The sequence below is a fragment of the Syngnathus acus genome, chromosome 10 (assembly GCF_901709675.1).
Source record: "Syngnathus acus chromosome 10, fSynAcu1.2, whole genome shotgun sequence".
In the NCBI taxonomy this organism is placed as follows: domain Eukaryota; kingdom Metazoa; phylum Chordata; class Actinopteri; order Syngnathiformes; family Syngnathidae; genus Syngnathus; species Syngnathus acus.
In genome coordinates this window covers 21,603,211-21,675,299 of record NC_051095.1, presented here as the reverse complement: position 1 = coordinate 21,675,299, position 72,089 = coordinate 21,603,211, and the positions used below count along the sequence as shown (strand labels likewise).

The following is a 72,089-nucleotide window of genomic DNA, read 5'->3' as shown; positions in this document are numbered from 1 at the left end:
CTTTCTCAAAGGCAGATGCGGGACGTTTTTGTGGAGGTTCTAAAATAAAATGATGGATGATCTTGTGCAGAATTTCAATGGACTCTTTTCTACAGGTCCCACATTTGTGCCATCAGTACTCACAAAGTCTAATTACATTTGAAAGAAATGGTAGCAGCTCAATTAGATTTTGTGTTATACTGCCAAATGTGATGGTGGAGTTAGGTTGGACTCTATATTAGAATAATCTGCATTATAACATGTTGGAACATGTTTTGTAATGCTAATTTGTGCATGCGTACAAATTTATGCAATAAAACTGCTATAAATAATGTGAGCTATTATACAGTATATTATGGCTTCAAAACAAAACCGCTAGGCCCTATTTTGCTTGGATTAAAAATGGGCACAAATTAATTTTCGTGCCGACGCAATCTGTCATGTTGCGGCCATGTTGCGCCTCTCTGAGCATTCCGGCGCATGGAGTTGTAGCACCCCCAAAGCGCCTGAGAATTTGGTGACAGAAAGTAGACACGCTTGGCGTAAAAGCAGGTGCATCGTCATTTTCGAGCAGGGGCAATGGCGTTTGTAAATTTGGTTGATGCGCTACACCTCACTTGGTAATTCCGCCACGCCCCAGGCATACCTGCAAATTTGGTTTAAAATGCCAGCAAAATACCAAAAGAAAGAAAACGGCACCCGTGCGCACAGTTGACTCTAAGTTCACCGTGTCAGTAGCTGAGTTAAAGCAATGTAACCAAACATGAGCCATAACCTTCTGACTGCAGAACAACCAGTCAATCCATTATCCAGGTGAGAGTTTATGCACACAGTAAAAAACACATTAATATACCACACATTAATTTGAGGTTTTATCGCTTCCCAACCTTCCCGCTGGGATGCTGCTGAGGGAAAAAGAGGGTTTGGAGCAGCAGGACCAAACAAATGTCTGCACTAAAAAAAGGAATATGGGAACCAAACACCAGATGCTGTCACAGCAACATTGATGCGTTTACTTCTTACACTTTCTCCAAAGCCTTACAACTTTTGAGATGATTGTTTTGTGCTTGATAGAGTTTTGGCATACACACGCATAGATTCGTTGCAATTTGCTTGACACGGCAACAACATAAAATAAATATATAAAAAAAGATGAAGATGCTATTCTTGATATGCTTTGAACATGTTTGCTCTGAGAAAATGCCAATAGCACTGTCGGGTTGTTGTTTTGATGTATCTTGTGCTTTTAACACGAGCCAGACCATCACGTCTCTTCTCTGAACTCAAAGTCATGCTAGTGTCACATTGCCTTGAACATCAGATGTCAGTCAGCTAGCTAAACCACTATGGTGCAAAATCCTCTGCGTATTCTGTTTCTGTTTAACATGCTGCAGCCTTTTCAGTTTGAAAGTTAACTAATGATTAGATATTTGTTAAAGTGTGGGCCAAACAGTTAGCACGCAACTTTGATCTGAGATTTAATTTATGTAGTCTACAATACTTCCTGCACTCCCCTACACGCTTAAAACTGCTGAGTTAAAACTTGGACCAACCCAGGACGTTTGGGTTGGTTTTCGAAAAAATAACCCAATTTGTTGAGTTGTTTCTGCAAACAAATGGGTAGTTTTGGAAAAAAAACAATTTGACCCAACATCCTGGGTCGGTCCAATTTTTAACCCAAATTGGGTTGTTTTCAACCTTTTAAGGATAACGGGATTTTAAGGAAATGATGTGTTTGTATGATTTTTAATCTAAATAAATGTGTATTTTATTCTTCTATATTTACGATTCTGAAAATAATGTACAAATTCCCAAGCTTAGAAGTTGTGATAATGTAATGAGAGAGTAAAAATAATTATATAAAAAATAAAATTGCCCACTATATTTTTTTATTTGTATTTCTTTTATGTCTGCTTAGGTAAGGTATGAGTCACACATGGATGCACACACAATCGGGGGTGCAAGGCTTCGAGGTTAAATGTAGCAATTTATTTGACCATTGTCTGGAAAACCAGGGGTTGTCAACACTCTCTTGTATTCTCTTCAATCCATCCATTTTCAAGGCCTCTTATACTGTTCAGTGTCGTGAGGGGTGCTGGAGCCTATGGAAGCCAGTGGCAGGGCACATATAGAGACGATCAACCAATCGCACCAACATGCACACCGCCATTGAGCGGAAATGGATCCCACGCTGCCCGCACGCAAGTCAGGCAAGTGTACCCCTACACGTTTAAAGCCACAATATCCACATTAACTTTCTTTATTTCGAATTTTTTTTTACCATCCATAGAATCGCACCGAGTATTTTCTAATACAGTATTTCCTCATTTTTCACAGGTGATACATCCCAAGCGGCCCCTCACAATAGGTGAATTTCCGCAAGGTTGACTTTTTGTGAAAATATATATACATATATATATATATATTTGGGGGATTATGTCTATTACGTTGTTCCAAAACCCTGCCTCCACCTTGTCATACACACACATACACACAATGTTCCCGTCATTCAAAATACTTGTCACACTTAATAAGTTTAACATAAAATACTAAATAAAGAATACATACAGAGCTGGAGGCTGTGAGAGGACCTTGCTCTGCGCCTCCGGCAGAGGACGAGTATGCCGTTGGCTAACAACTATGTTGTATTTTTTTGTTTTATCCTTAAATTCGCTTTGCTAGAATCCCATGGGGCATTTTAACCTAAATTACAATCCTGGTGGATTAATACAATTTTAAACCCTTGTTTTGTTGTGCAAAACAAAAGCTGGGGGCCATGGTTCCTGCTCCTGTTGCTGCTTTTTCTTCTTCTGTGTTGTCATGGTAGCTTCATTTCACTTCAAACAAGAACATCAACAAGGACTTCAAATGCCCATTAATCCACTCGCATTGGGTAAAGAGGCAGGATTGCAATTGAGGTACAGTAATCTGTTTTAAGACAAACTTGTATTTGCCGATGTTTCATTGTCCTTGCTCTGACCGTTTATGACACTCTGGTGACCTCTGCAATGTTTTATGACATCGTGTGCTGCAGAGGAAGCATCACAGACAGAGATAGAAAGAGACTTGACTGCCAACTGGAATCTGTCGAGGAGGAAGCAGAAAGAAAGAAAAGAATATTGGTCAAGGTGACATCCATCATGGACAACACTTGCCACCTCCAGCATTACACTGTAGGGTCCCCGAGCAGCTCGTTCAGCGCCACTCTTTTACACCATAGGTGCAGGAAGGAGTTCTAACATAGGTCGTTCCTACCGAGAGTAAGAATAACTTATACAGCACAGACGCAAACGCTTTCAACAAAATACATTTTGTCATAAATATCCATTTCCCCCCTGTCACTTTGTTGACCTTTTACTAAACTTATTTAAATGTGTTTTACCAACAAGGATCAGTTAAATTAGGTAAAAATTGCACTTTATTATCAAATCAATAAACAAGAATGCAACAATATTTTAGCAACAGTGGATATGATTTATGGCTTGCTTGTTAACAGTAAACATCAAAACGTGTAAACAATATTGCAAGAATAGTGCAAATGTACTGTACACTTTATATTTAGAGCTTCAAGCTTGTTTTTCACTGGCTTCATCATCTGGAGATCCTGCACCCACCCCTTGGTGACATGAGAGGCTAAGGATTTATCATTTTTAAACCAATCCAAAGTGGCACACTTGGGGTAAGCAGGTTGCTTTGCACACACATAGGAGGCAGCAGGTCCTGGTCGCTGTGCCACTTTGTATTTGAAATTCCGTAAGGATCTAAATCATTTAGAATGTGTATTTTTCAAGGTATTGATCTCTAGCTTTGCGGTCTAGCTTGTCTTTACACATAATCCCCTGAGTTTCATGCATTTTGACATTTGGAAGATGATGTTGTGATGACACGGTGCATGAGCTCAATATGACCACATCATCAGGTCATCTCATTTATGCATGCAATGTTTTTCCGGGGAAAACAGAGTGCTTTTTGATATACTGGAATGGCTTGTTACTGATAGTGAAGCCACACAGGTTCATACATACTTAACTCTGAATAAAACAGCTGTTCACTCTTCATGTATTATTTAGTGTACCATTTTTACCACTACTTTAACTGTCATAGGAACATTGTTGTCCATACTAAATTTTGGACTGCAATTTTCAACACTTCTCATAATTATTATTTCTCATTACTATTTCTATACTATTCAGTTTTCAACACTTCTCATCATTATTATTTATCATTCCTATCGACAGCTGTCGATCCTAATTTCCATATTTTCCATGTGGTCTTAGAACTGAGAACCTTTAATTCATACTCACTGCTTCTAATTCTAAGCTTGAAAAGCAGAAAATACAACTCTGCTGATTAGTCAGTCCAAGTGGAGGTCTCAAGTGGAGGTGGTGTGAGTTCCATAATGTATTCTATATGCCTTTGAAGGGCAAATATGGGAGAAGTACTCCAGCCTATGCAAAAAGCCACAAGACAAATTAGACACATCACCGCACAGAGGTCGATGAGACAAAAGTTGAGGAATAAAGATGGATAAGAGCTTGGAGGAGAGAAGAACGGGACTTAGTTGGTTACATGTCGCCATGGGAGAGAAAGTGTGAATGTATGGGATATTGGATGTCCTGACCAGGCCAGTGTAGGGCACGAGGATGGATTGGCCACTACGGACCGACGAAGAAAGCCAAAACAAGAGAGGGAAAGATGGGATGATGGAGGTGTTGAGGAAAACAGGGCAGTAAGGAGAATATCAATGGCCAGACAGCGACGTGTATGGATTTCTCTTCAGGCTCTTCAGCAGAGAACTTTACAGCTGCGCAGGAGTGGATCGAATTAGAAGGGAGAAAAAGAGGGCCTCCCGATCCTCCTCTGAGAAATCAACACATATGCATGGAAAGCTTCTTTGGTGCTTTAACTTGTTTTCCCTTCTCATTTTTTAAAACCAATACAATACAATATAACTTTTGTGTATTTCACAACAGCTGGAGCTGTACATATGACAATGGGACAACCACAAAGAGTCAAATGTAAATTAACCCACAAACTAGTTAAACAATAACAATACAATCAGTCGAGAGCCATATAATAAAAACTGGTCTTCAAAGAAATTTAAATAGAATTTCAATAAAAATCACTCTTTACTTTTCATGCCCCTATATTTACATGTTGATACAATAAAAGAAACATTAGGTGGTGAGAAAATTGCGCACATTTTCTATTACAAACAAGCGGAAAAGTAGGATCATGTGTAAGATGATTTGAAAAAAAAGAAACTTGAATAAATATAGTATTATTACAAAGTGCAACTTTGTTACCATTTGCATAATTCCAATTATTCCACGTTGACACATTTCCTTCCTGATGTGATTTGTGCTGACTCTTAATACCATCAGCACAAACAAAAGAATCTCACGTCAGCCCGAGTCTTACGATTTATGTGTGCAATATTTCTGACAAAATAAACAAATCAGAAAGATGTAAAAAAGATTGAACAGTAAAGAAAGGAATAGTAGAGTAGGGTTAGCTCAAGGGCTTGTCAATCAAATTAGCCTCAGCCATTCTAAAGGACATTGCAGACATTGAAATTATTGATGGACTAATTATATTGATCTATTGATGATTGATGCCCACAGATATCCGTACAGTAGTTTGACTCTTTGGTGCACTGCTGCGGTTTCTTCAAACAGGCAGCATCCAGTTTGATTGGGCTTGCTAAAAAAAAAAAAAAAACGGTCACTAAAACCTTTGTTCTGCACAAGGTGGCTTGTTTTATTCATTAAAGTTTTTGGGGCTTGTTGGGATAACTGGTTCAAATACTGGATGGATTATTATTCCACCAATCGGTCGCTCTTTTTTCCACAAAGAGATAATGCATGCATTTTTACATTTTTGTCTTTGATTCCCTGAACACACATTGTACTTGAAAAAAGAAACTGGTTTCCCTTAACGTTAATATTTCTTGTGGAGTGACGATCTTGAAAAACACGTTTATTTAAATGTCAGCAATTTAGTGCGAGAGCATAGCACACTTACTTCAGGCTCGGCAGATAGTGGTTCTGCAGATCTGGGAAATGGGGCACTGTTTGCAGTATCACCAGTGCCTTTCCCAGTTCCTCGAGGAAGAGGCATCTCCTCTGGAGCTTCTCCCTGTTCCACTTGTGTTCAATCCCATCCAGATGACAAAGGCGTTGTACGCTTGTATGTCCAACATCTCAAAGAATTCGTACTGGTCCTGGAGCTGGCTGCTTATGGACTCTTCATCTTCATTTTGGTACTAATGATACTCGACTTCATCCTCTAATTCAAAATTAACTAACAACTCTATAAATGTGTTCTTTAATAATTGAACAAATGAATGAAAGAAAAACTGAAATGTGGCTCGCGTGAACAGACGCATTATTACTTTTAATACGGAGCCTATTATATTCGACTATGTTTATAAAATGGTTGAGGATCTCAACAAGTCAAGTGGTAAAATGTAAATGATCTATCCAGCTCAACTGGAGCACTTTGAGTGATCTGATCTTTTGTAAGGTTTGCTGTGATCAAGAACTCTTTTGCAACAGAAAGGAAAGGAGTAAAGTGATGTCCTGCGATTCCCAACAGAATGATCGCCTGTGAAGAAGATAATGAGTAAATCAATGAGACTGGTTGTAAGACTCAGGCGAAGTCATGCCTGCTCGGTTGGGGGTAAGCTATGTCTTACTATCAGGCCTCCAGCATCATCTGAACTGAAATGTCTTCCATGCTTTAAAGTGTAGCGCATGGAGTTTTTCAGCTTGTGTCGCCATGTGCATCCAAATGTGTATATTTCGAGGCACTCATTTGAAAAGAATGGCTACGGGTGAATGCTTCAAGTGCCATATTCATATAGCATGGCCCCATTAGTGACAGGCATAAAAAGTGGGTTTATATATTACTATGCTGTGCTTTATGGGTGAGTCATATTTACACTCCTTTACCTAAGTCTTCAGTGCAGCGACATTGTACCGAGGGTCATTTTTATTTATATCTTAGTTTGCTTTCATTTATTTCAATAAATGATTGTTTCTATTGAATGGTCGATAGGCTGGGATAGGGGCAAAATTCTCCACGGCCACAAATACGCAGGAAACCCCAACAAATCAAATCTTTTATACAGTGCATTAATTGACCCTTTCATTTTATTTTATAGTTTATCCAGTGAATAAGAAACCTTTTGAAAAAACACTCAACGCACACTAACATTTTCAGCTAGAGCAAACATGCTATTACTGTGTTTTCAAAGGCAGTGAATGTCACATTCACATCAGAGTTTGTGTGCGTGCGTTCAAGGTTGCAAATCTTTGCAAAAAGTTTGCCAACCGCTTACATAGTTTTTCATTGTCCAAGGAAATCTGGAAAAGATAAGTACAGGCGAACGTCTACTGAAGGTCTAGTAACCGTTTGGCGAATGTTTGCGACCTTGAACGGAACCGTACAAGAACACAATGTTTGCTGGTCTCGAAAACACTCGCAATTTTTTTCCGCTCAGTGGTTTAGGGGGTTTAACCATCCAAGGTTGCTTCAAGTTAAACCAAAATAATCAATAGGTTTTCGTCAGGGTACAGCATCTTTATAGTTTTATTGCAGACATAGCACGGACACCGTCTTGCTTTCTTCCTCTGCTCGCTCTTGCCTTTAGACTGTGTTGCCTTCAGGCTTTGCCTTTATCACAGCGCTTCACTTGTCTGATGTGCTCAGGAGAATTTTTCATTTTGCATGTCAAATACACCACTGAGACCAGTTGTACTGTTTTCATCTACTGTCGTTGTTTGTGTGTGTGTGTGTGTGTGTGTGTGTGTGTGTGTGTGTGTGTGTGTGTGTGTGTGTGTGTGTGTGTGTGTGTGTGTGTGTGTGTGTATGCGTGTGTGTATGCGTGTGTGTATGCGTGTGTGTATGTGTGTGTGTGCGTGTGTGTGTGTGTGTGTGTGTGTGTGTGTGAGTAATTAATCAAAATTGCTGTTTGTGTAATACCTCCCATCAGTTGATGAGGTGATGAATGTTTCACTCAATTGTTCTGACAAGCATTTTTTGAGAGAGCTAAATATTTTTGGTGGACATACGTTTGTTTATTACAGTTGAAATCTAAGAGGTCCTTGACTTACCCCAGATAAATCCCATGATGTTCCAGTTAACAATAACTCGAACATTTGGTTGTCTCAAATGACTTGGACTTGACATTAAATTAATTTGAACATGTCAGTCCTCAAGTACAAAATCCATGTAATACCTCATTTGAATCTAGTAGGCTAATTTCTCAAGAAGTGAATAGGTATGTTTGACACTTTAATTATGCAACTGACAGAAAGTCAGAAGAAAAGAAAAATGACTTCATATACACAAATCAAAATGTAAATTAGAAGGATGTAATGTCTGTCTGAAAAGTGCTAATTCTAAAACCAACAACAATTTTAGGTGTCAGAGCCTTCATTTGCAAAATCAAGAACATTCTATATGATAATTTTATACTCTTTTTTTTTTTTTTTAATCCACCACAAAAAGACAAACATTCACACGTTATCACACATTTTTTTGTGCAGGCTACACAAAACGTCTCAACAGCAGATCACTGAAATGGAAACCTACCGTATTTTCTGCACTATAAGGTGCACCGGATTATAAGGCGCACCTTCAATGAATGGCCCATTTTAAAACTTTGTCCATATATAAGATATATACATTTGGCTCGCGGGCCGGACTTTGGACACGCCTGCTGTAGTGGCTCAATATTGGTCCATATATAAGGCGCACCTGATTATAAGGCGCACTGTCGGCTTTTGAGAAAATTGGAGGTTTTTAGGTGCGCCTTATAGTGCAGAAAATACGGTACTTGCTGTTTGTGATTTGTTTGGATTCCAAATCAATTTGATCAAAGGAACAACTAAATTGTAAAGAAATTGTCCAATCCAAGTCCAAAACCTTTAGAACTATATTTTCTGCTGTCTTTTGCATGATGTCATTCTTGATGGCTGTCCATCACACATGAGCGCACGATCAGTGGTTGAAGGCGGATTCTAACGATTGCTAACGTTACATCATCCGCTAGTGGAGATCTTGCAGTTCCGTACAAACATACTTTGCGCTTTGATTTCTAACTGGGCCCATCTATGAAATTGCCGCAATAAAGCTCCACCCATGCGCAGTTAGACTGTAGTCAAAAGGCTAAATTGACCTTGAAATTCAGAAGTGTCCTACTTTTTGGTCATTTTCACCCAATATGTTCATTCCACTTTTGAACAATGGACTCAATAGTTAATACTAGATCACAGTTTTTGTCCTGATCCCTCATGTCATCTGGGTTCGCACAGGCAAAGCAATGACTCTCTTTGTTAAGCTCCTAATCACCAGCAAACAAGGGGCCTATCGCATTAAAATTCATAGCACATAAAAAGCTGCAAATGATGAGACACTCTTTTACTACTATATGCCAGAAACTTAAATTGACAGTGTGGGGTAAAATTCATTCCAACAATATAATAATAACTTTATGCTGTTTGATCAATTTTTCTGTTTGATATCACAGTCATAACAAATGAATTTAGTATGTGAAATGTATTTTATGATATTCTTTTTATTAAAGTAGCATACTTGGGACTGAACTTTGTATTGAGTCTTCAGAACATAGATGTGTCAATATTCGGCACGCTTTGACAGACAAGATTTTTCATCACACTCAATACTAGAAATATGCAGCAGAGACTGCCGTGCAAAAATTCTAATTCCAAGGTCAGTGTAAGTTTGACGTGAGGCGTGGTGTAAATCTACGCAGGGGGGGCTAGACTCAGTTTTGGAATTTTCACAGACCTCGGCCGTGTGGGTGCGAACAGAGACGACTTGTTTCGCCGGCAATCGAGGTAGCTGCTCTCGTTCCCTTTAAGTGCCATGACGCTCTGATAGTCCTTTTGTCTACTTTCAGCCACCAAATTTTCGAGCACACATGGAAGGGAACGCTAAAGCGCAGAGAGATGAACTAAAATCAAACAAAAATCAGGATACACCAGTTTTTACACTCAAAAGCAGCTGTGCTGTCTGTAAAAATACAGATAGAGCTTCATATTGACGAGGTGCTACGTATTTGAATGTTTTCACCTCCAACCCTGTTAATCTTTTGATACAGAGAAGATTGGATGAGAGGACATTGGTTTGGTTATATATTCAGGACGGTGCTTGGGTGGTAATCCACATACACTTCAGCTCGGTCCCTCTTGTGTGCCCTGCCTTAAGAAGCAAACAAGGGATATCTTCAGTCTCCTTCAGCTCACCTCTTTCAACACATTACCTTTCATCAGTTGTGCTACAGTCAATCTCCTTCTCTCTCTCCTTCACGATTTATATGTGAACTGTAATGCACAACAGAAAAATATCAATACAAAAACATGCACATTGCAAAAAAAAGGGGAAAAAAATCCCCACATATAATAGATTTTATGCAAAAGAAATTGGATCACGTGTCGGTATCGAGGGATTTTCATAAGCCCAGTTTAACACTTAGTGGGTATAAACAAGGTGCTCTACACTTTTTATTCTGCAGCATAAACACTCAATACATGCTAAGCCTCATTCTCTTGGTACGCATAATGTTGCTCGGATCTCACTGAGCTCCCATGACCCGCACACTGGGCCCTTGTCCTCCTTACTCCTTCTGCCAATAGCTGGTCAAGGAAAATCAATATTGTCATTCACATGGCAAATGTTGGCTCTTGACTTTGCATAGGTGATGTCGTCTTGTCTCTGCAATGTTACTCTAAACTCAATTTGATTTTAATTTCTGTCATTCAATGTCATAAATCAGACACTAGAGGGGTACAGTATGTGACGGCCAGAACCTTTGCAAGATAGGAAAATGTGTGTGTGTGTTTCACGTGGTTTGAACAAGGATTCAATTCGATCTTGAAGGAAAAGCAGATAGTCTCAGGGTCTTTGTGCAGAAATCTTCACTCTTTGGGTTGTTAGCTTGAGGTTTTTCTTCATCATGTACATCATGTGTATGTTGTACTTTTCCCCTCTGTGCTCGTTATACCTACCCAAATTCTCTGCACAAAAACTCCTCTTTTTTGCTTCATACAACAACAGAGCTTGTGATGAGGAAAAGGGGGACATGCAAGGACAGTTTGTATCTTTTCATCTCGCAAAAAGATTTCTGAAAAACTTTTACAAGAAGGGTTTTGAGCTGACTCTCATTTGGGATATCTACCCAGAGACTTCACTTTCATATTCAGGTTTTATCTGAAGACCCAGCTATATTAAAGCATGTTGCTAAAAGGAATCCAAGCAAAAGGCAGAGGAAGAAAACAGGGCTCACCACAGGGCTGGTAGATCTTTGTCTCACCGACAGATTGCTGCTATTCTAAAAACTGGTTTCTTGTGTCTCAGAGGGGCACACACCCACATCTGTAGTACATACAAAAATGTATGCACACTGACACGTGCATAGTTCAATTTTGCATATGCAACTAAAGTGTGAATATTCCACACAATGACGGCATATACAGGAGCATGCTACCCCCCATGGTAGAATTTGTTCTGATGAGTTTTGAGGATTTTTTAAAATTGAATAATGATAATTTCCACACATTAGACCATTTTCTTAGTATGCATCAGAGTCCACTCGTGCATCCAAGTGAAGCCAATTAAAGCTCATGATGAAAAGAAGTCAGCCATTTATTTCTGCAACACAACTTTTTCATGGTCAGGCAACTTCACAACAAAATCAAAATATGTTGGGAAGTATAAATGATCTCTCATTTGTGCCTGGTAAATAGGTACATGCTGCCTCCGCCATTGCCTGTACACATAAATCTGACAATGAACTCCTCACATGCAGTACGTATTCTCATGTATTATTTATTTCTAATTTTCTATCATCAAGCAGAGGAAGTGTGAAGGCTAGTTAGAGCTGTCATTTCTGAGAGTTTCATGAATAGAGACGTACCATAGAAGACCCTCACAAAGTCTGAAATCTATCAAGGTTGCCGCTTCTCCAGGGAATGTGTCTCAGCCACTCTCACCATCTTGTTCTTGTTTTATCCAGGCTGAAGCCTAAAGATCAGTAATTTTGCTGCAATAGGTGACTCATAAGGTGGGAGAGTGTGGATAAATTCTTCAATGCCATTTCAGTATCTTATCTTTGAAAAAGCACCGTCCACATTGCACACAGTGTCACATTTGACAACAGTTCGTCATGTTGTCATCTTTAAAAGTATTCCGAAAGTCAGTTCCTTTATTTTTGCTTTCCTTTATGTTTAACTTTGACATTACAAGATAAATAAAAGATGTGAGCGGAACAGTTAAGCTTTTTTTGTCTGAGTTTTTCCTCTGTATTTACTGCACCTCACCTTCTCAAACGCAACGATACAAAATATTGCATCTTTTGTTTGAATTGTAACCCGAGACTAGCAGGTCTGTTTTGTCCAATTACATTCATTATGACAAAAAATATATATCTATGCATGTGTGTGCGCATTTGTGTCCATGCTGTACCTTTTGATAGAAAGGAATTAAAGTCTTTATAACTTGAAAAGTATTCAGATGGGCTGTCGAAACCAAAAAAATCTCTTTATGCTGCAAATTAACATTTGTAAGCTTGCCCAGGCGATCTTACAAAGCAATATCCTGTTCTTGCTTTTTAATTCATTCTTACCTCTCTCATTGGTGCATTATTGGATCCAATTTGACAGAATAGTTTGCTGAGGAAGTAGAAAGCCGTGAAAGCAGTGAACCTTTATGTACATATATCAAAATCAACAAAGGATGTTGAAGCGCATGAATGATAAGTCTCAGAGCTGCTAAGTGGATGTCTGCTTGTTTAAGCTGAGGTCCAAACCTTCATTATCAAATTAAATCACTGCATTGCATACAGTATGGAATAACATTTGTTTTTATACTGTATTTCCTCTTGATGCTAGAACACCAAAAGCAATGAAGTAAAGGCTGAAGATTAATTCAAGCTTTTACAATAAGACACTTAACTTTACAAAGGCATAGACTAGCGAGAGCTTGTTTAGGATTAGCTGATTTTTTCGAATGATCGTGCTTTCATAATATATGATGTTGAAAGAGTCAAATAGGAAGAAATGGACCGAGGACATTCTAATAGCTGCAATAAACAACCAGCAAAGGAAACTGTCTTGATCTGAAGATCCAGTACACAATCCTGTATTTTTTTATTGCAATACATAATGGAAGAATACCTTGTCGTATTTTTTACAGTGCACGTCAGTTTAGAGTTTAAATGTGTTATTTGATAACTCATTCTATCCCTTCATGACTAATTTGGGGGTCTAGTTTGGCTCCCATCTGAGTTTTCATATCAACCACATTTGCAAAACTTCCTTCTTTCACCTCCATAATATCGCTAAACTTCGACCATTCCTCTCCAGTCCTGCTGCTAAGACGCTTGTCCATGCCTTTGTCTCCTCCAGGTTGGACTACTGTAGCACACTCCACATCAGGATCCCAGGCAGGAGCTAACAAAGGCTTCATTATGCCCAAAATAGTGCTGCCCGGGTCCTGATCAGAGTGCATAAACATGAGCACACCCCGCCCCATCCTTCGCACTCTGCACCGGCTCCATGTTCACTTCCACATCGAAGTCTTCCTTCACACCCATCACTGTCTGTACCGTGTAGCCCCCACCTGTACCTCGCTGAACTCCTCAACCCTCACAAATCAGCCAGAACCCGGTCAGGTCAGTTGCATCTTCCGCGCCCACTAGGACTCATCTCAAGACCATGGGAGATGCCCTCAAGGCTGCAGCTCCCCATCTGTGGAATGCTCTTCCTGAACACCTCCACAGACGGTGGATGCTTTTGAAAAAGGATTCAAAACATTTATTTGGTGGTAAACTACGTATGGTGGTGGGAGACACAATGACACATGACTCTGACAGGGCGGGATTAAAACAGCGTAATCTTTGGTTACTGGATAACCTGCTCTACCCACAGCTATATTGGTGTTCCTCAAATGGTACTTAAATTGTGTACTTTGTTATGCTTCTACCTTAAGCATATTATAAACGCATTCAGCAACCTGCCATACTATTCGCCCTTTCCCTCGATAGATATTCCACATATACAAAAGCGAAAAATAGCACAGTAAATCCGCAAGTTTCCCACTATTTGGATCATTTCTGCAATGAATTGTGGACAATATGCTTTGGCTGAAGGACTTTTGACGTGGATGCTGGCTCAGCCGAAGTGTTAAACAAGGGCTCAAAAGGGGTGTTGCGACAGAGCACTTAGGAGAACTGGAATAAAACTGGTGTAAAGCACAAAGTTGGAAGTGTGGGTGTTGGGATTGGACATTAGTGTGCATTTCCTGGTGTACGTGTTCTTCTCTGTCTTTGATATATTGGGTGGCATGCTGAAAGCATCTCTTTGTTCATCTTCTCGAATGGATATAAACTGGTAAAATCCAGGTGATGTCTGCCACCGGTGGTGATTGGTGTTATTCCAACTTCAAAGTCATCAGATGTGGTCGAGCAGGGGTGTCAAACTCATTATTTTCGCGGGCCGCATTGTAGTCATAGCTTCTTTCGGAGGGCCATTATGACTGTCAACCCAAATAAATGTATGAGCACCTCATATTATAGACAGTAAAAGCTACAAAACAAACTGACAAATAACTCGTTTTCAAATCAGACGAGTAAAAACTGGTCAGATATTAAAAAATAAAAGATATTATTAAAAGTGAAGACAATTTGCAATTGTATTAATGACACACGAATTTGATGCACAATTTGTCTTTGCGGGCCACATAAAATGATGTGGCGGGACGTATCTGGCCCCCGGGCCTTGAGTTTGACACCTGTGTGGTAGAGGAAGCATTTTTCCAATGATCAATAGAAGAGTCACTTGTCTTGTTGCTCATCCCTGCAATAGACATTATACAAAGACTTATGGAGATGATGACAAATGTTTTGTAATACCGATACGCAGGAGGAAAAACAAACATGAAAAACACAAACATGCCATATGCAGTTTGGCCATTACAGGCCAAGGATAAATTAACATTTAGTGTGCGCCAACACTGTGGAAATATTTATTCTGGAGAACAAACAATGTGTGCAACAAAGCTGCCATACTGGGAGACGCAAATCAGGCAGATTAACTGTTCCGGCAATGTCCTGTTCCCAGACATGTTCTTTTGGGGCAGATGGAGGCAATGAGACATGTAAAGCTCATTGTTATCACAGAATGATCATTATCACATAAGAATTCATCACATAAAATAAGAGTGAGAATCATTACATGAACTACAGTTTTGGGATGCATTAGGGATTGGATTAGTCCCTTGTTTAACCCTCAGATATAATTTATTTTACCAAAGCATTTTGCACAATTCTATACGTATAATTCATTATTGTGGGAAACGTTAAGGCAAGACTTTTTTTTAATCTGCCATCATGACTGTGGCCCAGTGCAGAAATCAAACACATTCTTGGTAGAGTTTGGCATGGAAGAACACGCGATCAGAGTCCTGACCTCAACCACATCAATCATCTTTGGGATGAACAAGAACAACGATGAGCATCTTAAATGTTGAAGGGTGCCACAATTTTTCACCACTGCTAATGTGGGAGCCTCAAAGGACCACGCACTTCCTAACCAGACAAAAATGCTATTTTAAATATGGACAAAGTGTGTGCAAAATATATGTGTTAACTCATTTTGGATAATACTGTACATTTTTCAATGCAAAGCCTTTCCTGGAATAAAAATTACCATTCAATGATGGCACAAAACTGCTGAACAAGAAACCAACATTAGATACAAGAACCTTTGTACATTTTTTGCAAAAAAATCAACTAAATCCAAATTTGAATGTTATCGCAATACTACTTCTGTCCTGCATGTCATTCCAAATCCACAAAACAAATTATTGGGCATCAGCACAAAATAACGCATTTGTGTTCAGCTTGTGCACCAAATTACACACAGACGCTTGAAAATTCTGGCCAAAGTCAGAGAAGAGCACCAGCCATTATAGCTCCAAAATGACAATCATTATCTATTTTCAATTCCTACAGCTGTAGTGGCCAAGTTTTCAAATATTTAAACATAGATTTGCATTCTGGAAAAGCCGACAAAGTCTGGAATGTGTAAAATGGATGCGCAGTCAATATTATAAGCCGATGTCTGGATGTAGAGAACTGATTGAGCCTGCAACTATTGTGCGGTATGGATCTCATCCTTTATCAGAAGAAAGCAAGTTCATTTATATTACAAAACCAGAATCAGAACAAGATGTAATTGGCTGGAATAATCAGGTGAATCATCTGAATCAAAAAGTAGTTTGAAGTGCTTAATTATGCCAAAGCTCTTTTGTGCATTTAATGAGTAGAATAAAAAATATCCTTGTACATTGATTAAAACTGATTGCATACTCATTCAGGTCAATATTACATCTCATCAAGCACCATTCATGTCCAAGGAGTTTATTCTTAACCCCCTGCCAAGCAGTCACTTTTATTCTTTGATTAAAATACAGTGTATTTCTGCTGGACAAAACAGATATTTGTTTCAGTCCACCGCAAACGTCGAGCTGAGTGAATGAGATAAAACATTTTCTGTATCCCTTTTCAAAGGCAACCAAAGCCACCCACATGTGACACTCTGAGCTGCAATATCAAACCTGATGAAAAGCCAGGCAGAGATATTTCATCTGAGGAAAATATACTCTCTTTCACCATCCTAGACTCTCATTCTGTTTAAACTTCTGTTCATCAACTCTCAGTGTCACACTGGTTTTAAAGCCACATGAAAAGAATCATCCAACTAAAAGGTGTCGGGAATAAGATGCGTACATTTCTTTAATTGACTCGGGCTCAGCTTTATAAAATTTGAGACATACAAGAGAGTGATTTTATTGGATACATGTTTTAAACTTCTATCGACAAACATTGCATATATACATCCGGTCGGATCCGTGCCAGTGTCTCAGAATTCATTCCCATCTCAAAAATGGTATGCTGATACATCAGATTTACCTTTTCTGTCTTTCTTGGGGTCTTGCTTATTTACACTGCATAATCAATGTGAGTAGACCAGGTAATGCAATTGCAATAATATTATTATCATAAAAACAATTCCTGTGTGTAGTCACATACCAGGGGGACCCATTTGATTGAATCCATTTCCTTTGCAAATGATGGATTCACCTCCTGTCATGGTGGATGTTGTCTGTTTTCCACGGTCTAATTTTGTGGCTTATCTCTGCCGTTTTTACCTCATCTGCCGCCGGGTCCCTTCTATCTGCCTGATGCTCCCGCTAACATTACCAACACCAGCAGGAAAAATGATGGTAATTGGCCATTTTTGGCTCAGACAGCTGCTAACATGAAAGCTACAGGCTTTAGCTTTGAGTGCTGAAAAATATTCGACAATCTTTCACCTAATAGTCAGGATTTTTTTTTTTTTTTACCCATACCCAAATGAATGTGTGAATGTGCACTCGGGAAAGATGGATGATAAGGTGGAAACATGAAGCATATACTCAATGATGAGACGTTGTCATGACTGATAGGAAAAGAGAGATGCGACAAATGTATGTCTTCCTTATATACAGATAAAAAGAGCCTCTTGCTCTTATCTCTCCTCTTAAAGCCTTTAGCAGGGATGATATGCTTCACTGAATAATAAATGAGAACGTTCCACATGACTTGTAGTTTATAATTCAGACCAAGTCATTACCTAACTTGCATCAATTTGCTACTATCAGATTTTATGAAATTCCCTTGCAAAACTACATGATGAGTATATTCTCCACTCCAAATTAACAGTTTTAGCAAATGTGCAAGGTCAATGACATCATATAATACTGCTAAAGAGAAAATTATGAGAGTGAATTTACTGATGGAACTATTCAACAGAACACTCCAAGGATTGAAAACTGACTGTAGAAATCCTCACATATGATATCAAAGGGTAAGTCAACCCCGATTTTTTTGTGTGTTCTAATTAATGTTTCATCTGTAGAATATGATTTGAATTATCCATTGCAGGGGGGCGGTCATTTTTACACTTGCTGTCAAAACAAAATGACCACAGTCACTGGGTCTCGGGTCACAACCAATCACGGCTCACCAGTTGTCTGAAACTGGGCTGTGGTAAATTTTGCTGCTTAACTCATATTTCACAAACAAAAAATAAATTAGAATGTCGTGTTTGGACTAGTGGTGACATCACATACTATTATTGCAAAGAAAATAATTGGGTCACACCTCCCCCTGTCTTTTTCTGCACTTTTATGTGAAATTACTTCACGCACACACACACACACACACACAAATAACTTTGGACACTCACATCTTAATTATAACAACCACAATCCACTGATGACACATATAGGTCTCAGTGGAGCAAATTTGTGGTACCATATCTGGTCACCTGCTTGAAATAATTGCACATATCCCTGCACCCATTACAGGGAGGTGAACCAGAAGCTTCGGGGTGTCATTTATGTATGGCAGAATTCAGACACATAGAGCCGTAGAGTGGACATCCCTGGCTTGTCATTATGTTTGGGAGCAGTGTCTTATGGGAACCAGCTCATATTCAGCAATTCAATGAACGAGTGAACAGAACCTGTTCAAGCAGTTAGTTAAAATCATATGGTGAAATTTGCCTATCACTTCATTATTTAAGATTATTTCCTTTCCTTTAAGTGATCTTGTGCAAAACCCATGGAAACCTGGATACTGTGTCCCTGTATTGTGTGGCTTCTAAAAAAAAAAAAAAAAAGTATTCTCAAACATGCACTGTATCTGATTCGGAATAAAGGCTCGTATTGTGAAGCAGGCAACCATGCCCATTTGGAAGACCCAGAGCGTCATCATGTGGCGAATAGCGTTGACTACATTTTTAGTCTGTGGTTAAGACAGACAGACAGACAGACAGACAGACAGACAGACAGACAGACAGACAGACAGACAGACAGACAGATAAATTTAGAATATAATATTTACCATAAATTTATAGGCTATACTGTACTACATATTGTAATTTTTCAAACCCAGCACTTTCCCCCTCTCATTTTGTAGGATCTGCTCATCCTTTTCAGGGTCACGGCAAGGTTTGGAGCTTAACACATTTGGAGTTGTGCAAAAGATAGACGCACTATCGACAGTTATCCCTAATTATTATAATGCCAAAGGCTCTGATATCTGTCAATTCTGACATGGCTAAACATCCATCCAAATAAATCAAGACAACATTTCAGGTAGTACCTCTAGATGTCGCTCTTCGCCCATGTTTAACTCGAGGCCACTCGGTTGCGCCTAAACAGGAAGGAAACTGGCTGTGTTAATTCTGCATACTGAACCATGAGAAAGTGCAGGGATAAATATTGAGAATTATGTATGAAGATTATATAGTGTATGCAGCTGGCGTGTAAGAAACGAGTGAGATTGCCCAATATCGCTCTAACAGTATTCGTTCCCCGTTAAAAGCAACCTTGCACAGGACAACGGTTGGGATCACATCATCTCATTATCGCCTTCAGTGTTGGGAAAGTTCATTTTCTACATGAACTAGTTCAAAGTGCAGTTCCTTTCACAACTATTCAAATGAACTAGTTCAGTTTATAGTTTATAATTGAAAATGTATGAACTCCATTCGAAAAATTAAAAGTTCATAGTTCTTTTCTTCCCCCCTAATAATAAAAAAAAGGATGCTGCGAGTTACCCTGTAGATTGGCATTTTCACCCATTCCATTCACACTAGTATCCAGTATCCTTACATTCATAAATACAAACGAAAATTGCTTGATTAGTCTTTCTCTTTAATGAATTGAAACCAAAACATAGTCCGGAATCTGCAAACACAATCTGTTGTAGGTCCCAAACTGAGGTAGGAAACAAAGGATCTACATATGAAGTGCAAAACATTAACAGTAAGATTATATTGGATTTAACTAACTTTTCATTTTTAGTGAATGTATTGTTTCTTAATTTGTTTACCCAAAGAACCATAAAACGTTTAGAATTTGGGAAATAAATGTGCAAAGGGTGCAAAGCCCAAATATATTACTAAAACAACAAAAATGAAACTAGATAAGAGTAATTTGTGGTTCAAAGCCATTGATAGCACTACAACGTCTAAAATTCCTGAATGCTCTCACAAGATGATACCTTATTGTTGCCGAAGATTAGAAAGGGTGGGGATGCTTGTCACGCGACATGTTTACATCGACCGGAGCAGTGGAGCGTCTGTTATCGCGCTTGTGTTGCATTTTGATGACTGGTCGCCTTATAGAGATAAAATAATGTTGCTTTACCAACTGAACTAGAAACAGGACTAAAACAATCCTGAGGTGAGAGGTCAGCATTCATCAGAGATAAAAGAGACACCTCCAAACAAACATTCCTAACAATCAGAATGCCAGTGTTCTATCTAGCGCACGCTAATTATGCTCAAAAGTTACCTTGGATCACCCCTCTCACGGCTACGTAAGCTGCACACATCATGTTGCAGTATTTAGAAACATATCCTGCCCCATCTGCTTGATGATTTGGTTCTTTTTCTAATGGGATTCAGTGAGAAGGTCTCCTCACCAAAGAAGTGGATGCATTCAAAAGACCAAAAACATTTTTTGTGTGCCAGGCTGCCTTTTTCTCTTTGCTGCTCACCCACAAATGAAACCGAGTCCAGTTCGGCTCAAGCAAGATGCTGTGAGATAACCCACCAGATAAACAATAAATAGGTTAGGGTTTATCATTTCAATCAACTTCTCATATGCAAGTCCTATACCATCCAAAGACAAAGAACAACCATAAGAATAGACAAATCGATAAAGACAAAAAAAGAAAACAAGCATGACTCACGAAAGCTAATTACTGACAAGAGTACGTTTAAAGTGCAAACCACAGATTTGAATTCCTAAAAAATCTGCTGTTTCCTTTCTTGCTCTGCAACAGGAAGTAGAACTGCAGTTGTCCACCATTCCCCTTGTTTATTGGAAGCCGCCTTCCTGTTTTTAGATTCACCCTGATAAAGCTTAAAAGTCCCCAGCTGCGCCCCCTCCATGCAGTCATACACATTTTTATTTACTAGTTCTTTCTTTCTTGTTATTTTGTTTAGTAGACCTTCACATCACTGATAACTTAGACTGGTCTTCTTTAATATCATCCATGTTTTTGTTAGTTGGTACTTCTCATATACGATAGAAATAAGCAAACCTGACTCAAGTATCCCATGTGTGTGTGTGTGTGTGTGTGTGTGTGTGTGTGTGTGTGTGTGTGTGTGTGTGTGTGTGTGTGTGTGTGTGTGTGTGTGTGTGTGTGTGTGTGTGTGTGTGTGTGTGTCTGCGTGCGTGCGTGTCAATGATAGTGCCATGCGTTGCCTGGCCAGGGTAGAATACAGGTCAGCACAGAGGGAATGTCTGGAATGTCAGGATAATTCCAACTCTTTTTGACCACGAGGAAAAACTGGCACCTGGGCCAGCTCAATGTAAAAAGTCCAGAAAAAAAAATTAATGCTGAATCATTTTGCACAGATCTTAACACATTACACACTAAACACAGTGTATGGAATACACGCACAGAGGAGTCAGCCAGCGTCTTTCTCTCAACTCAGCAATCCAGACAGCTTTAAAATGTGTTACGAAACACCTGCCCTGAACATAATATGGAACTCCCAGTTGTTTTCAAAACAGAAACACACCTCTTCAATTCAGTTCCCAAGCCTCCCATTTGATATCACAACATATCTACCGCCTTACCCCCACCCCCACTGACCCAGTCTGGCCAACCTTTTTGAAGGCAGCCTGTTTTCACTCAACAACTTTGACAAAGACTGGTGAAATAATTACAGCTGGGCTGAAATTTAGCAAGTGTTTGTGTACCGTAATCTCCACCAGTGAGGACTGTGTCATAGGAAGAGGAGGAAGAGGTTGATTGTTCTGACAATGAGAAGTCAATGACATCATTTCAAAGAGCTCTGTTGAGAGTGTTCAACACTCCAGATAAATAGGCAATTGGCGGTAATGTACACGTCTCAAACATCAACAAAACGTATCATTTTAGACACAGGAACCAGCTGGTTAAAGGTCCATACATCTCTTAATCTCGCCATCCATTTGTCGCTCGCATTTCCTTTCCCTGAAAATACATCAATGCACTCAATGAAGCATCTCACTTTATCGTATTTTTATACAGTGTTGTATTTCAGAACTGTTTCGTGCGTGCATGAGCCAGAGTACTGCCTCACAGTTTCGGCCAGAATGTCTTGCGATGGGAGGGGACAGCAGGAAGACGGCTTGGGGTTCTGAGGAAGTGACTGAGTGTGTGGAGGGAGGGGAGGGAGGGAATGGAAGAGACATGAGCGAAAGCATAAAAACTGACAACACACCAGACAAAAAATGTATGTTCCGTATAAGTAAGTGGAGGCTTAGTCGAAAGATTTGGAAATAAGTAGTTTAGTGCTTATTGCAATTCTAGGACCAGGGAGTGAAATGTGGCTCCATGGGCAGCAAGGGAAGCATGGACACATAGAGATATTTACATACAGTCAGACAGACTTCCTGGCATTGTCAGCCCGAGAGCATTGATGTCAGATCCACTCCTTCCTGTGCAGAAGGGAGAACGCCACGCAATGACAATGGGCCCAAAACAGGACAGAGAGGAAATGTTTAAATTTAGGTCCCTTCTTCCACCATCTCCTCTTTCTATCGGCTATGGGGCTGTAGAGCTGTTTAGGTTTTGTGAATTCCTTCAGTTCCCCGACCCCCCGAGCTCCCTCTCCCCATTGTGTCCTTTCAATGGGAGGATTTTCACATTCAAGGCAAATCCCAAAGGAGGATCAACTAGTGAGTCCAGAGTGCAGTCAATTACTTGTTTTCACTGACAAATTCGCTTTAGCACATATCGGCCTCACAAATAGGCAAATGGACAATTGTGGCGTAAGAGTTGGCTTTTGTTTTGCTGATGAGAATACTACAAAAAGTGATTTCCACTTAGCTATAGTTTGTTCCACTGCTGAAAATACCATACATATATTTGGTATATAAGATATAGTACATATATCTTTGCAAAGTATTCACTGGCTTGTCAAATCTTCCACTATTATAAAGTTAATGGGTTTTTTTTTGTATTGGAAGCTATCATAGCATCGATCATAAACTATTTATTTCACCAACTTCTTACTTTCAACTCAAATTATTGTATGAAAAAGAGGAATTCTGTTGGATATTTCCCGTCTCTGTTCAAAATTCTGAGTTGTGGACAGCTTACTGAATTCTATGGAACTCTTCACTGCTGGATGGAAGCTGTGGTGGTGGGTGGCTGTCTGATTCATTTGATAAGCTCTCGACAACAGGGGTGGGCAATTCATTTTGCAAAGGGGTCACATGACCAACTGAATCAACTTTGCTGACATTATTTTTAATGTTTTTAGAAAAGGCATATTGCCTGCGGCAATACAGTGTTACATGTTTTAATTAGGAAATAATTTTTTTAAAATAAAACTTTAACCATTGATTAAAAGTAATTCTCATAGATAAATGGGAAGAATAACATTATTGAAAGTGACGTATTCGCTCTGCAGTTGTGACTTATAATACACCCAATTATTTTCATTTTTGCTGGTCTCTTTTGGGAACAATAGTTGCAAGAGGAGTCAGAAAAGTTGCAAATTATTGTGGAAAAGTCACTAGGTTGGCAACCGTGCCACAGCTCTTGCTCTCTACCTCACTTGCATCCATTTGTCTGCGCATAAATTAAAAGAGCAACTTTCAATCCAAAAGCACTGAATAATTGGTCACTGTGAGGGCCGGTCAGAGACTGGGGGCGGGCCGGATATGGCCCCCCGGCCGTACTTTGCTCAATCTGCCCAAAAGCATACTCAACAAAATTCTCCAAAAAGTTCTTGGTGTTAGTTTACAAGCACGAATGATTATCATTCAATAAAAACTAAGTCACCGATGTCAGCTCGGTGTTGTACAGCTGATTTTCAGGCGACAGTGGGGAAAGCGTGCAAATTGTCTCCACTGGTTTTCTTTCACAGTCCAGTGTGCGTGCGCTCTCGTGTGCGCGTGCACAGTCCTAAAATCACCGTCCGGATTTGCAGGCCAATAGTTCACCGGTGTGTGGCTTAACTCACACACTGTTGCTTCGGTCACACTGGCTCGGGCGAGGTTTTGTTGTGTAAACCGAGCAGGAAAGGATCTTGGAGGGAGGGCGTCGCTCTCCGCCGCTGAACTGCTGCTTCGCTCATGGATGTCAACGAAGCCGCAAAAGAGACTGCTGGATAAAGTTTAGCGCTTGTGTGAAAGTCGGACTTAATGCTGCCTTAAGGACCTAAACGATAATGTCATCTTTACCAACGACTGGGAAGTAAGCAAACGACTTTTTCTTGAACTTGCAAATCTCAGCGTTAATGTTTTGTTTGAAGTGACTGTGTTGAAGAACCTGTCTTTTGGTTTTAAGTGGATGCCCAGTGTCAACAATCTGGGGAGTGTCAAAAAGTGTCTGACACAAGTACACTGTAAATTTCAGAGTGTACATTTGACTGGAAAACGAGTCTATTTGATCCCCCTCTCAACACAGAGTACAAATTAACACTTTGAAGAGGGTAAAAATTACCACAGTCAATTTTACATTCAAACTAATTTTGACTGATAGCTACTTAAAAAACAACTAGTAAAGTTTTTTTCCCCACTCAGAAATTGTAAATAAATTTTACGTTTTTTTTTTTTTAAATTTGTCAGAAATTGTAAGAAAATTATTATTATTATTATTATTACTTAGAATCTTTTCTAAGTCTTTTCAAGTAAATAGAACTCCAAAATTGTTTGAGTGTAAAATTTACTCTAAATAATGTATATATATATATATATATATATATATATATAAATATTTGAATTCTGAGTTCAGAATGGGAGCAAAAAGTCTCGTTTTACAGAATTGTGTGCTCTACAAAAAATTCTGTAGCTGGTCTTTCATAAATGACTTCATACTTTGAATGTAAGCAGTGTTCATAAGTTCAGGCATAATAATAATGTTAAAGAAATGATAACTTATATGAAAGTATTCCTGATAGCATACCTAATGATGTAATTGTAATTTTGCATGTACTAAATGCAATTTTTTTATGCTTGGAATTCTAATGTATATTATTGTCTAAATTATTAAATTTGGAAAGAATTTTAGTCACTTAAAAACAAGTTTAAACAACTTTTCATAGGTTTGCTTTACACATGAGGCTTCCATTATTTACACACCGTACATTACTGAAGTAATTACGATATGTAGACATAAACAATTGCAGTTAATTTTCTCAGTATCAGATTTCCAAAGTTCATTTCATGTGACAACCAGCGTCAAATAACAAGACATAGCTGACTTGAGGGTTTCCATGACAACTTTGCCTCCTGGTTTCAATGAATAAGATGGTCCCAATATGAGGATAGGGAAGTGGTGGGTTATTATTGTTGTTGACAGAACGGTTTTGTTTTCTCATTCTTTTAGGTGTTGATACAAGCGAGGGGAGGCAATCATGATGGTCATCGGAGTTAATAGCTGACATTGTGGAATGAGAGATGATGGAGCAACTAGACAATCCTGCCCCTGAGAGTAACAACCCTAATGGGTTTGTGAACCGTGTGTTTAATGTTTCTCTGGATGTTGAGAATGAGATCAGCAGTGTTTTTATTAAAGAGACTGGGTCAGGGCCAGAAGAGATGCAGAGCGAGGCCCAGGCCTCATCTCTTCAGACCCCTGTCAAGGACAGACAGGAGGTCAATCGGAGACCCCGTGCCACTGGAGGCATCTGGAAGATCTTGAACCGAAAACGAGGTGTCTCAGAGCTGGAGCCGAGACCCCACTCCATGATCCTACTTGGGGAAGCTTCCATCCCTAAACCCTCATTTGCTGATAAAGTTCGCTCCTTTAAAAAACTCAAATCCCCTTCGGTGTTCAGAGGAAAGGCTGGGAAATTGTCTAGTGCCAAGCTTAGCAGCTCATTGGTGGATGAGGACTCTTTCTGCAGAGACATTGGCACTCCGCAGCAATCCAGCAGGGGCACACTTAGACACCGTGGCAAGAGGCATTCATACGCTGGCTACACAGCAGAGTTTGACTGTTCTTTCGAAGACATCGACTTCTCTGCTCCGACGGAAGATCTTCATTGTACGGCGGTGCCAGAAACTACAGTTCAGAACGGTTGTAAACCATCCGAACGGGTTTCCTACTCAAAAAGAAACCACATCAATTCAACAAACTGTAACAAAGCTGCAAGTTATGAGGAGCCTTGTGTTAAAGCTAGCAAAAGTACCACCCAAGGTGCAGGGAGGCGACACAAGGATGTGTGGAATTACCTGAGGAGGATCTCTCTTTTGGGAAAGACAAATCCTGTCTATTCAGAGAGGAGCTTTGATTCTGAGCTTCCCACTCTTGACAAGACTATTGACTCTGACTATGGTTCTGTAGACCTTGAGAATGTCAAAGACTTCCAAGCACTGCCTCCCAAAAATCCAGACATGAAGGGACATTTTGGTGGACTGTTTAAATTTTTCAATAATGTAGCAGAAACAGCCAGAAAGTGGCGGACGACATCCCGTTCTTTCTCCCCTCCTGAGGAAGCCAAGACACCAATTAGCTTGCCTCAGGTTCCTCAGTGCACAGTACACAAAGTCCATAGCGTGTCCCTAGCTCTCCACGACGAAGGACTTCCGCAGTGTCTGAATTCTGCATCCTCACCATTGACCACTAAATCCTCCGAATCCAGTAGCTGTGACCATGAGGTCCCAGAACCCGTGACAGGTGGGGGGTCTGCTAAAGTTGTCTTCAAAGCTTTTTGGACATCAGCTTCTGGAAGTGTGAATGGCCTTCAAGGCTCGAAGAGTACAGGCAATCATATAGACACGGCAACAAACCACAGGCCCACCATTGGAGAGAATCATATTCCTCACTCGGTTACAAGCACGGAGACTCGTGCTGAGCATGAAATGAATCCATTAAATTGTCTGCACCTAGGAGAAACTGAACAAGAAGACACAGGAAATGATGAGGATTCCAAGGATGCTCCACCTGACTCGCAGCAGATACAGGAAGTGAAGACTCAATTACAAACAAATGGTAAAGAGACCGTGGCCAATAGCATACCATCATCAGATTCCACAGAGGAGACTTTTAAGGTAATGTACATTATACATCTAAATGCAGCTGTATTTATTGCACATAGTAAAGCACGTTTTTAACATTCGTGCCCGATAATAGAATTTGTGTAAATGTGTCGGAAGTCAGTATTATTAAGTTTCGTAGTGATGCCGTAACCACATTCCAACGCAAACCTTTCCCTCATCATTAACACTGCCAGAGGCATGCGTTTGCTGTCCATGTTCAATATGTGGTTCATGTAACACATTTAACCAGATACATTCATTTTCCTGTAACAGCAACAGAGTATAAAAACAGCATCAGAGTTTTCATTGCAGCATGACTTCAGTCCTCGTAGCTGTGGTGTAAATATTGGCTATAATAAAACATTCTACTCACCAACCTTGAGATGACGTCAGTATGGCACCTTTTGTAGCGTTATCACTTAGCACCATCTGTTGGCGAGAGGTGGTAGTAATTGTGCTGGCGGATGAGATGTTTGCTCTTCTTTGGCCTGCCGGCCTCATGTAGCAAGCAACGGCAGCCTTTTTCCCCCTCAAGAAGCTTGCTGTGTGAGTCCCCCAGAGCACAATGATGCGGATGCTTTATGGTGGCGATCCTTCAATTTTGTACTCTAGTCTAGTGCAGGTATTAGTCATGTCCCTGCTAGTCATACTGAGTCAGGGCACGGTCGCCCAATCCTGTTGATAGAATAAGAAATGACATAGCAGCGCAATATCATAAGGGTTTGTTGTGCAAGGGCATGTGATGTGAATGTTGTTGCACTGCTAAAATAGTTATGTTGGTTGCTTGTAGAATTATCCCATATGTTTTCTCTCGTCTGATTTGTTTGAAGGGCAATTGCACGTACTGTGTTTGCTGTTCCCTACAATTCTTTGGTTAAACGTGATTGTGTAAAATGTATGATTTCTAATTTAATAGAAGGTAATGCAAAACTGTACATTCATCAGTCACAACATTAGGTACACCCGAGATCAATTCAAACAACAATCATAATAATAACGGTGCTACCTTTGCAAAGAGAATAGATATTGATTACTTTATAATCTAGCTTCGGAAAACTGGTGAGCTGTGATTGATTGTGGCCTGAGACCTGGCAACTGTGTCATTTTCAGTCGACAGCAAGTGGCAAAATGGCTGACCCCTAAGATGGATAAAAAAAGGTGGATTTTGCCTGTTTAATTCATATTCCACAAACAAAACATTAATCAGAACACAATCAGTTGGGCGGCACATAACATATTATTCCAAAGAAAATGTGGGGGTTTACTTTCCCTTTACCAATTAAATTAAGACTATAATTAAAAGAAATGTAATCCTCATAATTAAACCAGTGCTATTTACTGTTTACGATATAGAGTAAGTGTGGTCTATCCAGTTAAGGATAAACAACGATGCTATTATTGATACTTAACTCAGTTTTGATTTACATGAATTAATGAATTAAAGTTGCGCTTGAGTCTCTTCAGCTGACTGACAACCCTCCCTCCCGTCCCCCAAATGGTTGCTAGTTGAAGGCACATGGGGAAGGATAACCACTGACACTCCAATTTACACCTACAGTCACTGAGTGGGAATTGATCCCACGCTGGCTGCACAAAAGTCAGTCGTGTGTACGAATACATCACCAGTGACCTGGAATAGATAGATCTGTATTTGGTAAAACGCACTTTCCTTAGTGTTTTTTGGCATCTAAATTGATAAAAAGTACAATGATTGACAAATTGATGCTTAATTATCCCCATATTTGATGTCAGATAAGGTGCAGGTCCTCATAGCATTATTAAAAGAATACATTTCTGCTGGCTTTGAGTCAAAACAAAGCATTGCGTTTGAAAGGCACAGTGTTGTCTTGTTTGATTTCAACTGTACCTAATGTAGTGTCCTGCAAGTATTTATTGTTGAACCTTGTGTCTGGGCCAAGCCTCTGAGAGTCTTTGCCAATCCCAGCTGTGTGAGCAGATTGCAAGCCAGACAGGCTGCAGTGTAAGACTGCCAGGCCCAGCCTTGCTCCACTCTAACACAGAGAAGACCTCTGTACCTCAGAAGCCGCCGCACCCTCGTCCTCGCCCGGCATCAGCTGTATTGGATCTGTGGAGACCTAACCCAGACCGAGATCTCTGCAACTATTCTAGTGAGTTTGGCTCACTATGCCGACGGAGGCAGCGACCTAATCCCACCATGCGACACTCACTGGGCCTTAGAAGGATGCCCGCTTGTCCCAGGCCCTGCTCTGTCATTGAAGCCACTGCTACTAGCACGATGCAGTCCACGGAGTTGCGCAACAGAGTAAGATGTTAAACACAGGCATTTATTTGTGCATCCTTTCACTAAATTTGGCATCAATAGGTACTTGTATATATTCCTCACCGAAGCACAGTATAGAATAAATGCACCCCCCTTCCTTTTGATGAACAATTTGGAAACAGTCAAAAAGAGGTCTGAATCGCACTTCTAGTCTCCGCCACTTCACTGATAAATAGAGCACAAGGCCATAATGGATGAACACAGCACAGATGCTGAAGGTCAGCCTGTTCCTAACCCATTATTTATGCACTACTCACTGCTAGCTGCAACAATGCAAGCAAGCTCTGCCCCATTTATAAAGGAAGGCCTTTATTTCTGGACACTGCTTTTCCACCAGCTCACATCCCCCTCTCACTCTTCTGTCTTTCTCTTTGTTGCCTGTCCTTCCCACTCTCATTTTTCCTCCATGTCCAACTTTCTGCCTCATTGCTCCCATAAGTTCTCCTTCTCGTTAACCTAACTCAAAGACAGTTCGTTTGAACCTTAGAGGCTGCCTGCCTGGCTTGATGTACTGTGTAGTCTGACAGTTTGCAGCCAGCCATGCGCCACTGACACACCACTGCTTTTAGCATGCTGGATGCGAAACACTTTGAATTCACTGAACACAAAGGAGAGAGGCAGGATTTTTGTGTACATTCCGCCCGAGTGCAGTATATCAAAGCAGCCCTGTATGCAATATGGGAATTGTCCTAACTCCTGAGGACCCTTTAGGCCTTGTCTCGCCCCCCGGGGGTGTCTCCGTTAGAACCGCCCCTGAAGGCTTCTCTGCAACGGTGCCGCTCCCTACCTCTGCCCGCCAGTACTTTAACTACCTTGGCTCTTCTCCTGCCTCACTCAGGTACTACATTTTGCATTGATTTCATTTTTCATATATGTTTGTTCATTAGACTGCATCGTCTTTGAGCACTTTCTTACTTAAGCCTGTCCAACAGATGTGGGTCCGTCAACATCATCATCCGTTCGTTTGCGGTCTGAAGGCAGCAGCCGCAGGAGGAAGAGACTGCTACGACCTGGGTCAGAACCACTGCGGGTCAACATTGTAAGTTGAGCACAGCCAGCATTAACACTCACACCTTTGCTATCGCTGAGCCATAGATTGATGGAATTCTACAATGAACATAGGCCCCCTAATTGTTCACATTTTGAAATGCGTTTGCTACACACGACTCGGTGAGCCTGGTGCATAATTTGGATTCATTAGCAAAATAATAATTATTAACTTTGTAAAATTGTCATTATTGTTAAAGAAAAAACAAAACACTCACACACACACGCACTTCTTTGATGCTGGTTGACTGACAGAGTGAGAAACAGGGTTCCCTCACATTTCACAGATGTTTCAAGACTTTGGTAGTCATGGCAACTAACTTTGTTTGCACAACAAGAATTTACAAGGCACATTAATCCACCTTTGGCTACAATGCGATGCGTTATTCTGGTTAAGATAAACAATTTTAAGATAAAAAGAAAAACTTCAATGAAGTTTTTGGGCCAACCCTGACAGGGTGCATCGTACGCTCCACTCACATTGATTCCTAAATTGTTTACTTTCCTTGTACTTCCTCCATCGGCTTCCATTTCAGGGGTACTCTGAATGAAGAAGCGCGCTTGGAGGAAATATGCTACACGGGTACACTGCTTCACTCTGACCGTTGGGAAACCGAGAGCCTTGTTCAAATCTGCCGTTCTGTTATTCAGAGTGCACCAAGAGCGGTGTGCCAGGGCTTGGCGCTCCGACCAACTGGGGACACAGTGCGTCAGGCAGTCCAGATGGAAACAGTTCAAGCACGGCCTGCTGGTTGGTTAACATCAGTGGCTGCGTACAGAAATTAATAAAAGGGGGATGCGTACTGCCTCTCTGAACACTCTCACAGAGTAGTGCACGCGCGTCAGAGTGAATGTGGGATGTGTCTCTAAAATAAAAAATCAACACTTGTTGACTGGCACAACTTAGAAGGAAGAATAATCGCAATGCAAACTAGCGAGGTAAAACTGCAATAGATTAAGTTATAGTTAAAAATGAAAACCCGTGATAGAACGAAGCCACAATAACTAAACCGCAAATGCTAAGTATCGAGACAACACTGTACTGAGTCGAGCTCTTGTGTGATGAGCTACATGTCACAGACCATCCATGAGAACCTTTGCACCTCCAAGTGTTTGTGTGTTTTTGATGCAACTTTTTTTTTCCACCAAATTCTTATTTGTTTTTACAATCGCTGTGACTTGCGAGGGATTTGCATTTTGACTTAAGATGGAGGAACAAACTGTTGGTGTGCATTACATAAATTTGGATAATCATCCCTTCACCACGTGTTGCAATAATAGGGTGACATCATCAATGTAGGAATTGATGCAGGAATGTAATGATCGTGCAGATTGATTTCACCCAGTTTTCGCTAGACATCAGTCATCTTAAACTAGACCAGTGGGGTGCATTTTCGGCAGGAATGCACATGCACAGGTTATTATTACCAGCATAAGAATCCCCACCCCCATTTTCATTGCCTGCACTTGAGAAAATTAAGTTTTTCCTTAGATGATTGATCCTGATTGATCCAAATTCATGAAAAGCAACTCGGCTTATTATCGACATGAAGTGTGTAACACCTCATATTGCAGTTTACACTAAAGTGACTTCACCATGGTTTTATTATTGACCTGAAATTAATCTCATCTCATTCTGGAGATGGTTTCCATCTTGCTATTACTCTGCTCAAGTCTTTATTATTTAAATAAAAATTCTGAATAATAATAAAAAAAATCAGACAGCAGAATAGCTGCTTTGATGTGCAAGTGGCCTTGGGGGAATTCTTCGTTAGTGGATACAAAGTGGGTATACAGTATGTGTGTGAATGTATGCTGGTAGCAGAGTGGCAAGGGCAATGGGGGAGGAAAAAGCCAGTGTCAAATAGTATTTGACATTTTAAGTTGAATCTTCTGGATGATTTTGATTTGAGATTCTAAAGTGGGAGAAGTGCAACGTGACCGATATTATCCCCATTCTGAAAATGGGTTGTGAATTTATTATTTGCTAATTATCGTTTGATATTCAATATTTCATGACCTCAATATAGAATGTGATTTTTTTTTTTTTTTAAAAAAAGCCTCAATATTGAGCACTTGATGTTAAATGGTGTTTGCAAACCTCTGTACAATGTTGCCATGACACTGGCTGTCTCGCGCTCATCTACTTGTTTCTATCTTTAGGCAGCCTTTTTAAGCAAGGGCTAAAAGAAGACAGTGTGTGGGTGAGAGAAAGAGAAAAGGGGGCGGTAGAGAAAAAGAGAGGGAGAGAGAATGAGAGATGTTTCCTTTTTTTGTGTGCATGTTTGTGTGCTAGCCTGCCTTAGGGTAGGGACATGCACCGCTGGAAAGTTCGTTGGACGTTGAGAGACATTTACGTGAAGCATCCACGGCTGTTACACATTTTCCATGTCTTATTTCAACATACATGGATTGAGGCTTTGATGGAAATCTTTTAGGTACACACTACAGTGTGTGTTACTGTTCCTATTAGGATGACTGCCTGGAGGCCGCAGGCAGAAAGAAAGCATTCTCACTGCAGTGGATTAACTGCTAATGCTGACGCCTCTCTTCTTCATTTCATTTAAATGGATTCCTCTCCTGTCACTGCCCCCCTCCCCTCCTTTCCCTTTCCTCGCCTCTCCTCACTCCTGTTAATTCTTCAGATTGAGGGGACAGTTTGCTGTCGTTTAGTACTGATGCCGTGATAGCATCTGTACTCACCAGCTGTGAGTGAGGCAAATGTATTAAGGGCTTCATGATGATTAAAACTTAAATCAGAAATTTTACATGATTAAGTGCAAGACCAAGTTGTGTCATAATCATATTATGCAACGCTGTCTATTAATTATGAAGGCATGAGTCAGCAGCCAGTGGTTAGTTGGGCAAAGAATCGTCCGGTGACGGAACGCACCGCTTGTGCACGCAACGGTAGACACACGCGGTTCTCGTCTGTTGACTTCGCTCTTTCGGTGTGCATTATTTAAATGACTGTTGCGATACTTGGCAGCAGCCTCAGTGATACATCCGAAGCATAACACAATCAGATGGAGGAATTGATTGTGCCTGTTTGTGATGTCTCAAACCCTGTGAAGGTGTAACAATGAAGAACAGCAAACGTCTGCATTCCCAGCCACGTGCGCTCCATTGGTGTTTATTCAGCGACACTGGCGCAAACCCATGCACTGAGACTTCCTGCAGCCACCAGCTGTAAGCGTTCTGATTAAGTGCTGTTGATAAAATCTAAGCAGGTAGTTGTGTCACAGCCTCCCCAGGGTGTTTCTCCTTCTGACTGGGTTCATGCCCCTTAGGTGTGTTATTGTTGGTGCATGCAAAGTATGTGTTTATGTTGTGTGCCTGTGTGCAGAGACAGACAGAGAAGCTCAGGGCCTTTTTCTTACATAATTGTCGAGAGAGTTTCCTTTGCTCCCTATGAAAGCCATTCCCACATTTATTTAATGTGGCTGCATGTTCCCAGAGACTATGTGGTAACTCTCTGATTTGACTCACTGGAGTAGCCTGCTTTACTGCAACGCTATCATAATTATTCTCTATAGCTTTTCAGATCTTGTATGTCTGTGCACTGCAGATTTGTGTTTCTGCTCTGTTGTTTGTGTTATATACTTCCAGAGGACTATTTGCTGTTCGTTTTTTTTTCAGCATCATCTTTGAAGCGATCATACGTTGATGTCATATTAGGACGTTGAGGACATTAGGTAGATGGTGTGACAATTGTATTATGTAATATTTCGTTTGGGACAGCTTTAGACCATGCAGTAGTTCTTATCTAACATCAACTGTATCATCATTTGGCCTGTTTGATTAGGTGAATTTCTATCATCATTTAGACCAATAATCTCCTTTTTGACTGACTTCTTTGCTGTTGTTAGTACCAAGTCATTAGAACAATTCATCTGGTTCCAACTGTGTTGGAACAGATTGAAGAAGTATGTTTCCTTTCCAGCACGACTATGCCTCAGAGCACAAAGCAAAGTCCATAAAGGCATGGATGGATGTATTTCGTGTGAAATAATGGGATTAGCTCACAGAGCCTTGACCTCTACCTAGGATAACGTGCAAAAGAGTTTGCATGAAATGGCCAAGATTCCCGCAGACTCATTCCAAAATATTGTAGCAGGCCTTCACAGAAGACTAAAATAACAATGCATATTGTGCCCATTTTTTTCCCCATGTAGTAGCATTTCATCTTTTCCTTCCAAACTTTTACGACATAACTGAAGTGTTTTTACCTCCAAAATGTAGATTTAATTAGTTCTATTGTTGAAAGGATATTGTGGCGCACGACTTGCCAATGTGAAGTGGATATGCAAACAACGTCAATAATGTTGTCTTCAGCTGAAAAGTTGTCATTTTATTGACTGTGCACAAAGTAGTTGGGACTTGACATTTCGGATGCTGCCTCAGCTTTCTCTCTGGTCACCCTCAGGCCAAAATCCTACACACTGGAACTTTACCTTATTGGCAGCATGCCTTATGAGCTTAAAATGAGAAGTAAGCTAATTGTGGGACATAATTAGCAGTTAATAAAATGCACAAGTGGTAGATGATGTTTTATTTTTTTTTAATTTAACATTCCATCTTAGAGGACTTCAAGTCAAAAGCATATTTAGTCTTCTCCGTGGTGCATATTTAAAATTAGTTGAAACGATTTGTAAACAACAGTGACAAAATGTACTTTTTAGGAAAGATCATATAGATCAGAGGTCCCCAACCACCGGGCTGCGGACCGGTACTGGTCCGTGGGTCATTTGGTACCGGGCCGCACAGAAAAAAAAAAAAAAGATTTTTATTGACAATCAATTAATTCAGGTCAAGACGCTCGTCCCCGTCATGTAACATGTTTCCCCAGTTGAGCTCGCAAAGCAGATACTTAATGGTGAGTTTTATTTGTATGCGTTTTTTATTATAAATGTATTATTTATTTATATACTTGTATAAAGGCCGGTCCGTGAAAATATTGTCTGATATGGAACCGTCCGTGGTGCAAAAAAGGTTGGGAACCGCTGATTTAGATAGTTTGTGCAATTTACAAATGCTAACATCTTGCAGACATAAAGATCACTCTGAGACGTTTGCATTACCAAAGAGTTTTGGATATTCCTCGCAGCTTCTTTAGATGGTTTTAGAACTGCTAGCATCCCTGTTCTTTGAGGCTATGTTCATCTGCCTGATTAATGCAAACAAAAATATACAATTCAAATGTATTTAATTTCTGCAGTGATCCCATGTCAGTATAGGCTGATTTATTATTTACAGTTCCCACACAAAAGATTGCTTAAGCGGGGTCTAAACGTTTGTGTAACAGACAAGGTGCTTGGGCCTATCAGAAGTGGTGGGTTATTGCTGTCATTAGTAAACCTCCAGGGATGTTTGTTTCGAAGGGCTTGCGCATTAGCGTTCCAAAAACAGCTTAAGCGGACTTATGCACATGGTATGAGACAAACATACAAGGCAAATGTTCTCTGTGGAGTTCAAGCTAACATACAGTAGTTTGAAGTTTGGCAGGTATTAGCATCATTCGCCCTTCAATGAATTGTGCACATGCAATGGTGGTGACCCATTTCTAAAATAATTAGACAAGTAGAATTGGCTGTAAGGTGTTCGAGCTGTAGTTTTGTCCTGTAGGCCCATGTGAAAGATGGGGTGGATTTTCCTGGCAGCTGACACTTCCTGTGTACATGATTTTGTTATAGTTTCTGTCTCTAACCTTTCAGGCTCCAATGCGGCATCAGAGAAAGAACTAGTACATCGCACACACGTCCAGTATTATGCAACCACTTCACTCTGAGTTTTTCTTCTTCACCCTGCCTCTCCCCTTCAAGTGTTGAGTTAAAAGCTAGAGCTCAATCACTGACGTCTCTACTTTCTTCATCGCCTCACATCAATTTGTTTTTAACTTACCAATTTTTATTTTTCACCTGCTCCCCTCACTTGCATTGTCCTAATGTGGTCTTCCTTCCAGGCATGTGAGCGTACAGTACCTTCTGCTTTTTGGGGATGGGGATGGTTCTATTTTCTTGTGGGACTGTGAGTATGGAAGCATATTTTTATTTAGTGTGCTTGTCATTATTCCTGGAACCTCTTGTTACCAACGTCCAACAAACAATTTGGGTTACGCACAAAATGTTTGTTGAAAAATGACCTCTTTATGTCCTGCCTTTGGTGTAGTGGTCTTAGCATGGACGCAAAGGGTTCTTCTTGCGCTAGGTAACCATTGGTGCTGGAACAATACATCTATTTAATCAATGTGTATTTGTTCACATTGATGCTGGCCACACATCGACACAGCCTCCTTTTTATAAACTATCAATTGAATTTGGTCGGCAATTTTGGATCGCTAACTCCTTCAATCACACTAGGTCAAAACACGTTCACACGCAAAATGCGTAGGTGTGCCTACACAATTTATGACAAGCATTAGTAATATCAAGCGATAAGTTAGGTAATATCGTATATATAAAATAATATCGTCAGTGTATTATTTCAATAGAACTTATTTCATCCTTATTCCACCTATAATTTATAATTTTATATAAGGATCTTTGTGTACGTTTCTCATCATATCATATTTTATCGTATACGAACATTGAGCAAGCATGTAAAGATATTTGGTATTAGTGTAGTTGCTGTAGTTAGTGATCCAAGATGGCCAACCTTCTGTGCATGCGTGACTCAGATTCCGCAGAGGTCATAGATCGTGTCTTGACAGACGAGACAATGCAAAGGATCCGCATGAGCAAGCGCACTTTTGATTTTGCAAGAAAGGAGATTGTCTTGACAACAACGTAACAATTGGTAGACGCATCTCAACAGTTGTTTGGCCCATGTTGTCTCGCTTGCGGAAGCATGCATGTTTTGAGTGACAGTAGTGCGGCATTACAGTACGTACATGTATGTGCTCGTTTTCATTTCAAGACACAAAGAACAGAACACGCATCTATGTGTTTTGATTTCAATTTCATAAACAAGGGTTTGCAAAAAAAAGTGCTAGCATTCAACAATTGATAGCTGCGTGTTGAAGCAAAAGAACTGTACACACATTCAGCAGTATACTCGAGGTGTGGTAAATGACAGATCACACAGTAGGACATGTCACATTATCCATGGAAATACTCATTCTTTGAACCAAACAGGAATGACTAGTACATATGAACATTACAGGAATACTTGGATTTGGAACACATTTGACCCACCAAAATCAGAGCAGGGAAAAGGTGATTATTTTTTAAACTGCATCGGCACAACAGGCAACGTGTAGAACAACTGATATGTTTGAAATGTTAGCCTTTGGCAAAATTGTTTGCTGATACATATAATTAGATGTTCTTTCTACAGAATAATCACAGCAGCAGGTTAAAGCGAAGGAGAAAATATAGTTTAGTACTTGTATGTACGTATGTTTTGGTTCCACAAAAGATAATGTTGAATATTGTTCAGCTATATAAAGCACCTTATCAAAATGGTTTGTTTACATTGATCTTTTAATGCATATAAAATACGAGCCTTTTCTGATAGTATGTTTGTGTATAAAAAGAAAACTAGCCATTTCTGTTGCACTTTGTTGATGCTAGAATATCAAGAGAACTTGCTTGTTCTCATATCAATTTTCTTTGAATCAAGAAAGCTTAACCGGTTTTAAAATAAAATCCAGTCGAGTGATATTGTTTATTTCGAATTTCCATTAATTTCCGTATTCTCCGGACTATAAATCGCACCGGAATAAAAGTAGCGCCAGCCATAAAATGCATAATAAAGAAGAAAAAGACATATCAGTAGCACTGGGCCGGCTTGGTGGCGCACTGCTTAGCACGTCCACCTCACAGTTTGGAGGATGCGGGTTCGATTCCATCTCTTTGTGTGGAGTTTGCATGTTCTCCCCGTGCCTGCATCGGTTTGCTGCCACATCCCAAAAACATGCATGGTAGGCTTATTGAGCACTCCAAATTGCCTGTAGGTATGAGTGCGGATGGTTGTTCGTCTCTGTGTGCCCTGCAATTGGCTTGCAACCAGTTCAGGGTGTCCCCCGCCTACTGCCTGATGACTGCTGGGATAGGCTCCAGCACATCCGCGACCCCCGTGGGGACAAGCGGTATAGACAATGGATGGATGGATGGATGGATGGATGGATGGACGGACGGACGGATGGACGGACGGACGTGTTAATAATTTCACACATAAGTCGCTTCTGAGTATAAGTCGCAGCCCCGGCCAAACTATGACAAAAACTGTGACTTATGGCCTGGAACATAAGGTAGTATAGATTTACAGAAATGCCATTGATACTATATCAAAGTATCGAAATATTGTGTCAAAACTGACTTTACCGTATTGTTAAAGTTTTATAGTGCCAAAATGTATAGTTCCCAAAAAGCAATATATCGGTCAAATTGTCAGGCCTCATACCCAGACGTACCATATCGGTCAAAAAATGTATTGTTACAATCCAAGCAACCATGATTGGCAACACACATTGCTGTAATGTGAAAACTCATAAGCAGCTGCATATGTAGGCAAAAAGTATATTGGCCCAATCCCAGATGCCAGAAGCAGCTGCATTATTAGGAATAAATGTGGACGTACAGTAGTTCCCATGTCGACACGTTGAACTATTGCCCATCCAGTAAACAAAGAAGAATGCCTCCTAAAAAAAAAGAGGAAACTGCTAAAGGTAGTGGAAATGCTTGTCATGGATGAGTGGAAACATCTGCCTTGTGCTTTTTCTGCGTTGTGTAACCAGGCTCTGTGCAAGGTAGGCACCAGTATTGTAACTTTTGTGTTTTGGCTGCAGCGGATTAATCGCGTTTCCGTTCATTACAATGGGAAATATAATATCTAAAAAACGAACAGAACCAATTTGTGTGCAGGTCTGGTGTTGATATACAGACAAACTAAAACAGATTGATATGATGCCTCCGGTATACTAAGTGTGTGAGAAGACTTTATTATCAACCCTAACAAAAAACTTCAGATGTAATAAACAAGGAGGGATCTAACTATACTGGTCTGAAGTAGACATTTGTTAAAATTCTAACAGACATTGCATGCAAAAAAGGGAGCCAGCAAGCAAAAAAACACAGCCAGGATTCCAATGTTTTGGGCCCCAGGTGGCTGCCAGTGCTCTGATGAGTTGTGACACTAGTAAACACGCTCATAACTGGCACAATGCAAGTGCAGTAGCGCAGAGCTCCCCTGCAACAAATCATAGATGAAACAGGTCAAGCATTCTTACTCCTTTTCCATCATAAATACCCTTTCTAGAGTTTTGTACAAACCACCATTAATATTAAGCATGCTTTGGACTTTTTTGATTACCCTTGTGAAATTGTTCAAATTGTCTAAATTGGAAATGCTGATTAGATTATATGTATTGTGATAAATAGGCTGTCCAAAGAGAGGAAAAGCCGCCATTGGAAACAAAAATCATCTATTTACATAGACCCTTTTTTGACCTTAATTTTTTCAACAACAAAAATGCTGCACAGATGCATACCTTATTATACCTTGCTTTCAATGAGTAATTTCTAAACAATGGTCAAAGATCTGGGTTCATGAAAATGCATATTTTTAGGCATTGTGAGGCTAACCGGCCCTGGGAGAAAGCAGGAAATCGGTGTGGTTGCTGTGGGGCTAGGAGGGAAACACAGGGAAACATTCTAAAAATGTTTGTGGTGTCACACAAACTGACTCAAGAAAAAAAAAATCCAGGGTTAGAATTATGGATAATCTCTTCACCCATTTTGAGCCACTTCCTAAAATATTAAAAAAGACAACCTAAAATAAATAATGTTTTTTTCCCCCCTTTTATTTGGCCTCTCAATTTTATTGGGGTAGCTGTAAACCAATGTTTAACCTGCACAGCTATCCACATATTATGTACTGAAGTTTATGACTCTTCAAATAAAAAATGGAGCAAGAAATATACAACCAGCTGACATTGCTGTCTTGACAGAGGGCTGCGCTTTACGGCTGCTCGTCGAAATGGCAGTGGCATCCATTTTGACCAGCCACTTAAGTTCCCCAGCATGGTTTGCTTCCTAATAGAGGGCTAGAGACCTCACTCCATAAGATGAAAGTTGTTAAGTGCGTCTGTCCTTACATTGCTCCCACTGTTGGTAATATATGGCGATGATGGATAATACCAACATCATTTATGAGTACTGTATACCGTAGATTTATGTGTGTTTCTCTGAGAAATAGAATGTGAGATGGTGCTTCTCAGCAGCAATATAAGTACACCAGTGAATCTGTTGATAAACACTGAGTTGCAGAAGTGTCCATGTGACATTCAGTGTAAGGTTTCATGTCATCTGATTTGCCTCTTTGTTTTTTGGTTACCAGATCACGTTGACACTGGTTTTGTCCAGTGTTGACCTTTGTGCACTGGAGTTACGCCTTAATAGATGAATTTGGCTTTTTCGTGACTTGTGTGATCAGACACTGCTTGGGAAGGGGTTCGAGGTCATTATTAACAAGAGTAGATAGTAAAAAACAAAAAATTGCCGAAAATGATTTTTGTTCCTTATTGCAGACACTAATGCAGAATATGATTTATTAACTGAAAGAATTTCTTTACATGATGAATCAATGTGTTCTAACTGTCATGTCCAGACAAGTCTTGTTTGCTGCAAGAACTGTTTTCAGGAAACTAATTCTCAGACATCGGAAGCCACAAAATAGCTGAGCAATCCACTTTGGGCAAGTTGTCCCGTCCAATCAACTCAAATTTTGTGTATTAAAACATTATAAATCGATCTATCCAGTTTTAAGTCCGATAAAAATGTGTCTAAACAAGATGAGGGCTAAGTCCGTCAAAGAGAAGAACAAGGGTCGGGTTTCAATGCTTGTTCGTGTAAAATAAGTTTAGCATTATCAGATGTAATACTGTGAGGAATTGTACTGTTTTAACAAACCAACTCTTCTGTATATGCATGAGTGAATTAGCATTGGTGTCTGTGCAGATTTAGACTTTCAGATGTGACCTTTGTTGTCTAAATGTCAGGGAGATTGGAGAGTGAGCCCACAGTGGAAGGGCACGCTTATGTAATATGCTCCCTCTGCCTTTCACACACATGCACACACATACATATGCAAGCACAGAGCGGGATCTTGTTTGAGAAGGGTTGTCATATCTTAGCGTTGATGCTCTGTACAGCTCTTTGCAATTCACTGAAAGCCTCGCTTTCATGAGCCTTCACTTTTATCTGGATGTACTATATGTGCAGAAAGTGCCCTGGAAATTATTTATGGCTTTAAAAATACTGCTGCACTCTTGGTGTTATTCTTTTCAACATATTCTTATACTTTGGAGCCGAACTCAAAGCGCGACTATGTGCAGATGTGTTGAGTGGTTGATTTGATAACTGGATTGTGAATGAGGTGGCTGAAATGAGCCAAACGCAGCCTATAAAATTATTTATAAGCATAGTGCGCACCCATCATAATCCTCTCAACTATGAGGACCCAAATATTAAAATAATGATCATGCCCAAGCTGTATTTAGTCGCCAGTCTTTCACAGGGAATACATATTCACATTCACGTCGATAGGCAATATAGTCCTCAGTTAGAATCAGAAGCATACTTTTGAGAAATGTTGGAGGTAGGGGCCACGGGGGGAGCATACAAACTCTAGACAGAGATGTTCCGACAGAGATTCACACCCTCCTGACTGTGTGGTAAACGTGTTTAATATTTTTCCACAATGTTGCTGACACAATAAAATATGACTCAAAATGAATACTGTTTTAAGGATGTTTTAAAAGAAGTAGTCACACAGTCCTTCAAGAATTACAATATTGAAAGGAATATGCTTTGAAATCCATTCAGTCATAAAATGAATTGAATCATGAAAGCATACAATTACAATGTGTTGTTTCCCTGAGAACTACTCATGGTGGATTGATTAAACATTTCTTTGGTTTCAAAGCTTTATATGCAAAGTATAATTTAAAAATAGAGGACCAAAGATGTAGCTGTGACTAATTTTAACTCGTTTTTTAATTTTTTTCTTGACTTATTTGGCTATAATAAGTGGTCTATGGTGGATGGTCAATGGTGATGCCTGCACTGCAAAAGAGTATTAGTTCACTACACGAACATTGTATGAACATTGAATTAAGTTTGACGTTTGTAACTTTATGGTAGTGGCTAGCGCAAATGAGCATTGACAGTGTACTGCTGGAGAAGCAACTTTGCCTGTTATAATGTACTGATACACCAAAAAGTTAACGTTTTTATTATTATTGTTATTATTATTATTATTATTATTAGTAGTAGTAGTAGTAGTAGTAGTAGTAGTAGTAGTGGTACATTTATTATTATTATAACATTATTTGTATATATTTAACTATTTTTAACAGGTCATTTAATTGTCAATATTAACTGATATGATTACTGATACTTGAGAAACATTTTTCAGCCATATCGCGCACTAAGCACATTATTTTAAAAAGGCACTTATTTAAAAAAATATATTATTAAGAAAATAAATTACTTTTTTCAGGTTATTATTTTTCAAAAGTTAATTAAAAAATAAGTACATATTGGTCGATATCATTATGGTTAGGGTTAGGGTTATATGGTGATATACTTTTGTCATATCTCCCAGCCCCAAATAACATAACAATTAACTGATGTATATAGCGTTTAATTTGGGAAACTTGTAATATTCCAGTACAGGATTTGCAAGAGAATATTTTTCCATTTGATTTGTTAGTCAACAGTACAGTTTCTGCTGATTACCGTATTGGCCCGAATATAAGACGGTGTTTTTTGTACTGAAATAAGACTGAAAAAGTGGGGGTCGTCTTACATTCGGGGTCTAGACATTATTCTCATTCACAACGCTAGATGGCGCCAGATATCTTTAAAGCGACTGCTGAACTTAACTCCCCAGGCCGAAGTGAACCCCTGTCAGGAAGAATAAAAATAAAAATAGCGGTAGCATGAAGAAGAAAAATAAAAAATAGCGGTAAGCAAGAAAAGAGAAGAAAATAAGAGAAGAGAATACAGAAAATGGAGAAACGTAGCGACAATCTGGAGAAAAGTGGGTCGAAGATCGGCCAGGTTAACCGGCAGCTGAAGAGATTGTTATGATGCAAACTTCAAGATGATGGTGATAAATGAGGCAAAGTCTTCAAACAATTGCAAAGCGGCTGTGAAATATGGTGTCACAGAGTGTAATGTACGGAGATGCAGAGCTCAAAAAGATCGCCTAAAAAATGCTCACAATCAGAGAAAAGCTATCCTTGGTCCTCAGAGCGCCCCCTTTCAAGAGCTCGCCAGGAGGGTGTGCGCGTACGTGGACAGTGACACTGAGCACAGCGAGGCAGAGGATGTTTGTGAGGAGTAATGTTCTGACATGACAGATCTCAGCTACACTCAAGTTTAAACCAGTTTGCGTTATTTTATTGCAATGTTTTTCCTTATTCAGATTTGTTTCAAGACTACAGTTACAGTTAGACTTCACTTTGATGGTTAATGCAGTTATTGCAATTTTGTTATTTTATCACAGGTTTATTTACATTTCAAAAACCAGAAGCCATTCATTTACAAATGTGATTGCACTTTAGTTTACATATTTAAATGTTCAGATATTAAGATGTGATAGACAGTTTTTGCATGATTTGAATGAGGCCAAATAACATGCTTATAATCATTTGTTTTAGATGCACTGTAAGTATTTTCCGTATAAAAATTAAAATTGGTGTTCAAAAAGTCTTTTTTCAAACTTGAGTCTTGAAAAAGAGGGGGTCGTCTTATACTCGGGCCAATACGGTATTTCACTTGGTTCTGATTATTTGGGTATTTCTATTATTCACACGAAACAAGTGTGACAGGTCAGCGAGTGTTATCATTTGAATGTTGCGCAAAAACGATTTCACATAGAAATACGAGTTCGAATGAGTGTTTTTGTCCCCTGCACGCGAAAATTCACTGTATACGAGATGGATTAGCCAGAGAGAAGGGTGAAAAATGCTGATATCATTTCAATATACAAGGCGCTCAACACTTGTCCTTTGTCGTGAAATCCTCCCGTAAGGTGCGACCGATAAATGATAAATCACTTCGCATGGCACGTACGGCGGTATTGTTCGAAGGGTTGTGATTTCAGCCTTGGTGGTCAATGAAGTCAGCGAGGGGCTGGCCGTGCCCCTCCCCGCCTGGTGTGATGTCTGATGCCGGTAGTCTCGCAGTGGAGGGTGATGAGAATTAGTTCAGGACCGCCTCTCCAACGCCGAGCCCCTCTCCTGCCTGGTCTCCGCTCACCGGAAGGCAGCTCCGCAGCTGCTCACAGCCTGCACACCGCCTCTCCCCCGCCTGCTTTAATCTGCAGCCCGGAGAATTGCGTTTGTCGGGAAGAGCAAAACACCGTCAGGTGTTGAACCAGCAGGGAGAAATCGGGGTGCAGACTGATGACGATGATGATGGTGAGGATGATGCATCCCATCCTGTGCCATTATGAGTTACAAGACGCAGCGTGAGGAGGCGTATTGGCATCTTTTTCTCCACGTTTTGCCCAACTGTAAAGGTGGATTACATGCTTGCCTGGGGTCTTCGCAGCTGAATACCGCCCGACTGAGAACGCCTCTCGCGGCCCGCAGTGCTGCGCCATGGCCTTGGATGTCCAGACTTGCGCGGTGTTTACGGTGATCGCGTTGCTGGTGCTTGTGAACGTGCTGTTGATGTTCATCCTCGGTACTCGTTAATGGATCTGCGGTCGGGGCCCGGTTCGCAGCCCACCTCGCTGTCACACAGGAGAGGAGAGACAGGCGGTGCGCGGTGGTTGAGAGTGGGGACACCCGGCGCTCCATCACGGCTACGCGTTGAAATGAATGACGTTGGTACAATATTATGTATTTGTGTTACCCCCCCCCCCCCCCCCCCCCCCCCCTTCGTTGTGTATTGTCTCCTCTCAACGTTCGTTTGTGACACATTATGTTGTTTGGTGGTGGTGCGGACACACTAGACCTTGAGCTGCTGTAACCCTTTTCTGTGGTCACTCGAGTTATCCACGCATATTAACGTGTCCCTTTCGTCGAGCTCCTTTTCTTCTCTCCTCCATGTTATATCCCATGGCTTATGAGCGCGAGAGTTATTTAATTCTCTCAGTATTTTATGAGGCCGGGTGATGTTTTTTTTTTTTAATCTCGGCTTGCTGCTGCGTGACTTTTATTGCTTATTATTCCCAGCATGGAAGCAAAGATGTAATCTCCCGACTGAAGACAACGTGTTATTCCTGGCAAATAGGCCTGCTAGTGAGATGTGTGCTGCAGACGCTGCAAGATCATGCTACCTTAACAGTAATCAGTTGTGGACAAGGCTAGGCCTAATAAAGGACAGGCTCACATTAAGGTGTCCCCCATTTTAGATGCAGTTAACCTCAGCTCCCATTTCTAGTACCGGACTCGTCACACTTGAACAATGCACATGTTTCTAAGGCTCACAGCTTTTTCTTTTTTATCTGTCAAGTGAAAAAGCATGTTGGAGGGAAAAACACCCCATTTCTTCTGCATGCAGAAGCGTGAGCCAATAAAAGATGGGGGGCAGGTGTCATAAATGTTTGATGACATGTTATAAATAGATATGCTAAAAGCCCATCTCAGAGTTGTTCATGACATTCCTATTATTAGTGATGGTGGACAGGCTAGTTTGCGTTGTCTTCTTTTTTAGATTTAAAGTGCTCTCTCACCCTGTAGGCTAAGTAATGTGTTTGTTTCATAAAGGTGGGAAGGTTTCACTGCATGTGCAGACAAATACTTGGCAGCCATTCGTTATACAAGGTAACTTTCACTTGTCATGGCATGTGAGCCGATGTTCTCTTCACTGAAGCTTGAGCTTACTTCCACTTGAGAGCAGAGCATCATGATGTTGAATACTGTAGTGGCAATGGCACAATCTTAAAGTAAGCAGCACAGCACATAGCAAGTTGCTGCCGTGGTTTGTTTTTGTGCATGCATTATAACTTAGTTTTTGATTAAATCAGTGCAGGGAAGGTGTTTTCTTATTAAATGTTAAATGATGTGCAAAGAATATGTGTGCGTGTGAGTGACAAGATGTGCTGCTATTTCTCCCTGATTTTTGGAAGAGCTATTTCTGATTGGCTCCCAGACCCGGGGTATATGTGTATTACATAACAAGGTTGGCAGACGCAGGGAGGACGGACCACGAGACTCACTCTGTGCGTCAGTAAGAGAAACCTCTTTCTGGAATATAGCACCCTGTAAAACGACAGCTCAAGCTCCTCTCGTGCACAACCATCATTTTGTGCTCTATTGAAAGGGATCGTCAATCATGATCGTATGAGCCGGATTTCCCCATGCATGCGCTCTCCTTACAGTTACATGCTACGAACATGGTAAGGCTTGTCGAAACATACAGTATGTATTTGCTTTGGAATGCTGTGGGCGCTTCAGTGCAGCTATGCTACAACTACAAAGAGAGGAAGAATGCAGTGGGGCTGCCAGTGCAGCGAATGCTGATGCTTAGTGGTGCAAAGGTAGAAGGACTCAAGCCATTGTAATTTTGTATTTCTTGCTCTCTGTTAAATGTATGTCGCTTGAACATGCCACGCTTAGAGGGAGACATTCCGCTGCATGCGTTTGCTTTGACCTAAATACAGATCTTCCAAGTTGAGTAGGGTCCTGATTTATTATGGTGCAACTTGACGTACTGTGGAGGTCATTACAGCTGTCAGATCCACAGGTCAGGAGTGTTTGCGTGTAAGAGCTTTCTCATGTTATTTGATCCATCTTCGCCAAGGCAGGGGCAATTGTTGAGATTGATTAGGTAACACTTTTAATTTATTCAGACATGTAGGGAAAAGAATGAACCAGTGTGGAGAGTGCTGTTAAGGAGATGAGATGAGGGAAAGGAATGAACAGAATAGGGAGGCACAGCATAAGAGTGACTGGATTGCTCTCTCTTCCCATTGGGCAGAAGAATATGGTCCAACCTGATCAGTTTTAATAGGGGAGCATCAAGGCTGACCTCTGTTGTGCATGCGCTGGCCCAGTCAGGTCCATCATGCCACGATCTATTTCTGCATTACTGTACAATCATTTCAGTCTGATATAAATCCAATTTCTCTTCCTGAATGAACAGATTTTTTAATCTTTTTGACCAGCCTCCATCCGTGCTGTTTCCATGGCAGCGTGACACATGTTTTTGCAGTAATCCTCCTCTCTTCCTGAAGTGAAGAGCTTTGAGATATAGGCTGGAGCTATTGTTGCAGCAGTTCACAGCCCTGTGTGATTGTCGATGTAATCAAGTTACTCAGTGACATCTTTGAACACAAATGGATGCTTCTGCATTACACGTAAGGAAGGATTTAGCAGATGCACCAGACCCTTAGTTAACCAACTATGTGTAAACTTCTCTTATTAGACATTTCCTTAGAAATCCAACATGATGCAGTGGTTAATTAGGTGTCGAAAAAGGAAGTTTAAACTTTTTCTTTATCACTTTCTCTGTTGTGTGAGTTCCCATAACAAACTGATGTCATCATACAAAGTTCATTTAGTTAGTCACTGTTCAGTTTACTATGTGAAAAGTTTTAACAAAAGTCAAATGTAGGGCTGCCGCCAACAAAACATTTGTATTGATTATTCCTTTGATAAAGAAGAATGCAATGCAGTAATAAATACAATGCAAGCACATTCAAGATGGATTTAAAAAACAGGATATTTCCCAGTTTAGGCTTTAAATTTGGAGTTCATGCTGTTTAGCCCTTTGTAAACCTATTACCTAGAGCTCAAGCAGATCTTGACCGGCTTGGGTAGAACTGGCTGCACTGCCCACAACTGGATACATGCAGGGTTACGTTTGGACTGGACGATTCTGGTGAAAAGACGGAACTGGAAGAGGACATTTGGCCAAACAATAACATGGAGCTTTGCCACAGATGCATTAATGTGGACCTGGTTTTCATCTCTAGGTGGCAAAACAGTGTGATGGATAACATTTTGGTACACTAAATGGGTGATTTCAAATCTGGGTCCCACTTAATAGCACCGTCGCTGTCTCTTGTACTATAATGAGCACTTTTAGCTAGCTGCCTGCATCCCTGAAAGATCAGCTCACAGGCCATGATCCCTCCCTACTGAGTGTTGCATGTCTGAACTTTGTGTTGTTTCTCCTGTCGTAGTTTTGCCCTTTTTCTGTTGGTGCACATTGTTGTATTGTGCTGTGCTTTGTGTTAGCAACTGTGTAATGCTGTTTGCAGTCCTTAACGCTACCAGTGAGCTTTGATGGTTTGAATTTGCCTTCATTGGTAATGAGTGGTTTCAACACAAAAGAAAAGTATTTCAATCACTGTGACATCAATTCAATATTTTATATTTTTTATTTTTCCATTTGAAACCCAATTCATAGGGCATTTATTTTTTTATTCAGAAGCGTAAAAAAGATGTTAGATACTATATATGATAACCTAAACCAATGGTGTTAAACTCATTTTTTTCGCAGGCCGCTTTGTAGTCATAGCTTCTTTCGGAGGGCCATTATGACTGTCAACCCAAATAAATGTATGTATGAGCACCTCATATTATATACAGTAAAAGCTCCAAAAAAACCTGACAAATAACTCGTTTTCAAATCAGACGAGTAAAAACTGGTCAATTATTAAAAAAAAAGATATTATTAAAAGTGAAGACAATTTGCAATTCTAGTCATGACACACGAATTTGATGCACAATTTGTCTTCCCGGGCCAAATAAAATGATGTGGCGGGCCGTATCTGGCCCCCGGGCCTTGAGTTTGACACCTGTGACCTAAACCATTTTATTTCTACATCGTTGGAGTCTATTTTTAATGAGCTATGGATTTAAATACATTCTCTATTCTCACCTATTCTATAGTTGATAAGTGGAGGGTCAATCGTCAACGCTGAGGCGGTATGGGACCATGTGACCATGGCGGACCGGGAGTTGGCATTTAAGGCCGGTGACGTCATAAAAGTGCTGGATGCCTCCAACAAGGACTGGTGGTGGGGCCAGATTGATGAGGAGGAGGGATGGTTCCCTGCCAGCTTTGTGCGGGTGAGTCTGCCGCAGCTGGCCCACAACTACAGACACAACATACATCCGCTCACACAACTGGAGGCACATGAACATATGCAAACAAACCAACTGTTGGTATGCTGCTGGCTCTTCACACATACTGGTGAACAATCATTTATTTGAACAATAAATACTGCCTTACTAAAAATACATGCCGAGGGTGTCCCTTTCATGTGGTATCACGTTTCTTTTTTCTTTTTCTCTCCAATGAAATCACCATATTGTCATTTTACATTGAGATAACTACCAGCATATGAACAACACTAACTTGTTTGAACTGTTATCTGATGAAGATGCTGCGTCTTATTTATTTGATGTCCCGCTGAAGGAAGAGCATCCTTTTGTGCTCACAGCAAAATGTCCCCTTCAGACACCCGTCATTACCATTCCCACCTGTCCACCCTTCCATCGTCGCTCCCAAGAGGGCAGGACTGTCAACCAAAAAGTATCTTTCTGTTGTGTCATTCTTTCTCTCCAAGGTGGAACCCCACCCTCCTCAGCCCCAAACAAAACAGGTTTTCTATATCAACCCCATAGCAACTCCACGGTTCCAAAACACCACGTCAAAGGTGCGTTTTTTTCCCCAGCCTCATCCACCCATCTAAGCCTGTCCAACCCACCACGCAACGCACCCTCAACATTACCAAACATTAAACTCATCCACTCATCCCCTTGACAGGTGTCATGGATACTAGGTAGTAGTGATGAGTCAAAAGTAAAGATTCAATTTTTTTTCCCCCCTCAAGAACTGTACCCAAAATATTTAGGCAGTATAAGTGACTAATCATCTTAATTTTAAATTTACATCAATACTGATGTCCATTGCTATTTTAAAAAAAAATCTTTTTCCAGGACAGTTCATTTACTGTTGACTCTGACTATTTTGCAGTTGTACTGTAAGGCTGCGCTACTGGTTTTTGTCCTTGCAGTTTCGTGCTCTCCCACCCGTCACTCTGCTTGTCTGTGGCGTTGCATTTCTCATCTTGTGTTTGACATTCTACCCATCAGTTCTTCAATGTACTCTTGGCAGTGTGTGTCATCAGGTGTTGGCTGCTGGGCATTTGAAATCACGCTCGCTGTGACGGCAGGATCGACTATTATGTGTGTGAACCTGTGCGTATGAATGTTCAAGAGCAAATGTGCATGTTAGGATGTTTCCAAAGATCAACAGTGGGTATAGAAAGTGAACACGTCACTGTTTAAAATATAATGAAAGAACAATAATATTGATGTGGTGACAATCTTTGTTAACTGATACTATTTTTGTGAAGTGTTCCTGCTCCCATGTCGCAATATCCTTTTCAAAATTATGCCTGTTTCAGCCTTGCTGCCTATGTGCAGCTAGTTTGCCTGAATATTTTGATTACCGTATTTTCCGGACTATAAGTCGCACCTAAAAACCTAAAATTTTCTCAAAAGCCGACAGTGCACCTTATAGTCCTAAATTTAAACTGGCCTGAAGCATTGTGTCATGAAATCAATCATAAGTGGCCCGCTGAAGACTATGAATCATGAATCCAAAAGACTATGGATCATTATTTTGTGATTATAAAGTAATTTGTTGCGTCTGAAGTTGATGTAAAAAAGATAAAATGGAGAATGATTTGATTTGGATTAAAAATCTGACATGATGCATGAATGGTGAGCTTTATAGTCCGGTGCGCCTTATATAAGGACAAAGTTTTAAAATGGGCCATTCATTGAAGGTGCGCCTTATAGTTCGGTGCGCCTTATAGTCCGGAAAATACGGTATATTAAGGACCAGACATGATGACATCCCTAAATTTCTTGCAATTGTACATTGACAAACGTTTGCTCAGACAGTTGTTTACAAATGGGTGAACCTTGTCCTATCCTCGCTAGTGAACAACTGAGTATTTCGGGCATGCTCCTTTGATACCCAATCATGACAATCACCTGTTTTCCATTAACCTATTCACCAGTTGGGTGTTTACACGAAAGAAACACCTATTTTTTGTGTGTAATTTTCAAAATGAGCCAATGTTTGCAAAAAAACTCATTTTTTTGTGTGTATTCAGGTGGGAAAGGGTTTAAAAATCAATGTAGCCCGTATTTCTTTCTCTGTTTTACACAACGTTCCACCTTCATTGTAATTGGCGTGTACCGTAAGTGTAAAAGTGAAATGAAACTTTTTTTCCCAATCATTATATGTGGTCAGTTCGCTTTAATATGTTTATGGAAGTGCACAACTGTGTTTGCCAATTCTGAATGGAATAATGAACAGCCATTTGCAACAATTCTAATGTTCTATGTTAATATTTTGTGTAATGTAACATTTAGCCTGTAACAGAAAATTCCAGAAGATGCTTTTTTTTTTTTCTTTTTTTTTTTAATCCCAAACACAAATTAGTACCAGTTTGGATAGACCAAGCTGACAGAAAAATTGAGGGTGGCATCAATTCAAGCATTTGGCAGCAAATGCATTATCTATGGAGGTAGATTGGGGTCAAAAGTTTCGTACTTGAAAAAACAAAACTCGTACATGAAAAAATTTAACTTAGAAACTGAAAGTAAACGTGTTGAGCTTGTACGCTCAGCTAGTACCACATCCCCCATGCCAGATTCGGGTCAAAAGTGTGAATCTCGAAAAAAAGATTTGAACCTGAAAAAAAAAAAAGATGAATCTGGAAAAAAAAATGTTGAACCTAAAAAAGATATGTGAAATATAAAACATGCAACTGAAAAAAAGACCTAAAAACTTGAGAAATAAATGGAGGTGAAACGTGAAAACAAATAGTTTATTCAAAAAATTTACCAAAATTAAGCAAAACTATTTTCAACTCAACAAACCTTTTTATACAAGTATTTTTATTTTGAATATATATTTTTTCATTTTCCAAGTGTCAAGCCTAACACATTTATTTTCAGTTTCAAGTTTTATTTTTTTCAAGTACGAGTTTTGTTTTTTTAGTAGAAAATTTTGGCCCCAATTCCCCTCCATAATTGTCCTGCGAAAAGGAGAAATTATGATGAGGACTAACTCTTTGCAGCATGGCTAATAATGGAACATAACTTCTCTGTGTAAACTCACAGATGAGACAAAACATACTGTTTGTCTCATCTGCTGTTCTGGTGTTTAATTTTAGCTAGTAGTGTGGACTGTGCTGACAACATTGTGATGGTTGCTGATACTATGACACTACTTCCTTATACTAGTGATGTCCCGATCAAGATTTTTGGGCTTCTGATTTGCTCTGATTTTATTAAGGCGTGCTCTTTCCTATACCAAGCCCCTTTTTTAATTTTTTTTATTTTAATCCTAAGGTATGGAATGAATCATATATGAATTAAAAGTCCTTTGTTATGCTTACAACACATTGAACAATTATGTTTAGCCGTTTTTAACAAAATTTCCCCTGTGAGTCAAGCCATAATAAAATTTAATATATTTTGATATGTTGCATCTTAAGCCTTAGCAAAACTCAACTTAAACTGTTCATTGATTTAAAAAAAAAAAAAAAAAAACGCTTGCACGATCGCAGTTCTTGTTGTATAGCTCCATTAACGCCGTCCCTGTAAGGAAGTTTATCGGTTGGCTCCAAAAAGTCCATTACGACAAAAGTCATTGTTTTCCAGGACAGACACTGATTGATCATCTAAAATAAAGCAATGAAATCGCTCCACCAGGTGACCGAATCCGATTCTGTCCGATACTCACCAAAGAGCCAGATCAGGTGCCGATACCGATGCAGAATATCGTATCGGGACATTCCCAATATGTACCACCATCTTGTTCTTTTCTTCATCCGCTTTGAGGATGTTATCTTCTTTTTGTGTGCCCTGATTGATAAGTTTGCTTCATATAGTCTTATTTTGACGCAGCCATTTGTCAGTGACTGCCCACTTGCTAGTGTTCCTCAACAAAGCAGCTGTAAAATTGGGGGATTTGTGGGAGTAATGGCTGATCCGGAGGCACGTTGGAGGTAGGGTTAAAAAAATCGTGAAAGGTTGCAAGTATACGGAGGGCTAGGTCTCTGTTAATTATGGCTGCTGTCGAATATGTGGCTTGTTTATTACCATGGTGACAAGTACAGTATATGCCCGTGACCATAATTATGGCGCTTGCAGGTTTTGCTCAGTGTAGGGCACTAGGCACTGTGACATATGGCCAGTGCAGTACCGTAAATGGCTACATTTTGAGTAATGCGGGTAAAAAATGCAGAATGTTCAGAGAGGACTTCAGAGTAAAATGACTCGTGTGCCCAAACAGTACATTGTTTTGGTGTAGTCAAACGAAGAAAGTATTTGATTCCTCGTGAGCTTCATTTTAGTTTAAATTTGCCTTTACGCAATGAGCATTTCTGCGGGCAATTGCGACCTGGCATGTTAAATAAAACAAAAAATTAAAACCACAACATCAAAACCCTAGCACTGGTCCAAATAACTGTTTTACTGTTGATATGCTTTGTATTGTTTACGAAGCATCAACTTAAATATTCTCAAGCATTTTTTCAAATGTCTGAGCCTACAAAGTATGATAATCATTTGAATTTGTATATTTTTTAATTCAAGAAAATAGTGTGATTTTAAAAAACAAAAACTGTTGATTGTATTAAAAAGGAAAACAATTGATTGTAAGATCTTAAGTTAAATATTTTATTTTCTCTTTTGTGTTTTCTAATTACAACAATATAATTTATTTGAATAATTGATTATTCAATAGGATTTTCAATAGGACACTTAAATACTAAAATATTCGATAGCTACAACCCTACATTCCGTAGTAGTGTAATATTTAGGTATTCAGGTGTCTGCGATTAACAAAATTAGCAAGTTTCTCTATGAATAAAGTCATTAATTAATAAAACTGCACCACAAAGGTGAAAAAAAGTTATTGCTAGGTTTGTGCATATCAGTAGGCAAAGGGGTAGAAAATTCAACAGCATTACATGTAACCTGGAGCACAGTAAAGACTAAAAACGAAGTGGAACCACATTGATGTTACCAAAAGTTGATTAAAAGACTAGTGTCAAGAGACCCACAGCATCATAAAACCTGCTGTAGTAATTTCTGCTGTAGTCCTGGTTGTACAGCAATGAAATACAGTCACAGCCACAGCATTATTGGTTTCTTTTCTGTCTCTCGTTCGCTCTCCTCCCTCTCTCTCGAATACAAGTTCATTTTGTCCAAAAGCCTTCAAATTCCGCTCAAAAGCATCATCTTTTCAGCAGAGAATTAACCCAGGTATACATCCAAATTAACAGAATGTTCACCAAAAGACAATATGAGTTGGCCCAGACAGAACCCAGACCTAAATCCAACTGAAACCATGTGGGATGTGTGCACAAGCAATGCCCTTGCAATTTGACAAATTTGGAATGTCTCTGCAAGCAATGGTGGCCCAGTAGTCAAGAACTTCCGTACTAACATAACCTTGCCTGCAAGCTGAATTCTCAATTTTTGGAGTTCACAAAAATCCATCTTGTCCCGAGCCCGCTGATTCCTTTCGAGCCGGTCACCGAATGACTGGACCAATCACAAAGCAACAATGTGTTTGGGGGCGGGATATGTGGCTGCAATGAAGGCAAAAAGCGAAGAGGCCGGGAAAACAAGCAAAACAACCAAACATGCATAGACGCTGCAATTAATTCTGTTCTCGCAGAGTTATTCACAGTTTCCTTTTGGAAGAAGAGCAGTGAGAGGCGCTTTGTGCATTTGGGCTGGAAATGTCTAACGTCCCGATTAGGATTTCCGCTGCCGTGATTTGTCAAAAGAAAAGTTTGATAGGCTGTACAAGGAGATCGCAATGTCCCAGATTGATAATGTAAAGAACTACGTCGAGTGATTCATGTAATCATCTAACTCTTGCCAGGTAAATACTAAGCCTTTTATCTCAAAAACAGAATGTTGAAATTGAAGCAAATGTCTTTCAACAAACTACAGTGTCAGGTTTAGTGTGGTTCGTTTTAGTATATACCGTATATTTTTTGGATTGAATTGAGATCACATGTACAATGACTAAAATTGATTTACAAGTGCCTTTTTTTCCTGTAAACCTGGTATTTAAACAGTGGTGTGGTCACGTCTTGTCTATATCCACTGTGTATGTGTGCAGAAGTGAAACGGGTGGGGTCACACACAAGGTCAGATAACCTCTGGGAAAAAATCTTTGAAAATACTATATGACTTGTCCTATGTCTGATGTACGTAGGTGCGTGTATGTGTACATTTTGTTTTGGATTAAGGGTCTGCAGTTGGATTTGTTTGTTAAAATTTTTCATCAAATGTAGTTTGCACACAGCTTCCCAGTCATCACGTGCCCCTTGTTTGTGCGTGTGAATGTGTTTGTCCTTAGTTGTGGGTGAATCAAGAGGATGGAGGAGGGGAACCAGCCGAAGGCACGAGCGAGGTTCAAAATGGTCACCTGGACCCAGCCAACGATTGTTTGTGTCTGGGCTCGCCTCTCCAGAACCGTGACCAAATGAGAGCTAACGTCATCAACGAGATCATGAGCACGGAGAGACACTACATCAAACACCTCAAGGACATTTGTGAGGTACAAAATGCATTAGAAACTAGCAGATAGGTACAGACTAGTGAGATATCATTAGCTGTTAGTCACCACCTATAGGTTTAAAAGGAACAAATTATGGAACATTTACATATTAATGTTGAGGTGCCAAAGTCACGTGTCGGTCATGGTAACCGCATGGTAAACCTTCTTATTCTGTCCGAGAATGAACACCACTTTTGATATTATGTTTGCTGTTTGGTGATGTGCGAGATTTAAAAAAAATTGTCCGCAGTGACGCACATTGCTCAGAGGCACGCACCGCGCTATCAGGGCTCATTGCCGCTGTCTTGACTCTTTCTCCACGGCAATGCGTTTTTCCTTTGTGCGCGGCTGTGTTACGTCTCCGCTCTCACCATGCTGGCCGGCTTACACGCCCTCACGCTAGACCTCGGGGACGCACGTCGTCAATACGGAACTGCGTGTGCTAATCGGTGCTATTGCCACCACCGTGTTACCCGCTGAATAGGCCATATGTATAAACGTCGTTCGTCGCCGGTCAGTCGTCGCTGTTTTGTCTGCTTTGACACACGCACGCCTGCCACCTAATTTCCGTTTGCCTGATCCGCTGTGTAGCGGTACGCCTAGCTGGTTGTCTGCCTTGAAACACGCACGATTCCATCTGATTCCCGTTGGCCTGATCCGTTGTGTAACGAGATGCCCGCACGATGCAAGCTTGCTGACCAGCTCGTCAGTCACCTCGTGCACCCGCTCTACTGGCGTTCTAGCCTCCTTTTTCTCCTTATCCTGTTTTCGCATTCCCTAAATTAACAGTCCGTGTTGCACTTGGTTGTCCTGCCTCGTTCGTGACAGGCTGGCTGCCGCGCTTCCCGCACTTGTCCGCAGTGACGCACATTGCTCAGAGGCACGCCCCGCGCTATCAGCGTGTATTTAAATGCTGCTCTCTCGTCACATATAAACCCGCGAAATCGCACATTTGCGAAACGTGAAGCACAAATTGGTGAGGGAACACTAACCCTTTATATCCTAAATATATGTATTATTTACTTATAACCATGATTTTGAATCAGTGGTAATTTCAGTTTCGTTCAATTGATGGCTCCCAACCACATCATCTTTTGGAAGCATGATTGAAGTTAATGAACTTTCTTCTGCAGGGTTACCTCCGCCAGTGCAGGAAACGGGTGGACATGTTTAATGATGACCAACTGAAGGTCATCTTCGGCAACATTGAGGACATCTACCGTTTCCAGATGGGATTTGTTAGAGACTTGGAGAAACAATATAACACAGAGGAGCCCCACCTGTCTGAAATTGGACCATGCTTTTTAGAGCATGTGAGTTCATTGTGCAAGATTCAAAAATGTATTTGTTATTAAATTGCAAATGAGTACAATATAACATGCAACAGCAAAAGAAAAAACAAGGTTTCCCCCCAAGCTCATAAACATTTGGACATACTTATATCCACTGCTGTGCTTGTCCTATTATTCCTTCTCTTTAAGGACTGCTTTTTAGAGATTTGTGTTTAAGACTTTATTTGGAGTCCAAAAGAAATTAGAAATATTGGACTCTTTTGTGTTCAATGTCATTCATGAATATGAAAACTTAAGGCCCTATTTCAAGGCGCGAGTCTTGTGCAAATCGCAGTTTAACCTTTCTTTTGCTGGTAGAATTGGGCGTAAAGGGGCGTGTGGGCCTTTATTATACAATTTACTACTTATACTATGTTTTTACACAATTCAAAATTCAAGAATAGTGGAAATTATAGAAGGATATGACACTTTCAGCAACAATGTGGTTTGGCTCAAGAATCAAGAACACAATCAAGGAACCACTTTCTGTTCTTCACTTTAGCCATCCGACTAAACAAACAATTAATATTTTATGTTAATGAAAAATTATTTAGGTTTTAATTTGTTATTCCTACTTTTCTTCTTCTTTATTACAGCAAGATGGTTTCTGGATATATTCAGAATACTGCAATAATCACTTGGATGCTTGCATGGAGCTGAGCAAGTTGATGAGGGATGGCAGGTACCAGCACTTTTTTGAGGCCTGTCGACTCCTCCAGCAAATGATTGACATTGCCATAGACGGCTTCTTGCTCACCCCTGTTCAGAAGATCTGCAAATATCCCCTCCAGTTGGCCGAACTTCTCAAATACACGGCACAAGAGCACAGGTATGACACAATATACATACATGTAACAGTATTGTATTACCGTATTTTCCGACCTAAAAGGCGCACCGGGTTATAAGGCGCACCTTCAATGAACGGCCCATTTTAAAACTTTGTCCATATATAAGGCGCACCGGATTATAAGGCGCATAAAATAGAAGCTATACTGCATCAAACTGAGGTTGACTAGGGTTGCGGTATGCATCCACTAGCCAATAACCAACGAGCCCTCTGTAAACAATCGCGTTTCTCAAACGATCTCCTATAAAATGATCAGAACTGACTAAAGTTCGATCTAACGCATTGGTACTACTTACCTATGTTTCCTTTCCATATCGATCCGTAGATTTACTCGAAACATTAACAGAGCAGCCTATTTTGACATGAAATAGCCTGGTACGTATAGCAGCTATCGCAATAGCATTAGCCATCCGCAAAGTCTCACGAGCCTCAGCTCGCAATCTCCCATGAGCCTCAGCAAAGTGTAAACAATCACGTTTCTCAAACGATCTCCTATAAAATGATCGGAACTGACTAAAGTTCGATCTAACACTGGTACTGCTTACCTATGTTTCCCTTCCATATCGATCCGTAGATTTACTCGAAACATTAACAGAGCAGCCTATTTTGACATGAAATAGCCTGGTACGTATAGCAGCTATCGCAATAGCATTAGCCATCCGCAAAGTCCCACGAGCCTCAGCTCGCAATCTCCCATGAGCCTCAGCAAAGTGTAAACAATCGCGTTTCTCAAACGATCTCCTATAAAATGATCGGAACTGACTAAAGTTCGATCTAACGCATTGGTACTACTTACCTATGTTTCCCTTCCATATCGATACGTAGATTTACTCAAAACATTAACAGAGCAGCCTATTTTGACATGAAATAGCCTGGTACGTATAGCAGCTATCGCAATAGCATTAGCCATCCGCAAAGTCTCACGAGCCTCAGCTCGCAATCTCCCATGAGCCTCAGCAAAGTGTAAACAATCGCGTTTCTCAAACGATCTCCTATAAAATGATCGGAACTGACTAAAGTTCGATCTAACGCATTGGTACTACTTACCTATGTTTCCCTTCCAAATCGATCCGTAGATTTACTCGAAACATTAACAGAGCAGCCTATTTTTAAATGAAATAGCCTCGCGGGTACAACCGCTATTCGGTGACGCCCCCTGACTACAGTTGCCGTAATGTTGGGAAGCGATGCGACCTTGTAATTTACTAGTCGTACTAAAACGTACTGAAACATTTTGGCAGAGCACTGTGTACAACCAGTATGGATCAACAAATTCATCAATTGATCCATATATAAGGCGCACTGGCCTATAAGGCGCACTGTCGGCTTTTGAGAAAATTTTAGGTTTTTAGGTGCGCCTTTTAGGGCGGAAAATACGGTACTCAGTCCTTCAAAATTAATCTCTTGTGAATTAATCTTATTTTGGGTTGCAAATTCAAGTTTTGAATTTTATCTACAGTAATTGTCATCTCACTGTGTGCAAAATGACCGCTTTATAGCTCTCCTGTAAAGTATTGGAAGAAGCTTGAAAAGGCACAAATCGTTACTGTACATATAAATTCAGACGTGCAAACTTGGACATGCAAGCCCGCAGAAACATAGCGTAATAGATTTAGCGTAACTCAGCCAGCGTCAGGTCATTCACAAACGAGGCGCTCTTAGCCAGTTGCCAGCTCTGCCCGCGAGACCTGCCAATTCAGTCTTTGACAGCAGAGAATCTGCCAAGTATAGGCCATCTCTTTGTCAAACACATACGCACTATATTTGGATGTGTAGCAACCAGAGGCAAAGAGAAAAATTCTTATCAGATAGCATTGATGCTCTCGTTTTTAAAGTTGCTAGACCAAGTGGCTAATTAGAATCCAATAGTGACTTGCTATTGGACCTTGTTCTAGCAGGCCCACCACTATTACCTCAGTATACATTCCTCGTCTAATAAGGTATTACTGCAACAGCACCACATTTAATTTTTTTTTTTTTAAAGAGCGGCCTGTTTTCAAAGACTTTAACATGACCATTAAATTCCCCAAGAGTCATTATGTGTGCACTGTCTGTGTTTGTAGCGACTATCGATATGTGGCAGCAGCTTTGGCGGTAATGCGAAACGTCACCCAGCAGATCAATGAGAGGAAGAGGAGACTGGAAAACATTGACAAAATTGCCCAGTGGCAAGCATCTGTTTTAGACTGGGAGGTATGTACGTGTGTGCGTCGGCGTGTGTCCATGTCTTCAATATACAAATGGCTTCTCACTGCGTCTGTAAAAGCTACAGCTTTTGTGTACATGAAGCCTTAACACAACAATCGGTGTACCGTGAGAGACAAAATATGCTCCTACTGTAGACCCCTACTTCATAGCCCTATGCTGGATTTATGTATGAAATCTGTTTTGTCTATCTTCTTCCAGGTTAGTTAGTTAGTTAGTTAGTTAGTTAGTTAGTTAGTTAGTTAGTTAGTTAGTTAGTTAGTTAGTTAGTTAGTTAGTTAGTTAGTTAGTTAGTTAGTTAGTTAGTTAGTTCCTAGACTCTGGGATCGGTTTCATTTTTGCATAAATGACACCGTTTCTTGAATCGCACAATTTAACAAGCATTAATTGCATGAACTTTCACAGAGCAGAGAATAACCACATGTACGCATACATTTTGTGAAAAGATTTTTTTTTTTGTATGTGACTTTGAAATTAATCACTTTTTTCATCCTTAATTTTTGTTACAGTTATTATATAATTGAATCTTTTTTGCGAGTTTTCTCACCAGTCTGTATTCCAACTGTTGGCAGATCAGCATTTTCCAAAGTGTTTATTATAGCTTCAGATACCAGACTAAAAACAAACGAACAGGAAGACACCCAAAGGAGAATGTGCAATACTCATAAGCTGAAAGGCCTATTTGTGTTTTGTCTTAATTTTAGTGGCTTTTTTATTCGGATGAGTTAACATCAAAATTCAGTTTAGATAATAGTTTTATGGAATAATCATTTGACTTCAAACACGTTTTGGAGTTGACGCCATAACCACATGCAACTTCTGCAATTTGTCAGATTTTGGGGCAGGTTCTTTCTTTACTCGAACAGATAGGTGCATCTTACTTTTGAGCGGCTGCTTTCATTAGTGGGCTAAGACTCAAAGCAAAAATTTGAGTATTGTACAAAATTGATGTAAAATGATATATATAAATATAAATGAACATGGTAGCCAAATGAATAGGAGCAAAAATAGACAATTGGTGATTCTAAGATTGTTTGAATAAATATATTGGATTTACCTTCCAGGGGGGTTACACTTTACCTACACATCTGTCTTAAATGGTCTTTAAAGTCTCTCCTCTGAAGTACAGTATGTTGTTCAGCTCTACTCGTGTGCTCTGTTTTGAAAGGACATTGTTATGCATCCCGAATTAAAAAGATAATAATCCTATTATTTAATGATTCGTTCAAAGAGTGAACCTTTGATTTATTGATTTTGTATCTGGGTTTTTTGTGTTTTTGGGGGGGCTGGTCTAGGGGGATGATATCTTGGACAGAAGCTCCGAGCTCATCTACACTGGGGAGCTGTCATGGATCTATCAGCCATATGGGCGCAGCCAGCAGCGAGTCTTCTTCCTCTTTGATCACCAGCTGGTTCTCTGTAAGAAGGTAAAATGTCTTTTTCTTTGTTCATTTTCTTCCTTTTATTTTGATTTCTGTTTGCATGAAAACAAAGCTGATAAGGGAGAACACAAGACAGTTGTGCACTGACCACAGAGGTGCTTGAAGCCAGTGCAACTTCTTGCTTAGGCTGGAAATATACTGTAGAAGACGCACGAGCCCTCCGTTAAGTTCAAATACTCAGCACATTTCTCAAAATGTAGCTGCGGTAGTTTTGGCTTCGATGCACCGAGGCTGTGCTCCCCTGTCAGATGAATATTCATGCTTGGCTACACTCAACTATACATGCACACAGAGACACGGGCACAAATGCAGTGAGACACTTGGATACATTGTATTAATCATTTAGTGACCTCTACCACAAATCAATTACAGTATTTGTGCAGTGCCCCTTAAAAAAAAGCTCCAAGGATATGCTGAATTACAGTTTAGTCTATTTTTTTTTCCGCTCGATACTTCCTCCTCTAGCATTCTAAATCCAGTGACAGGCCTCGGGGGTGTGAGCGCTCCATCTTTTCCTCTCCCATTGTTCTTATCAGGATTGTACATAGATGCAGGTTTATCTCTGCATACTCATTAGATGTTCTGCTTCTCATTTCACCCCAGCTGACCTCATCATGTGACTGGATGTTTTTTGGCCCCTAAGGCTATTGTGCTGTGGCGATTACATACACAGGAGAAGTAAATCAAGTTACATTGGCTAAGGTTATTTGTGCTGGATGCACAAATTTGGCATGGTCAGATTTTGGCTTCTGCCTTTTCTAAGGGGGTGAATGTGTGTGTTATATAATGCTCTGCTATATAGCGTAATTATTGATTGAAAAGGACAATCTGCAAATGTACGCAAACCGTTGTGTAGTCAAAATACAATTTAACTTCTTTTTACATACTGTCGCAGTCTAATCTTTCAAGCCTTGTTTTCGGGTGAGCCGAGTCCGATCTGGTGGCTGAATTCACTTTTAACCTAAAATGATTACAATTATTTTCCCATGAAATGTAAATGGGTTGCTTTGAAGACATAGTGGTACAAAGAAGATGGAGGGAAGTGTGACGTAATGCTTTGGGTGCAAAGCTGTAAATAAAGTCGATAAAAAAGAAATGCAAGACTGATTGCCGAGAATACTAACCGGTACACACAGACCAGACCCGACTGTCCCGTACAGGCCCAGAGCCCCCCCCATCTATTGTGGAATTCTTTGTGCTGAACAAAGGCTTTCATATGCACTGATCAGTAGAACTACCAAGCTAAATGCTAGTAATAGACCGATTATTTGCCAAGCCGATTACCAGGGCCGATATTTGGCCTTTTGACGATTATCAGCATTGGGCTTTTTCATTAAACCTAATAGTGATCAATTTACAACTGGGTCAGGGAGTCATAGTTTCACCTATGGCAATTTTACTTTTTTCAGGTGCCATTTATTTGACAAAGTCAGACATTTCCTCCCTCAGCCACTACTCCTTATTTTATACAAAACTCTATTTGAACCTCATTTTAACGATTGCAATGTCATATGGGGCAACACCTTTTCTAGTCACCTTATAAAACTTCAATCTCTGCAAAAGAAAGTCATTAGGGCTCTGTCTTGGTCTGAGTTTAATTCTCCAACCCTCCCTCTCTTCCGCCATTTGAGTTACTCAGACTACCTGAGCTGAATGATTTTCATAATGCATGTGTCATGTTTCAAGTTGTGAACAAGAGAAACCACATACTATGCAGTCTCATCCCCATCACTAGACCCCAGCATTCCCATCAGACGCGAGTTAAAACACACATCCTAGGACAATACCGCAGATATGTGCACACCAGTATGAGTGTTGCTTGTAGGGGACCTCAGATTTGGAACAAAATGGATGAAGCCTTAAAGGTCATGCCCTCAATCTCCAATTTTAAAAAACATCTTTTTAGCCATCTTTTACAAACCTATTATTTAATCCACATTTCCATAGTTAGCTGGGTTGAGAGTGTGTATGTGTGTATAATGAGTGTCTGTCTCTCCGTCCGTCTGTCCGTCCGTATGTCTGGGCCCGTTATATAAGCTTATACTTACCCTTTTCCTCATGCTATTACAATCTCATGTTATATGTATATGAAAGAAAGATTTATTATCGTGTGAAGAAATAATGTTTCATTCATTCATTCATTCATTCGTTCATTCATTCATTCATTCATTCATTCATTCATTCATTCATTCATGTGCTTTGGAAATAAGTGATAACTTGCTAGTTTTACCAATTTTTACAAAGCTTACTGTTTTAGCCTACTTTTTTGTCAATGCCAATGTGCATGCTACAGATATAGAGAATGCATTTTTTATTTTTGGGAAGTCCACGAATATGGAATGCTGCAACACTTTGCCTGTACAAGCTTTAATGTATGGTTGAAACACTCAATACGCTCATCTTTGCCAGTGTTAAATAATGTTGATAAGTGTATTTCTTGGAAAACTGGCATCGCTCGATGTGCAAAGTGAGTGTTAGTATATTTGGGCAGCAGATGGAAAGGGTTTCTTTAGACAGACTGTCAGGGAAAACCGGAAGGTGCTTGATGACCCCTTGGCACGATTGAAAGACATGGGCACACACCACATACTTGTACCACACACAATTCATCTTTCTATGCACCTCACCAGGATCTGATACGACGGGACATTCTGTACTATAAGGGTCGTATCGACATGGATCGCTACGAGGTGCGGGACGCCATTGACGGGAGAGATGATGACTTCAACGTAAGTGTGAAGAACGCCTTCAAATTGTGCAACAAAGACTGCGACGAGATCCACATCTTCCTGGCCAAGAAGCCGGAGGAGAAGATCCGCTGGCTCAGGGCTTTCCATGAGGAGAGGAAGATGGTGCAGGAGGATGAGAAAATCGGTTAGTCGTATCTTGAGACAGCATTTGCTTCACTCACAATAGCTTCAGTCATTGCTCTTATGTATGCAATACAACATATCTGCACAACAACATTTTTGAAGGTGTACTGTTTTAGTGTATGATACTACAGGTTAAAACTTTTTGGTAAAATGATAAATGTCAACTTTAAAGTTTTGTCCTATTATCAATCGTGTGGATGCAGAGAAACATTTACACTGCTGTTCATCAAATTAATCTTCCGCTCATCTGTACACATTTTTAGCAGTCCAATTGCTCCATTGATTTACACATCATCTACTTTTACTTTTCCGAGCCCAAAAATAAAATATTTTTCTTTCCAAGATCAAAAGGGAGATTATTGACCAAAAACAGTGACATGGCATCATTGTCATGGCGTCACTTAAGACACCTACGTACTATGTATCCAATCAGATAGTTCCGCTCTCATATTTGTATGGTATGATCACATGAACTTGCCTGAGTATGATGAAATGAGATGGGACTCGAGTTATTCTCTTTTTCTTTTTTTGCAATCACTAGTCACTGCCCTTCTTTTGAGAGTTTACTGTGTTGTTTAGGTTTTGAGATCTCAGAGTACCAGAAACGGCAGGCGGCCATGACAGTGAGAAAGGTGACCAAACAGAAAGGTGAGGCAACAAGAAGATATCAGGTGATTTTCATTTTCTTTTCCTCGCTGGCGTGCTCTGTCTTCTCATCGTTGTTTACTGTTTGTTCAACCTGCTTTTTCATACCTACTTTCATTAACTTTCCTTAAACATACAAACACACATATTATACAGGGTGCACTGGAAAAGTACCGTAGATCAAGGTGAAATTTTGGTCTTGTACGGTATTTGAGTTAAATGTCTGCTTGCTCACGTCAAGCTGATTTGCTACATGCAGTAGAGCAGCCCGTTAAGCATCAATGAAAAGACAGAAGGACTGTGTGCATGAAGTATTGAGTTTTAAAGATGACACCTGTCTTCATGGCATCTGGATCCGGTGTCACGGTTTTTCTTAACAAGCAAGCGTTTGGGTTAGGGTTTGCAACATATATATTTTTTTCAATGAAGCTAAATGTGAATTGAATACCCAGACCTTCACCATATGCCTCACAGCTGTCGCTGAAGTTTTAGGTATGATTTAAATTTTTAAATTACCTCCTGAGCTTGAGGCAAGTATATTTAGGAAATTGCAGAGAAAGGTGGCTTTACAAGGTGGGAACTGATGCAGGGGGGCTGAATACAATGAATGGCCCACTACAATTTTTAGATTTTTATGAACCCTACAATTTTGAAAACTATGTATCATATTCATGCCACTTGGCAATTATAAATTACAAATTTGAAAACTGTGTATCATAGTCATTCCACTTGGCAATTACATGCTACTTTGTATCGGTCAAGCAAATAAAAGCTTAGTAATTAAAAAAGCTGAAGTTTGTGGTTGTAAGATGTGAAAAATTTCAAGTGGGATGAATACTTCTCAAGGCACGGTGTATTCTTTATGTAAGAACTGCTTTGTTGTCTTTGTCAGAACCGAATCCACATTGAAATAATAGACACAATTTACTTGATGTAAATAAGTCTGATGGAACTACAAATACAGCCACCACTTGAAACCCAACAGCTTTACAACTTAGTGAAGAAAAAGAGGTGTTTTCGAGATGCTAGCGCCTGTCAGCACAAACACTGGGACCACATGTCACAACTGCTGGTGTCATTCTTTGCATCTTAGCTACTTTAGTGTTAGTCTAGATGTTTTTTCTTTTTTTCCCATGACTGTTTTTTTTTTCGCTATGGTCAGCGGCACAATAAGCATGATCATCCATTAAAATATGAATTAACCAATAACCTCTTCTGAATGTTCTCTCTGGCGTCAAGCCTCATAGATGTCTTTTCCAAGTAAATGTGTCTGTGCTATATGTGTACATGGCTGGCACAAGGTGAAGTACTCTCTTGAATTTCAGATTCATTTATAGATTTCATCTTGAGAAAGAGGGCCATGTTGTATGGACATGGTTTGAAAATGATAAAGGTATATGCCTAAGAGTTCTCTTTAGATCTTAGCACAATAAGATGCCATGGCAACTGCTCAAATAGCATTGGGAGGTGTTGTCACTAACGTTGGTGCTGGAGCATGCAGTCGCTGCCCTGTGTGCTGATAAGCATTATCTAATGGAGTATCTCAGAGAAACAGCGTCCTCTTTCACAAATAGATCAAACTGCTGCTAAAACAGTGTTTGGCAAAATACCTGTAACAAAGCACACCCTTTCTCCAAATTTATTTTTTCTGAGATGCCATGGCAACTTTGATCTCCAAATATAGTAGTTTGTAACTACGCCAGCATACTTGTGATGCTTGTAGACTAGCTCAATGACATGGTAGAATCTAGTTAAATGCACATTAAAAAGCTTTCTGTTGGGCTCTATTTTCACCACTCTTGTGTTCCTCAAGTGTTGAGGGTGCTATTCAAACAAACATGCCGACACCGAAAACGGAGCAACAATGTCTCCTGTCCAGCATTGGATCGGATGTGATGTGTCGGTTCTCTCGTTTGCTTGCGACAGACCGTGCTTGAATAGCATCTCTCGTCTCCCTTGTGTCATCACTAATGCTGAATTCCACTTCTCATCCTCTTCAGCAGTCATCATATGATCACGTTTCAGGTTTACCATGCAGCAATGGACTCTCATTTTTTATGCGTGCGCCTGTGTGCTGTGACAGCATGAATAGGTGTTGTGTTGTCAAGCAATTCACTGACAAGACTGACTGACATTTTTTTTCTCTTTGCTTTGTGCCTACGCCGCCTCCTTGCCCCGCCCTGCCCTTGTACCCCTTTCTGGCTTTTCTGCGCCCGCTGCTCTTCTAGGTGTAAACAGGTGCACGCCGCCCTCATATCCGCCCCCGCAGGAACCCCTCAGCGCGGGGCACTATGAGGTAACGGAGGACATGGCACAAGGAGAGGTTTTTGAATTCAGTCAATCCAAAAGAGGCCAGGCTCCTTTCTGGCAAAATTTTAGTAGATTAGCTCCATTTAAGAAATAGAGACTCTTCTGAAGGACCAGCTATTTTTTTCCTTAGAAGCACTAAACACTGGATGATCGTGTCACACAATGAAGAAAATACAAAAACACACTGATTTGAGACTTTCAAAGTTAAGGACCAATGTTAATATTGGGTGTGGTTGAAAGCAGCAAGAGGATTGAAGACTCACAGAATATGGCGGGGGGTAATCAGACATAACTGTTCATACTTGTTGAAAACATTCTTAGTTATCATGCTTCTCCAGCTGAGTCAACCGTCACTTGCACTCTCACTCAGATTCTGCAACACTTACCTGTATCCACACACCGACTGATTGTCCTGGGAATCGTTTGTAGAGATTGCTGTATTACTGCTCTTTAGATCCATGGATGACACAAACCAGGAAGCGCCAGGTCGTTGTATGATTGTGTCCGAAATCTTGCTGTGCTGCTGCTACGTATGTGAGTTGCATTCTCCGAGTAACGACAGGCCCGTGTCGATCTCAAGAAGCTCGATTCTATTGGGCATCACCTCTCCCATCGCCAGTTGCAGACCATTTAGGCCCATTTGAATCTGCTCTCTACTCACTCTGTAGTAGCCCTCTCGTCACGGCCTCTCTTTGTCATCTCGCCGTCGTTATCTCTTTGCTCACCTGCTCAGCCTATATGAGTCAGAGGAAGCTTTTCAATCGGTCAGAAACCTGCCAGCGGCTGTGATATGACGGCTCCGGGAACAAATCAATAGCGGGAACGTCAGAATTATAGTGTATTACCATTCTTTCACCAAGCAGTTTTGACAGGGTATTCATATCCCATCACGCAGAAGGTCAAGGGCTGTGGGTTGTGGGGAGCTTGCCGCTCAGATGAACCTGCTGGGAGCAGGAGATAGGCAGGCTACGCTCCAGCCGCATAGCACCAGAGCCCCTCCCCTCTTTCCCCAGAGACCACCCCTGTAGCACTGTGCTGGCAGCTCACGGACTGTTTGGAAAGAGCAAGGTCCACCTCTGGAAATGCACTGACAGCAAGCAGTGAGGTTGATCTTTAAAAGGTCTGTTTTTTCTGTCAGCTGAGAATTTTTTGGCGAAAGATTGATTTGCACAAATGGGTGTCGTAAAATAAGGTAGACCTCTTACCGCCGCGAGTAGATCGAACCGTCTGACGTTAACAAAGGAGTGGAAAAGAAGTGCAATGCAAATATGGCAGCACAAAGATGGATATAAGGAGGTGTAGCACAGAGGCGTTTTCTGATTGCGATTCATCCATCTCCACAGATTAGAATCTTGGCATTTCCCTTCCATGGTGTTGTTTATCCAGATCTGATCCATGTCTGGCGCGGCGCTTCACACCGTTTACAGAATTTCTGAAGACTGCCGCCTGATCAGATGGATTTGTTTAACCCACAATGAATGAGATGCTTCTTCAGCAGAGCGGTTAGAAAAGCAGATCTTGAGAATGCTTATCTTGTCGCTAGACTTTGGAGTGTAAGCAAAACATCTGGCCACGCTTTGTGAGCATCTTTTGACTCCATCTCACGTTGGATTCAGTGAACAGCACATCTTCCCATCCGAGCAATGTGCCATCACTACTCTGTTCCTCAATAAGAACGTGTGATACAGCCAAGCCTTACAACTTACTTAAATGTGTCTGTTGTACAATGTGTGTAAAGAAAGTTGCAACACAGACGAGTAGTGTCTCGGCCAGTTCGATAGATCTGGAAGATAATTCCCTTCACCAACAACATAGGGTTCCTTGAGCATGCTAACCTCAGGTCCAGTGCTGCGCCCACCCACCGACCCACCCACCCCACCTCGTCACCCCCGCAGATGCAAACGCACACAGAGACACACAATCATGCGCACTTACTGGCCCGTTGTGCTGCGGAGAAGAGAGATCCTATCTAACAGTGCCTTCCAGCATTCCACTAGTGATTATCTATTCCGTTTCACAGGCAGATTTGAATTTGTCATGTATTTTCCCTTTGGTGTGGGACTTGCAACGGTCTCTTCCTTCCTCTCGCATGAGATCCACTCCAACAGATCTCTTCCACACGATTTGTTTTGTGCGCACAGCACGCTCAAAACACTTATTTTGTTACTGTGTCACATATGCATAGCTGCAGTTATCTTGCACAAAGATAAGTTATTCTGATTTCAGATACAGTATATAGAAATGACAGTGTTATTGTCGAACAAGAATTTGTTTGGAATATAGTATATTAGAAATCATTAGTTTTGCTTAGTCGAGTTAGAGTATACCGTTCGAAGAATATTATAAGCAATGAGTTATGAATTAAATAAGAAAAAAAAGTCATCTATTTTAACTTTATCAGCTACACACTGTAAATACTGTAAAAAGGACAGATCATATATTTGGATATTGGTATTTTGCGTTGGAGACGAATGTTGTTCCAGTTCTAGCGTATGGTAGAGCTCAGTACCAGGTAAATGCATGCTTGTGGCATCCAATACTTTGCATGAGACTTAAAACAACTCTTTACGGTTTGTTTAGTTTCATTTCGCCTCCGACGGGATTTTTTTCCGCCGTGACGCATTCAGTTGTGCACCCACTGCCATCTCACCGGAGAGGGACTTCTGGTCCCTAGCCACCGCTGTCTCCTGCTCGTGTTACCTTTCTGCTTGTAGCCTTTGTTCCTATTCCATGCCAGGAAGAAGAAAGGGACTTATCCCTACGCAGAGTCAGAGTGAGCTCTTGATCGATCAAATGAAAGGCATTGGCATTCTCTTTGCCAAATATGAGACGTTTTCTCTTTTTTATTCCAATCGACACTGGCGTAGCTCTCTTCGCTGGTTATTTATGGACACCAGTAACTGCTGAACATCAGATATGAGACAAAACGGGTATAGTTTTTTTATGATATCGATATAGGAGTTAGCACTGATCATAGGTGTGGTGAATAGATTTTTAGTCCAGCAGAAGAGCCGAATGCCCAAGAACTCTGTGGGGATGTGCTAAAAATAATCCTAATCCTGAAGACACACAAGGAGTACAGTACTTCATTACAATGCATATCACGCTCTGAAGTATAACAACGTGACAGTAAAGATTTTCTCACTTGTGTTGATTTAATTAGTAGCCAGTGTTAAATGTTATAATTTGGGGGCTAAATTGGTCAACAATCTTATAGGGTGAACATTCTTATCTTTTATCCAAGCTCTAGAGTGCTGATGAAGATCGTTTTAAATCCTGTTTGTTATCCAGTCATGAACTGAGACAGCCAAGTTAGCGAACAGGAGACTGCTTTCAGTCCCCCCCCCCCTTTTTTTATTCCAACGTGTATACAAAGCACTCATGTGGAGCACGGCGACATTACCACGAGAGATCTCCTTGGTTGCATACGAACAGTCAGGGTACAACAGAGTCAGTCCAATGAGCCATAATAGATGTGGTTTTTAATGACAGCAATGTGAGCTGAAGACTGACGTCCCACTTTTACAAACACACTTGTCATTGTATAATACCATCTAGTCCAAGGTCAAAGTTTTGCCTACCGCTGAAAATTATTAACTCACTACCCAAAATCCTTGTCTCCATATGCAAACATTTGTCATTTATGTTCTTGCTGGCAATTTGAGTTTGATTATTTGATGTAGAAATGAAAAATAATGCCTATTCAATTCAGAAACTGTGAATGGGAGAGTGGAGATGTCAACTGTATGTACATTATATGTTTTGGTGTATTCAGAAGCACTGGGAATATGTTGTACTTCGCTGTAAAAAAAAAAAAAAAAAAGGAATAAAAATGAATCCATATCTGATATAGCTGTACTTTTGTTGACAATAAAACCTCTACTGACTGGTGTCGGGCGGAGTGAATGAGTGAGTGAGTGAGTGAGTGAGTGAGTGAGTGAGTGAGTGAGTGAGTGAGTGAGTGAGTGAGTGAGTGAGTGAGTGAGTGAGTGAGTGAGTGAGTGAGTGAGTGAGTGAGTGAGTGAGTGAGTGAGAGTGCATTGTGTCAGGTTTACTGTTCTTTGACATGATTCCATGGCATTCCCAACATTTGGCACATGGATTCATTATTGATTAATTAAAAGAGATTGGGTTAGATGTTGGCAAGTAACGATATAGTTGGGACTGACCCCGCCCCCACCCATGCACTAAGAATAGCCCTAGCCTACTGTACAGTATTGTGCCTGCAGTGTCACAGCTTGCTTGCCAGCTCTTTCATTACTAGACACAAACCCAATTCTTAGTTTCTGTTCAGAAATTATGCTCACTGACTTGCTGTTTTTTTTCCAAACTCACGGTATCTGTATGTGTGTGTGTGTATATATGTGTGTGTCCACTGGTATGAACACTGTATTCTGATTAATAT

The 72,089-nt window shown here is 40.4% G+C and overlaps 1 protein-coding gene across 11 annotated transcripts; it reads left to right on the top strand.

Annotated features, from left to right (window-relative positions):
- The first annotated feature begins 24,041 nt into the window (after positions 1–24,041).
- Positions 24,042–71,570, top strand: LOC119129596 (rho guanine nucleotide exchange factor 9). Of its 11 annotated transcripts, XM_037262905.1 has the most exons (16): positions 24,042–24,319; positions 25,454–27,120; positions 29,054–29,392; positions 30,122–30,248; positions 30,343–30,449; positions 49,314–49,493; positions 49,994–50,083; positions 55,831–56,031; positions 57,165–57,344; positions 57,959–58,191; positions 60,273–60,402; positions 61,710–61,841; positions 64,487–64,730; positions 65,309–65,377; positions 66,700–66,767; positions 67,603–67,730. In XM_037262905.1, the coding sequence occupies exons 2-16, from the start codon at positions 25,525–25,527 to the stop codon at positions 67,606–67,608; spliced, it is 3,702 nt and encodes a 1,233-aa protein (XP_037118800.1). In that variant the 5' UTR covers positions 24,042–24,319; positions 25,454–25,524; the 3' UTR covers positions 67,609–67,730. The 11 variants fall into 11 exon arrangements, with proteins under 11 accessions (XP_037118800.1, XP_037118798.1, XP_037118803.1 ...); XM_037262903.1 differs by lacking the exon at positions 66,700–66,767 and having other exon boundaries at positions 24,043–24,319; positions 67,603–71,570; XM_037262906.1 differs by lacking the exon at positions 66,700–66,767 and having other exon boundaries at positions 24,044–24,319; positions 65,309–65,400.
- The last annotated feature ends 519 nt before the right edge of the window (positions 71,571–72,089 follow it).

Excerpts from the sequence above, each read along its gene's own strand:
- LOC119129596 (XM_037262903.1), top strand. The coding sequence starts at position 25,525 with ATGATGGAGCAACTAGACAATCCTGCCCCTGAGAGTAACAACCCTAAT. Across the intron at positions 30,450-49,313 it reads AACCACTGCGGGTCAACATT|TTGATAAGTGGAGGGTCAAT; the intron begins GTAAGTTGAGCA and ends CCTATTCTATAG. Across the intron at positions 64,731-65,308 it reads GCAGGAGGATGAGAAAATCG|GTTTTGAGATCTCAGAGTAC; the intron begins GTTAGTCGTATC and ends TGTGTTGTTTAG.